Genomic DNA, 72,089 nt, shown 5'->3' with positions numbered 1-72,089 from the left:
TCTCAGAAATAATCCTGGCATTAACTTTTGAAAACTGTCCACCAGACTCTGGCATGCTATCTATACACAAGAGTGAGTAAGGAATTTACTACATGTGGAAAGTTTTGTCCTTCTGCCTCTCTGGGTAACTAGAACTTGTGATTGATTTCTGGAACTTTGTACTGAGCTGAGGACTCATGCAGATTGATTCTCAGGAGTCAAACGATGGTATCTGCTCATCTCCACGGCTCAGGTCCCAAAGCCCAAGATGGTAATTGCGGTGGCCTGCCCCCTCTCACTCACTCTGGCCTGCTCCTTTGTAAGTAACTGATGGCTTTTCCTTTGTGCTGTCCTCTCTAGCCTGGGCATGAGCTATGATTGAAATTGCAAAACTGAAAGCCTCCATCTCCCAGGAGTATTTATCTAAAGTGGGATGGCTGAAGGACAAAGATAACTGTTGGGATTTATCCAGTCTGGGAGCTGCATTGGACTGTGAGCTTTCTCTTCAGTTTGATTAGCTTCTCCAATATCAATCTGCTCAAGAGCAGCAACTAAATACAACCAGCAAGGTGTTTTAAAAAACGCAAATGTAAGATTAAATTAAATGAACTTTTTTACGGTGCAGGAAGCTGGCAGTCTAAGATCTAGGAGGCAGCAGGGTTGATATCTCCTGAGAACCCTCCCCTTGACCTGCAGATGCCTGAACCACCTTCCTTTGTCTTCCCAACCGGAAGTCTCCGTGTGAGAGTTGAACTTCTGGTATCACCTTCTCTCCTGCCGGACACCAATGAGGGCATTAGCAGCCTTGCCTGCGTCTGACTTTGCTCACCTTGATACAGACACTATCTCAGCCAGGCATGCTTGTGTGTGCACCTGCAGTCCCAGACACTCAAGCTTCTGAGGTCAGATGTCCCTGAAGGTCTAGAGTTCAAGGCCATCCTGAGCAATGTACCATTGACCTTTAAAAAGGAGGGTAGCTGGGCGGTGATACCACACACCTTTAATCCCAGCACTTGAGAGGCAGAGATAGATATAGGCGGATTTCTATGAGGCCAGCCTGGTCTACAGAGAGAGTTCCAGGACTGCCAAGGCTACACAGAGAAACCCTGTCTCTAAATAAATAAATAAATGGGTGAATGGATAAATAAATAAATAAGTAGATGGATGGATGGATAAATAAATGAGTGAGTGAATGAATGGATGGATGAATGAATAGATAGATAAATAGATAGACAGACAAACAAGCAAACAAACAAACAAATAAATAAATAAATAAATAAATAAATAAAGTACCTTTTTCAAGGCTGGAGAGATGGCTCAGTAATTAAGAGCACTCACTGGCTGCTCTTCCAGCTTCCAGAGCACCTGGATTCAACTCCCAGAACCCACATGGCAATTCATACCTGTCTGTAACTCCAATTCCAGGGGACCTGACATCCTCACACATACATACATGCAGGCAAAACACCAATGATCATAAAATTTAAAAAGAAAGGAAGGAAGGAAGGAAGGAAGGAAGGGTAGCTCCATTTCCCATATAATCACATTAGAATTAGAACTCTAATATATCAATTTGGAGAGGACTTGGATCCATAACATTCGATTTAAAAAGCACTGAGGATATGACTTCATAGGAGAGCGCTCACCCAGCATGTGGTAAACCCTGAGCTCAACCTCCAGCACTAAAAAATAAGATCATTCTCCTTTGAGGGCAGCCTCCTCTTTCATGCAGTCCACAGCCTGCCCCCTTTCCACCTCCTGAGCTCTCCCTTCCGCTTCAGATTTCAGCTCCCCAGAAGCCTCTCCTGGGGAGCCTTCACTCATTCCCACGCCTTCCCTCTGTGTCCTCATCTCTCTCTGTGCTGGGCTCTCATAAGAAGTTGGAAGAATGCCAGGTCTGTGTGGCACCGCAAGGTCACAGGTGAGGTGGTAGAAGCTAGAAAAGCCTGTCCTTAGCTGGACAGTGGTGGTGCACACCTTTAATCCCAGTACTGGGGAGGCAGAGCCAGGAGGATCTCTGTGAGTTCTAGGCCAGCCTGGTCTACAGAGCAAGATGCAGGACAGGCGCCAAAACTACACAGAGAAACCCTGTCTTGAAAAAAAGAAAAAGAAAAGTCTGTCCTTCCTTCCCAACAAAACACAGTGACTGCTTGTCATCGTGGGACCCAAACTCATCCCAAACCCAAATCCTCTGATTATTTTTCTAGGAACTTGTCCTGAGTTTTCATGAGGCATGATGAGGAGCTATGTCTGATCAGGACTTAGGGGACCATTGCTATGTGTCCTGCATCTCCATTTTGATGTCCCCCTGTGCACCTACGCTAGAGCCCTTCTGTGCCAAGTGGTAGGTGGCTGTTCCCGCTAGTTTAACAGACCTTTTCGACCTCCTTCTCCCTCACCAACTCTGCCATATGTGTTTAAAAAAAAAAACTGCCCATTCCTTTTCTTGGTTCTCAAAGTTCTAGTCAGTCAGTCAGTCAGTCAGCCGTATTATCCTCAACATTCTTACGGGACCTCTGCTCTTCTGGGACCTTCATATCCACTCATTGTAAACTGCTTTGTGGAAACAAGTCCTAAGTTTCACTTGTTAGTGTGTGTGTGTGTGTGTGTGTGTGTGTGTGTGTGTGTGTGTGTGTGTGTCTGTGTCTGTGTCTGTCTGTCTGTCTGTCTGTCTGCCTGCCTGCCTGCCTGCCTGCCTCAGGTGAATTCCTTTGGAATATAATAATCACTATAAGTCCTTCTCCAAATCTAAGGAATTAACCACAGGAAAAAGTATCCAACCTACTATCTTATGTGTACTCTTCTCGCCTATCATGATAGAAGATATATTTGTGCATTTTTCAAACCCTAAAAACAACTGTAAACACTCATAATAGAATCAGAAAGCATCAGATTTTAAAGACTAAAGTAGCAAGCAGCATAATTATAATGAGTGACATCAGTTATCAACGGGGTCACCCCAATCTTCTCCTGGCAAATCTATTTCTCCCAAGCTCCTTGAAAGGACCTTATCTGAAGATAACTAAAGCTTTGCTACTTACTAATAAAGTGCATTGATTAACAGTTGAGTTGTAACCATCAAAACATCGAGAAAACAAACAAAACACAAAGGATGTATGTAACTTACATTTAAGGAATTGATTCCTTCCTGGAGACTCCTAGGATGAGTAAATAACCAACTATCACAGCTCTGATACTGAACCCCAATAACTCATCCAAAACTATACTCTAACTTTATGGCCCAAGTAAATATTTGATATTAATTTAGCTTTGTGATAGAGACAACCTGCCCCGGAATTCAGATACTGAATGACATCAGTTTTAAAAAATTAGAATTGGGATCTGGGGAGAGAGCTCGGTTTTTAAGAGGCTACTGTTGCTGGGTGTGGTGTCACATGGCTTTAATCCTAGCATCGGGAGGCAGAGGCAGGCAGATCTCTGAATTTGAGGCCAGCCTGATCTATAGAGTTCCAGGACAGCCAGGGCTACACCAAGAAACCTTGTCTCAAAAACAGACAAACAAACAAACAAACAAATAAAAAGCCTCGTTGTTCTTCCAGAGGACCAGAGTTCTGCTCCCAGTGCCCACATCAGGTAGTTCACATCCACCTGCAACTCCAGCTCCAGAGGATCCAACGCCATCTTCTGGCCTCCATGGGTATCTACACACATTTCACAGACACAGACAACTCACATAAACATAAATAGCTTAAAATAGCAGAATGGGAAAACCTAAGTCTTTCTATCCATAAGAGTAATGAACATAGTAGCAAAGTTATTGGAATTGGTGTAATATATTATATATATATATATATATATATATATATATATAAAATGACTTTAATACTCCCCTCTGTGTATGTTCACACACACACATACACACACACACACACACACACACACACACACACACACACACACACACACATACACAGGATAGTATTAATGTCATTGAGATCTCACTCTTGACACCCTAAATTCAGAAATGACAGAGTGCAGTGTAGAAGACTAGTAGAATTTGTTGCAGAGTAGAGGACAGAACACTCTCAGGACTGAAAGTAGATATGACAAAGGGACCATTGTCCCATCTGTGATGATGGTGTGAATGAGAATGGCCCCCATAGACTCATAAGTTTGAATACTTGATCACCAGAGAGTGGCACTACTTGACAGGGATTAGGACCTGTGGCCTTGTTAGAGGAGCTACGGCCTTGTTGGAGGAAGTGTGTCATTGGGGGTGGGCTTTGAGGTTCCCAAAGCTCAAGCCAGGACCAGTGTCTCTCTCTTCCTGTTGCCTGTGGATTCAGATATAGAACTCTCAGCTCCTTCTCCAGCACTATGTCTGCCTGCATGCCACCCTGCTCCTTGCCATGGTGACAATGGACTAAATCTCTGAAACTGTAAGCCAGACTCAATGAAATGCTTTCCTTTGTTCCCAATGAAATGCTTTCCACAGAGTTGCTGTGATCGAAGTGTCTCTTCATAGCAATAGAACACTGACTAAAACACCACCTAAATTTTAGGCAGACTTTACACTATTTCTAAAGTCTCTGGAACAAGCAGCTTGTGCTGCAGGCCTTTGTTCTGCCCAGATGATTGTCAGGCCTGTTTGGTTAGAGTCTAACCAGTGGTTCTCAACCCATGGGTCTCAATCCATTTGGGGGGGGGGTCAAACTACCCTTTCACAGGGGTCATATATCAAATATTTACATTATAATTCATAACAGTACCAAAATTATAGTTACAAAGTAGTAATGAAAATAATGTTATGGTTGAAGTCACCACAACATGAAGAACTGTATTAAAGGGTCACAGCATTAGGAAGACTGAGAACCTCTGGGTTAGACCCTTATAGGAGGGAGCAATGGTATGTCTTTGTTCCTTATCAAGAAACTCCTACTAGGCAATCATCTCACAAGGTTTAGGGGTCCTAGAGCCAAGGACAGATAGTTACCAACCAGTTATTGTTGTGGAATATCAGTTAAAGATGTGTTACATTCTTTTATGCTGTGGGATATCTGTTTAATGATACAAAGATGTGTTGCATTCTTTTGTATTGTGTTTGTTTAACTCTGTGAAGCTGTGTTACTTTGCCTGTCTAAAATACTTTGCCTGATGATATAATAAAAAGCTGAACGGCCAATAGCTAGGCAAGAGAAAGGATAGGCGGGGCTGGCAGGCAGAGAGAATAAATAGAAGGAGAAAAAGAGAAGGAGAAAGGAGGAGAGGAGGTCATCGGGGGCCAGCCACCCAGCAACACAGCGAGCCAGAAACAGAGTAAGAAGTAAAGAAAGAGAAGTAGAGTACAGAAAGGTAATAGCCCAGAAACAAAAGGTAGATGGGATAATTTAAGTTAAGAAAAGCTAGAAACAAGTCAAGCTAAGGCCGGGCATTCATAAGAAAGAAAAAGTCTCCATGTATTTATTTGGGAGCTGGGTGGAGTGCCCTCAAATAGCAAAGAGTAAATAAAAAAAACCAACTACAAATGACTTCCAGGAAGTTTCAGGATGTCACAGTTCTTCCCAGACCCAGCTCCCATTCAGAAATCACAGCCCTGCTGCTCCAGGCCCTATCTTATAAGCTGTTAGTTGTGAATGGTGAGTCTAGCCCCAGGGTCCTCCAATCCTGTTGATATCTAACTAGCTACCTAACACTTACAGTTCAAAGAGCTTGCCTTGACTTCATATAATTCACAACTCTCCCAGGGTTGAGGCAACATGTCACCTGAGATAAATGGAAGGGTGACATTGATTTAAAACATTCAAAGATAAATAGTTTAGCTGCTGCCCCTGGGGGCAGAGAATGGAACTGGAATCAATAATAGATAAACTACTAGACTTAAGAGGGAAAGAAAGACTCTGTGGAATTGAAAGTTTGAAAAATAAGGCCTTTGGAAAACACCCATGTGCTCCTGAGACACTAAACAGCTTCCGGAGTACCCTGACCAAATTAATATTCAAAAAAGATCCCTGACTGATCGCCAGGCTCCCCGCAGGAGTTGACAGAGAGGTAACACTGAGCTGTAAGCTTTCTGACTAGGTGATGAAGAGACAAAAGACACTAATATATGATGACAACAGTGTCAGTCAACTGAAGTGATACAGCAGTTAGAAACAGGCCTTTGTCTGAAAACAGAGACCAGATACTGGAGGCAAAGCTTCCAGAACTTACAGGAGAATGTCAACCGTAATTCTCAGGGTCAGTGTTCCACTTCAGATAGAATACCTAGAAAGGGAATCGGAAGGAGAACACTCTGGATAGAATACCTAGAAAGAGATAGAGAAGGAGAACACTCGACCCTCACTATAAAGCAGCCAGTTCTAACAGACTTGTGCCAGCTAATCTCAGTTGCCAACTTGACTACACCGGCATTCAGCTAAACCCTAGGCAGCTAGGCATACCTGTGAGGAATCTGCTTCATTGGATCATTTGAGGCAGGAAGACCCATCTTAAATCAGGGCCACACCTTTTGGTGGCAGCCCACATAAAAAGACACAGAAGAAGGAAGCTTTTGCTTTTTGCCTGCTTGCCCATGCTCTCACTGGCAAGTTCAACTCTCCTGCTGCTGAGGCATTCTTTTGTTGGGATTAGAACCCACTTCTTCAAGATCCCGGCATAGACTGAAGAACAACAGCTCTTTGGGAATCCTCCGGGACTCCAGCACCTGATTGCTGAGACATGCAGCCTCGTGGACTGAACCACGACTTCTGAACCAGGTTCTTGGTCTGGAAACAGTCACTGTTAGACTAGCCAGACCTCAGCCTGTAAGCCATGCTAACAAATCACATATGTGTGTGTGTAATATGTATATATGTGTATAAATATGTAAATTATATAAATACATGATTTACATAAATTATATATTAACTCTATCAGTTCTGTTCCTTTAGAGAATTCTAATAGAAGACTCCATAAGATTCCCTATAGAACATTCTTCTCATGAAAGGCATTCTTCCCATACCCGGAATCTATAAGCACACATGAAACATCTGCATGGTAGGACATATTTACGCCACAAAACAATTCTCTACACCTTTAATAGATAAAGCACACAAAGTATCTCCTCTGGCCCCATCAATAGAAGAAAATCTAGGAAGCTGATGAATGTGTGAGAATTATATAAAACGCTGCTAAACAACCAACATGTCAAAGAAAAACAAAGGGAATTAGAAAATACTTTGAGATGAATAACAATGAACATACAATATACTAAAATGTGCAGGATGCGTGGAAAGCGTAATTACAGAGAATTTAAAGCCACAGCACTATGCTTTTAAAAAAAAAAATTGCAAACTGATTACCCAGCACAACCATGGAACCAGAAAAGCCCAAAGGTGGTAGGGCAAGGCTTTAATCCCAGCACTCACGAGGCAGAGGCAAGAGGATCTCTGTGAGTTTGAGGCCAGCCTGGTTTATATAGCAAGTCCTAAGCCATCCAGGACTACATAGTGAGACCTTGTCTCAAAAAAAAGGAGAAAAATACTGGAAAAATTAGAGTAGCAATAAGAAATAACAAGGATTTAGAGCAAAGATATATGAAATTCCAAAAAACAACAGAAAGAACTAAATCAAAATTTACATTTTTGAAAAGGTAAATAAATTGAGAAATATTTAACCAGCCTGACAAAGAAAAAAAGAGATAATAGTCAAGTTATTAAAATTAGGTATGAAAGTGGGATATTACTACTGAATTTACAGAAATAAAATCACTATAAAAGAAGGCTGCAAATGATGTCATAAAATTCAATGACCTAAGTGAAATTCTTCACAGTACACAAACTAAGAAAAATGACTCATAGAGAAACAAAAACTAAAAATAAACCTTAAAGAGATTGAATCAGGAATTTTACAACAAAGAAAATCTCAGGACCAGTGACTTCACTGTAGAACATTACCAAAACATTCCAAACTCCCTTAAGAGCAATCCTCAAACTTTCAAATTCAAGGAAAAGGAGGGACATATTAGCTCTTTATATGATTCTACTAATGGCTTTGTGTGAAATCCAACCTATACTGCTTGTGGTGGTTTGAATAAGAATGGCCCATACACTCATGTATTTAAATGATTAGTCATGAGGGAGCAGCAGTGTTTGAGAAAGAATAGGAAGTGTGGCCTTGTTAGAGGAAGTGTGTCACTGGGGGTGGGCTTTGAGGTTTCAGATGCTCAAGCCAGGACCAGTGTCTCTCTCTTCCTGCTGCCTGTGGATCCAGATGTAGAACTCTCAGCTCCTTCTCCAGCACCATGTCTGCCTGCATGCAACTATGCTTCCCACCATGACAATAATGGATTAAACCTCTGAACTATAAGCCAGCCCCAATTAAATGCTTTCTTTTATAAGAGTTGTCTTGTCATGGTGTCTCTTCACAGCAATAGAACACAGACTAAGACAACACTACACTCTAAGAAAGCCAATATATATGTTGAATTTCTACATACCAGTAATGAACACTCTGAAAAGGAATTAAGAAAACAATTCCACTTACAATAGCATCCAAAATGGTAAAGCACCTAAGAATAAATGTATGAAAAAAAGGCCAAAGATGTGTACATCAAAACTGATAAAGCATGCTGAAAATTCTAAAGAAAGCCTAATGAATGAAATCCTATTATAAACTGGTACCCTAATGGTATTCCCCAAATCTATCTAAGGATTCAATGCAAGCCCTATCAAAATCCAAGTGCCTTTTATAACAGATAAACTGAGTGAAAGATTCTCATGTGTTGTGAAGTATCCAGAACAGCCAAAAATAATTTAAAAAGAGTAAAGAAGTAGGATAACCCACACTTCCCAATTTCAACACTTAGTGCAAAGCCGCAGTAATCAAAACAGTGTAATGTTGCATAAAGACAAATGCTGACTGGGCTGGAGAGATGGCTCAGCTTTTTAAAATGCTTGCTGTATAACCACAGGACCTGAGTTCAAATCCCAGCACCACCAAGCCAGGCATATTCTCACTATACCTATAGCTTCACTGCTCAAGGGGTGGGGACAGAGACAGGGGGTCCCTGGGACTTGCTGGTTGCCAGTCTAGTCAAAAAAACACAACCTGAAGGTTCAGAGAGAACCGGTCTCAAAGAAATAAATCATCAAGTGTTAGGTCAGTGGTTCTCAACCTTCCTGATGCTATGACCCTTTAACACAGATCCTCATGTTGTGGTGACCCCCAACCATAAAATTATCTTCATTGCTACTTCATAACTGTAATTTTTCTACTGTTATGAATTGTAATGTAAATATTTGATATGTGGGATATCTGATATGTGACCCCTGAGAAAGAATCGTTAGATTCCAAATGGGTCGTGACCCACAGGTTGAGAGAACCAGAGTGTTAGAGAAAGCCATTCAATACTCTCCTTTGGCCCCTGTGCTCACTCGTACATATTAATATACATATACAATACACACACACACACACACACACACACACACACACACACACACACAAGAAGACAGATCTATAGATCAGTGAAACATAATTGAATGTTCAGAAGTTAAGGCCTTAGACCCATGATCAATTGGCCTTGTCAAGTCCAGAGTGTTACAAGGCTACCCCTAAACGAATGTGTTGCTCTGGATCTTACCATTCTCTTTCCTTTATTTCCAAAGTTACTGGGTTTTGTTTGTTATGCTCCTTGAGGGAGAATTTGGAAGACAGACATACCCGATTGCCATCCAAAAGTTATGACAAGTTTGGAGACATCTCCTTCTCCTTCTCCTTTGAGTCAACGGGTAGGCACTCTGTCAATGACAGAGCATTAACAGGAATGAAATTCTGCCCAGTCAAGAACCTGGAGGAGACAGGGTTCAAAGCTCATATGAAGTGTTGCAGGATATAATTAAGCCTTGACAGGCCCAAGCTCCAGCGTCTCCTACAGCCAGTTTAAGGGCTGCTAATTTTCTGATTCACCTGAATCCTAAACCTAAGTAGGAGAGATGGCCTAATTGACAATCTCCAAAGGAGGGAGAATTCAGAGAGTCCTTTGGGATCTGAGGCTCACTCAAGGGAGGGCTCACCTCCAGAGAACCGCTGTTCTCATCGATGAATCATACCGTCACACGCCGGAGAAAGGGGCAGGGACTGGGCTAAATTCCAACTGCGATGTCACAAGGTTATGCGTCAACCCCCGCGGCAGCAGCTGCGTTTGGCAGGGGAAGCTTCCTCTAATTAGGTATTGCTCCCTGAGGGCCCATCCAGCAGGACCTTTCTTTTCTCCGTAGTTATTAATCAGCTATCCGGTATTAACAGAATCAGATCTGGAAGTATGCAAATCCTCTCCCTGTCCTTCCTCCTAATCACTCAGCAGGCCACCTTACTAGCTGGCTCACTAATGAGGATCTCCGTGACTAACAAGTTCTCCGAGGTCCTGTCCTTAATGATCACTTGCGAAATGGGATACTTCCGTTACAGAGGCACGGGCCATCCGAAATGCTGGAATCATAGTTTTCCACGGATTCCTGGTAAAATCTTATCTGAGTTGGGCAATGTTAAAAATGAGTACTTAAACGTCTATCACACTGAAGAAATGCCCAGCTAGTGTGGACTTCACATGAGGACAAGTTCAACACCTGGAGGTTTTTTCTCCAGAGACTGAGTCCCTACCAGTGTTTCTGTTATGAAAGTTTCATCCTTCTGGAGATGTGGGGAGGGAAGGAATCTAACAGGAAGGAGGAAGGGGCCGGGAGGAGAAAGGTGAAGGCAGGAGAGGAGAATATGATTAAAATACGTGATGTACTTTTTTCCTTTTTTTTAATTGAAAATACATTTTTTTTTTTTTTTTGGTTTTTCGAGACAGGGTTTCTCTGTGTAGCTTTGCGCCTTTCCTGGAACTCACTTGGTAGCCCAGGCTGGCCTCGAACTCACAGAGATCCGCCTGGCTCTGCCTCCCGAGTGCTGGGATTAAAGGCGTGCGCTACCACCGCCCGGCCTGAAAATACATTTTTTATACAATATATTCTCATCAGTTTCCTCTCCTTCATCTCCTCCCATAGCCTCTCCACCCATCCAACTCTGTGTCTCCTTTCTCTCGTTTTAGAAAACAAACAGGCAAATTTAAAAAAAAAAAAAGAAAAAAATCAGAATAAAACAAACAGGAAAAAGAAAAGAAAAAGCACAAAAACCACATACACACAGAGAAACACACGCAAATCCACACACACAAAACTCATAAAAACACAAAATCAGACACCATGATACATAAGCATAAGACCGGCAAGGTAAACTACACCCACACAAAGCATTATGAGGTATCTCCAGAACATCTCCAAGGACGCCATTGAGTTCCTTGGTGTTGGCCATCTACTGCTGGGCAAGGGTCTGCCTCTAAGTGTGGTTTGTGTACTCGGTGAGAATCCACTGGACAAAACAAACTTTTCCTTTGCAAGAGGTTGTCAATTGGATGTAGCTTCTGGGTTAGGATGGGGGCTACTCTCCGGTCCTCTTCTATTTGCTGGGACCCCATCTGGCTTAGACCTGTGTGGGCCTTGTGCACGCTGCCGCACTCCCAGGGAATTCATATGTGCATTGTCCTGTTGTATCTGGAAGACACTGTTTCTTAGTGTCCTCCACCCCCACTGGCTCTTACAGTCTTCCCATCTTCTCTTCCACAGAGCTCCCTGAGCCCTGAGGGGAGGGGTTTGATGGAGACATCCCACTCAGTACTGAGTGTTCCAAGGTCTCTCACTCTCTACACATTGTCTAGTTGTGGGTCTCTCTCTATTAGCTCCTGTCTCCTGCAGAAGGAAGCTTTTCTGGTGATGGCTGAGTGAGACCTTATCTATGGGGACAGCAGAATGTCATCAGGAGTCATTGTATTGCTACATTCCTTAGCACAACAATAGTATTTGGTTTCCCCTAGGTCCATGGCTTATCTGGTCTCAGGTTCTGGACCTGCTAAAGAGACTTACCCTTTTCTCCCCAGAGACTTCAATATGTTCATAAAAACATATTTCATATCTATTGTGTATGTATGACATCAGTCTCAGCATCCAAAACCAATTCTGGTGGCCCAAAATTTAGGGTCTGCTGCCTCCTCAGGGGACGTAACATCACACATTTAAAACAAGTAATTTACTGTTGTGTTTATAACTCTAAAGACGACACAATAAGCAATATTATCCATCTGTTTATTGTGATGCTTTGGTAGTGCCTGGGTTTGAAAGAAGCGTCCCTCATCTCAGGGAAGATAACCTACTTACAGAGACTTTACTAAATAAATAATACTAAATACCAAATATTACTAAATAAATAAAAAAATGAATGGTTTTGAAGGACCATAGAAGTAATGTCTCCCATTCATGTCATCCCTCTTGTCTGCCTAAACAGAGCATGTAGTCAACTACTGTATAAAAGGAAAAAGATATGTGATCAGCTGGCCATTCACTCACTCAGGATATATGTGCCAACTGCCTTCCATGAGACAAGAATCCTCTGAGTGATGTGGCTATAGAACAGTCCAGACGAAAACAAACAATGAAACGCTCCGCCCTTAGGCACCATATACACCAGTGCAGTGAAGAGGGAATATCAATAACAGAGTGAATTGTGTAATGTTCATCGGTGGTGTTATGAGAAAAAGTGCAATAGGGTGAGAAATGGAATTTTTAATAGAATATGTTTATTCATTCCTTGACAATTTTATACATGTAAACAATGCATCTCTATCATATGCCCCCCCAAGTCTCCCACCCACTCCTCTCGGGAATCTATACCTCCTCCCTTTTACTCCCTCAGATACTCCCATATCACCCCCGACTTCCTCTAGGAACCCCCAAACGCTCTCTCCCACACACCCCAGGCACTCCCAACATGTCCTCTGCCCCCCTTTACAGACACTGAGTCCTAGAGTGCTGCCTGCTGGAACGCTGATGGATCATGTTGACTTGATCATGTGCTGGTAGCCACAGCTCCAGTGAGTTCACGAGTACAATAGTCATACCATGTCCCGAAAGCAGCGTTTCACACCACTCCTCCCCATCCTCCTGCTCACACACCCTTTCTGCCCCTCTTCCCTGATGTTCCATGAGCTCCAGAGGACTGATTGACAGCGATGTCCCATTTAGCACGGAGCACTTAGTGAGCAGGTAGTTGACCAAGCTGGGGAAATGTGGGGAAGCCTTGTGCTGCGGCACAGTATGGCCTACCCTAATTCATGCAGCTCATCAGAGGACACCTCACTGAAGTGACCGATGATGGCAATAGCAGGAGAGTCGAGAAGGCCTCCAAATCCAGATATATGTTGACACTTGGGAAATAATCAGGTCCCATATGGCTGAAAGTGTGAAACCAGGGAGCAGGGAGATGGCTCAGTCAATAAAATGCTTATTCACCGCACGAAGATCTGAGTCCAGATCCCCTACGCCCCCCTTTAATCCCAGCGAAGGGATTAAACACACACACACACACACACACACACACACACACACACACACACACACACTGTTGAACCTATTAACATATCAAAGTACTTTTGTACAAAAAGTAACTCGAGAAGAAATAACTCACTTCTCATAACAGTCTGGGAGAAAAAAATCCACCTAGTAGGTCTACAACAGCATAACCTGATCTATATTAAAAGTTTAAGAGATAAATAAATAAATGCGGTTAAAGCGATTGCATTGTCCTGCAGCGGGGCTCCTACTTTGCGTAATGGATCACTGCTGCCCTCTAGTGCCACAGGCAAACATGAGCTTAGGAGCCAGAATGACAGCCAACGCCTCAAAGAAATACACAGTTTCCAAATGTGGGTTCTCTTTCTGCCACAAGTCGCCTTATCACAACTATTTTTTAAGATTTATTATTTTCCTTTTATGTGTATGAGTGTTTCACCTGCATGCATGTCTGTGTACCAGATGCATGTCTGGTGCCCATGGAGGTCAGAAGATGGCACTGGATCCCCTGGAACTGGAGTTGCAGATGGTTGTGAGCCACCATGTAGGTGCTGGGAACTGAACCCTGGTCTTCTGCCAAAACAGGAAGTGCTCTTAACAGCTGATCCATCGCCCCAGCACTCCAGCACAACTTTGAATGGGAATATCATAAACAACTCTATGTCACGGGAGATAAAATTAGGCATTGTCGTACAGTTATCCATGAAGCCCCACTGATCAATGTATAACAGTTACTATAGCTATAAAAACTACTAGTAAAGTGTACCAGCCTTTTTCTTTTGGGCCACCAATCAGCTCCCAAATCATGACATGGAGACTTCGTATCAGTCATAAATGCTCGGCCTTATTTTAGCTCTTATTTCAATCTGTTTCTTTTCATCTATGTTTTGCCTCAGGGCTTTTTAATCTTTCTTTCTGTATATCTTACTCTCCTGCTGTCTCCATGTCTGGCTGGCTGGCAGCTGCCTGGCATTTGGCCCTGGGCATGTCCCTATCTTTCTCCCAGTTCTCTTCTTTCTCATTCTTCTCATTCTTCTGGAGCCTAGATTTCTCCTCCTACTTATTCTCTCTGCCCACAAGCCTTGCCCATCCCTCTCCTGCCTAGCTATTGACTGTTCAGCTTTTTAATTAGACCAATCGGGTGCCTTTAGGCAGGCAAGGTGAAACAAATGCAACACATCTTTACATGATTAAACAAATGCAGCCTAAATAAATGTAACACACCTTTACACAGTTAAAATAAGATTCTGCAGCATAAGCAAATGTAACACATTTTCACCTAATTAAATATACAACCTTACATCATTAAACAAATGCAGCACAAACAAATGTAACACCTTTACACAGTTAAAGTAATTTCCACAGCAGTAAAGTCTGGAGGTATGGCTCAGTACCGAAGCAAATGTTCTGCATGTGCACAGCTCTGGGTTCAGTCCCCAGCGATATTAAAACAAAAGAAAGAAAAAGAAAGAAAGAAAGAAAGAAAGAAAGAAAGAAAGAAAGAAAGAAAGAAAGAGAGAGAAATTAGTTTAGCAGTGATATCAATAACATAAATCTTTCCTAAGTTTATGCACACAGACTCACCTGCACACACACTCACACATATTCACAAGTACATGCATGCACACTCACATACACATGCACACTCACAATCACACACCCCTGCAGGCACATGCACACACATGCACATGCATACACACACACACAGACTCACACACATAGACTCACATAAACACACACAAACTCACATGCACACACACATTCACATGTACTTGCATACACACTCACACACACAAGCACACTCACACACACAAGCATGCACACACAGACTACAAGTCAGGCAATGAGGTTTAGCAGATACAGCCGTGAATCCCTGAACTTAACCCTTTGTTTTGTTTTGTTTTGTTGTGGGATTTTGTCAACTGCAAATGGAGGAGGATGAGAAACTTCCTGCCGGTAGATCATATGAAACAGTCTTGTCAAGCCTGTTGGCACAGTCCTGTAATCCCAATTACTCTGGAGGCCTAAAGCAGGGGGGATTGCAAGTTCAAGGCCAGCCAGGGTAACTTACTGAGATCCTTTCTCAACAACAACTAAGTAAAAATTGGGCTGGGGACACAGCTCCCTGGTAGAGTTACCTCACAAGAGAACTCGCTTGCCTGAGGACCTGGGTTTGATCCCTAATTCCTGAAAAAAATTTTATCCCCTTCATAAAATCACTATGAGATAACAGAGATTGCATCTGCCCAAATGACAACAATAATAAAGTGTTTGCTTGGACTGAGAAAGACTGGGGTGGTTTGAATAAGTATGGCCCCCATAGGCTCATGTATTTGAATTCTTAGTCACCAGTCACACCAGCACTGTGTGAAAGAATTATAAGGATTAGGAGGTGTAGCTTTATTGAAGAAAATGTGTCACTGTGGAAGGCTTTAAAGTTTCAAAAGTCCCCGATAGGGCCAGTCTCTCTCAGTCTACAGATCAGGTTGTAGCTCTCAGCTACTGCTCTAGTACCATGCCTGCCTGCTACAATGTTCCCTGGCGTGATGAAAATGAACTAATTGGGGCGGGCGGTGGTGGTGCACGCCTTTAATCCCAGCACTTGGGAGGCAGAAGCAGGTGGATCTCTATGAGTTTGAAGCCAGCCTGGTCTTCAAAGCAAGTTCCAGGAAAGGCACAAAGCTACACAGAGAAACCCTGTCTCGAAAAACCAAAAAAAGAAAAAAAAAAAAAAAAAAAAAGAACTAATCTCCGAAACTGTAAGCAATCCCTCAATTAAATATTCTCTTTAATAAGAGTTCCCTTGGTCACAGTATCTCTTCACAACAATGGAACAGTGACTTAGGCAAAAGCAGGGTGGATCTGTGTGAAGGCCTCTCTGGTTCTCAACTTGACTACATATGCAATTAACTAAAACACAAATGACTGGTCACGCCTGTGAGGAAATTTTTCTTAACTAAATCCCTTGAAGTGGGAAGACCCACTTCTAATCTTTGGGGTAGGAACACCCACCTTTAACCCAGATCTTTTGAGGTGGGAACACCCACCTTTAATCCAGATCTTTTGAGGTGGGAAGATCCACCTTTAATTCGAGCCACACCTTCTACTGACAGCCTATGTAAAGGACATGGAAGAAGGAAGCTCTCTCTCTTTGCCTGCTTACTCTCGCTCTTACTAGAAGTCTTTTTCTTCACCAGCATTAGAGACTACTTCTTCAGGATTCCAGTGTATACCTAAGACCAGCTGAAACACCCAGCCTCGTGGACTGAACAACTACTGGGTTTTTGGACCTTCCATTCAGACAGTTGTTGTTGGATTAGCTGGACCACAGCCTGTAAGTTAGTCTAATAAATCCCCTTTATAGACATAGACATAGACATAGACATAGACATAGACATAGACATAGACATAGACATAGACATAGACATAGACATAGGCAGATTTGTTCTATAAGTTGTGCTACTCTAGAGAACTCTGACTAATACAGAGACTCACTAAATTTTGTACACAAGCAGTATAACTTATTTAACTAACTCAAAGTATAAATATGGTTATTTCTCATTGCCCAATCTAAGCCTGAATATCAGTATTTGAGATAAGCCGATGGTCTACTCCTTCAGTGTATTTCTTAACTGCCTCCTGGAGAGCCAGAGGACCTGACACATTGGACAGCAGACTATGGTGATATTTTATTTGTACTGAAATGTGATTTTATTTGTATGTTAATAAATAAAGTTGCCTGGGGATCAGAGCTAATAGCAAGCCATAGCAGAAGTCTGGCAGTGGTAGCACACGCCCTTAATCCCGATCACATGACAGGCAGATCTCTGTGTGTTCAAGGATACCACCAGCATGGAGATGCACGCTTTAATCTCCATACCAACCATAGAAGATCTGGAGGTCTATATTGATGGGCAGTGACGAGGAGGTCATGTGGTTGGGTTTACAACCAATGAGAAGGCAGAACAGAAAGTCTATAAGAAGACAGACACAGGAAGTAGTTCTCTGGCTGAGGAGGACAGCAGCGGCAGTGAAGGGTAAGGTTTTTAGCTCTTAGCTATTGCTCTGACCTCTTGGGCTTTTTAACTCTGCAATCGGCTCTGTGTTTCTTATTTTAAAAGATGGTTACATCTATAGCAGACCACTTTGATCATTCCAGTCACATTGGGAATCATGGTCTTTCCCACTTTTCCTGGTACATTATTCCCATCATAATTTTCAGTCTAAGCTCCTGTGCAGAGCCACACAGCAGTACATCCTCTTAGGCTTCCCTGGGATCTGGCTTTCTGGTTTGGGCCCATATGTGTGACTATGTCTTAGAACATGCCCAGTTCCAGACATAGCTACCAACCAACACCAGACCAGCTTTTCCTCACTACCTAGAATCTGGCAACAGGCCAGGATCCCCATTCCAAACCCATCTGTGTGGGCTAGTTTTATGTCAGCTTGTCAAGCTAGAGTGATCTGAAAGGAGGGAACTTCCATTGAGAAAATACCTCCAGAAGATCTGACCGTAGGGCATTTTCTTAATTAGTGATTGATATGGAATGGCCCAGCCCATTGTGGGTGGGGCTATTCTTTGGCTCTTGTGGTCCTGGGTTCTATAAGAAAGCAGGCTGTGCAAGCCCTGGGGAGCAAGCCAGTAAGCAACACCCCTTCATGGCCTCTGCATCAGCTTCTGTCTCCAGGTTTCTGCCCTGCATGAGTTCCTGTCCTGACTTCTTTCAATGATAAGTAGTGCTGTGGCAGTGTAAGCCAAATAAAATCCTTTTTTCCTCAAGTTGCTTTTGATCATGGTGTTTCATCACAGGGATAGTAAGACACAATCCTTCCCTTCCTCTTGTCAGAGTTATCTCTAACATCCTAGAGGCAATATTCATGAACCCAAGAGATTCATGAGAGATACGGACACATTCTCTTCTGATAGCCATTTAAGCATCCAAGAGAATTCTTTCCTTCCTCTTAGGCAACCGTTGATCTTTCTGTACTATAAGCAGTAGCATTTCTGAAGCCACTTATTAAAAACCCTGTTATATGCTTCCCCAAGAGCAATGGCTACCTACTTGCCCTATATTTATTCCTTAAAGAGCCATGAAGGCAATCTTCCCAAGACAAAGAAGCTGTACTTCACAGTGACTCAGTTTATCCACACATGCAGAAAGATGGAAGACCATGTCCAGATGGCAGTTCCTCTGACAGCCACATTCTGAGTCACATTTAGGCATGAATCTCACCCTAGGAAAATATTCTACAAACCCAAACACACACATATATCAAAGATATAAATTACACTAGTCTGACCCCGTCGTTTGTAGTGGCCATGACATAAACACGTGTACAAAATCAGTCTTTCCATGTTTGTTAATACATTGCTGAAAATGATGGGTGCTGTTAGAAATATGGGCAATATCTCTCAATAAATGTATAAACAGATTAAATTGTGCTGTGTTTATATGATATGTAACTGTATAAGAGATACATTTGTTATGAGAAATGTTTGGATATTATGTGTTATAACCAAAGAAACCTCTTGCTAAGCATTTCAGCTCAGATGGAAAGGGATTCTGGTAATCAGGAGCCAAGGAATACCACAAGTCACTGTAAGCATAGCAGCTTAAAGCCCTGGTCCAGGGAAAGATTTCCCCAATGTAACAACTCTGCTCAGGCAGGGGAGGGTTTCCCTAGAGAAGTTGTTACAGTTTTACTCAGATCCCCCAGAGTGTAACAACTCAGCCGGGTTAGGAAAAGGTTTCCCCAGCCTAAGTGTTACAGTTCTGCTCCGATCTGCTCAGGCTCCTGGTGAAAGGTCTTACCCAAACCTCATTCAGGGATTTATTGTGAGGGAAGAATCCAAGAGGGTGGCTGCCTCTGCCAGGAAAAAAGCAGCAGCAAACTGAACAGGTACAGGGTTTATATGGGGCTCCTTAGGGGCTGCGGTTTTCCAGGGTGAAGATTTTCAGGGTGGGAATTGGTCGTATTTCAATCCCTGAGCTTACACAAGCTCAGAGATTGGCTGGTTTTTGTGTTCAGGGATTGGTTGGTTTTCCTGCTCAGGGATTGGTTGGTTTTTGTGCTTGCTTAGTTGGTCAGAGGCAGAGTGTGTTTCTTTGGCTCGGGTTCCAGGGCCAAAGTGTGTTTCTTTCACTGGCTCTGGTTAGTGTGTTTCTTTGGCTGGCCTTTTTACCCTACAACTTCTAAATAGAGAGGCCTAACAGGAACTAGAGGAGAGAATGCACTGGAGGGATTTGGGAGACATCAAGTTTTTCTTTCTTTTTAAATCCTTCTAAATTATTTTATTGTTCTACAAAAAAAAATTATTGCTTTTACCTCTTACAGAATATGTATATTATACTTAAAATCATTAAACTATATAAGGTCACAAATAATTTGGTTATTTAATGTAGCTCCACAGAGTATAAACTAATGACATGACAACTCTATGGTATGATTAAGGGGAGGGTTTTTATTGTAGATATGAGGGAGAGTGCAGCCAGAGGCATCTGGAAGAGTCCAAAGCAGAGAGAGAATGTAATAGACTAGACCTGGCCATGAGAGATACAGGAGCAGAGCAGAAAGGGAAGTGGGGAGGGGGTAGAGCAAGAGATGAAGACAAAGAGAATGTGGGCCAAAGAAGCAGCAGAGCCAAAACAGCAGGGTTGTGTGGGGAATGAACCACTGGGAGAAGGGAAGCCCACAAACTAGAGAAATTTAAAGTAGGGAGGAGGTCAGAAGAGCCCAGAAGAGCCAGGATGGCAGCATGGATTCTGAAATGTGTAGCAGATAATTGTGATACTGAGGGAGCCTGGAGGCCAGCGTCCCCTTTAGTATGCTAATAGGCACCACAGATAGAAATGTGTCCCTTCTGCCAGTGATAAGGGAAATGGTTCCTTCTGGTAGAGGGGAATCAGCTTCACAAGTTCCTGAGGAATGCTGGCGTTTACCTAACCACCAGAATTTGGGGAAATGGAATTTCCTTTGGACAGTCCTGATAAACAGAATATAATGTAATGTATAAATAAAATTCAAGTTGTTAAGTATAAGTAATTTTCAATATTATAATGCAAGGATAAAAGCTAAACATAGAGAGAGCTAATGACCTAAAATGATGACCAGATGTGAGAGAGCTAAAAAGTAGATAAGTAAAGTGATCAAGCCAGGTGTGACAGCATATCCCTACCATCCAGGTCAGCCTGGGTTATTTAAAGAGAGATGTTGTCTCGAAATTTTAAAAACAATTTTAGATTTTAAACTTTGGTAAAAGATGGATTTATTCTCAAATGCCTAGACACAGTAAATTCTACTTTCTAGTAAATGAACAAGAGGAAGATTTGTGTTAGATTTGGGAATGTTCACAGCAAAAGGATGCAGTAGGCTCTCTGATGCCCAAACAGGAGGCAGGAGGGGGTAGGAAGCAGGATATGTGTTGGCTAATAGAGACAATACTTCAACATTAATATCCTCTGCCTTAGTTAGGGTTTCTTTTGCTGTGAAGACACACCATGACCACAGCAACTCTTATAAAGAAAGACATTTAATTGGGGTGGCTTACAGTTCAAAGGTCCGTTGTCATCATGGCAGGAAGCAAGGCAGCGTGCAGGCAGACATGGTGCCTGAGAAGGAACTAAGAGTCCTTACCTCTTAACCCACAGGCAACAGGAAATGGACTGAGTGTCACACTGAGCAAAGTTTGAGCAAAGGAGACCTCAAAGCCCACCCCCACAGTGACACACCTTCTCCAACAAGGCCATACTAGTACCACTCCCTTTGGGGGCCATTTTCTTTCAGACAATCATCAAGAGATGTTAACTCACTTCCTGTGGTCATCTGTTACCAAGGAACCCACTGACAATGCCCTGGTAGGTCCCTGTCAGTATCTGAGAAGGGGGAGAGGGATGCATGAGCAGCAGCTGGACTTTAACCTTATATTCTTACAAGCTGGACCAGTCTATCATACAAGGAAACTCAAAAATCTGAAAATAAATCAATAACAAGCAAACAAATAAGAAAAGGCAGCTTCCCGAAGATATCCTAGAACAGGCAGAGTCACAAAGATTCAGTGCTCCTGGATCCAAGGGAGAACAGGGGCTGCTAGAAACACTGTGCCATGATTATGAACTACGCGTTTTATGAACTATGAGTATAAATACCGAGAAACAGCACTGTGAGGCTCAACAAGGCATTCCGTAAGTCCACATTATACAAACTGATGACGTGACCACCCCATGGTATGGTTAAGGGGAAGGTTTTTATTGTAGATATGAGAGGGAACAGTCAGAGGCATCTGGAAGAGTCCAGAGGAGAAAGGGAAAGAAGCAGACTGAATAGGACCAGGAGAGTGGACCTGGCTATCTGTGAGAGAGGGGGAACAGCAGGGGAGAGAGAACTGGTTCTCAACCTGTGGGTCACAACCCATTTGGGAGTTGAATGATCCTTTCACAGGGGTCATAGATCAGATATCCTGCATATCAGATATCCATATTAAAATTCATGACAGTAGCAAGATTACAGTTATGAAGCAGCAACAAAAGTAATTTTATGGTTGGGGGTCACTACTGAGTAGCTCCAGGGGAGGAGCCTCCACTTGGCATGCTTTCTGAGGGCAGGGTCTGGAGAGAGAAAAGTGGAGCCAAAGCAAAGTTCCCAGGGCCCGTGTTAATAATCTTTTTTTTTTTCCTAGCAACTTGCCTTCTCCGATTCCTCAAGGAACAGATGCTTGAGGTCTCCAGGATGGCAGTCAACTGAATGCTTCTCCACCCACACCTCCCACTGAGCGTGAGACCACTGACTCCCCAATTCCCCTCCCCGTGTGTCCCATGCCAACAAGAAGTAGACAGACTTAAACCAGTGCCCATATATACAAGAAGGTGGGGATGTCAGCCCCACGTCTCTCTCTCCAGACCCTACCCTCAGAAAGTGTGCCAAGTGGTGGCTCCTCCCCTGGAGCTACTCAAGACCTCGCCTACAAGGTATTTAAGGTCCGGTCCATAGACCTGCCACATGATTTCTCCTTTCCCCCGAGATCACCCAGGGATGCTTTACTCATTAAACCTGGACTTTTAATTCAGCTTAATTTGGTTTATTGCATCAGCAGAGAAACCCACAACCAGGGATTTCAAATTACTTCTCAACTACAACATGAGGAACTCTACTAAAGGTGTTAGAAGCCGACTGCTCCATTTCTGCCTCCACTCTTGATTTTAAGATGGGTTAAATAATTTACTTCATCTGCTAAAAAAATAACAGGGCCTCCATTCTTCTTATTGTTCAGCTTCCAGACCTGTTTTCAGAATCTTGATATTTGTACTTGTATTTCTTAGGTAAAATGAGATTTATGTCCCTATTATGCAGACTGTTTTTCAAATCGACAGAGCACAAAGACCTTCTAAAACCTAGATCAACTTCACTTGAGAAACAGGGCTTTCCAAAACTGACTAACCATAAGGACATTAAAACTTGTAACAATACGTTTGTGCTAAAGGCTAACTGAAAAAAAAAAAAATTGTATTTAGCTTTACCAGCTTGCAAAAGTCATGAAGGACCTATATGAGAATTCCCCTGCTGTAGCTCAGGGACACTTTATTCCTACTCCTATGGAGAACAAGTTGGCACCATCATCATAAAGCTTTTGTCTTGCAACATTGCTGTCTCCTAGAATGTTTCACTCTCAACTCCAACCCTATAGCAAAGGGCCACAGCAAAAGGAAGGTTGAGAACCACCAGGATAGAGAATGGAGAAAAGACAGTAAGAGAAGCAGAAACAGAGGGACGGGTGGAGACGTATTGAGAATAGCAGGGTTATAAAGAGAATTAGTAGCTCTTGAGCTTCTGCAGGGAATTCAGAGTAGGGGAGGAGGGGGTTAGATGGACATTGGACTGTGTAACAGGAACCTGGAGGCCAGCATGTGCTTTGATATGCTAATAGGCACCACAGGGGGCCATATGTCCCTGTTACCAGAGGTAAGGGAGATGACTCCACTCCTTTTGGTAGCTGGGAACCATTTTTACAAGTTCCTGAGGAATGCTGGCTTTTATCTAACCATGAGAAATCCTCCTATTGAAGGGTCCAGGAACATAGAAATATAAAATTACAAGCTTAAGAAATAAAAACTGACAATCATCAGCTCTAAAGGTTAACTGCTAACAATGGCTGTCTGCTTTACAGCCAGCTCCTCTGTCAACAGCCAGAAGTTAACTTCTAACCCCCTTGCCCCTTATAGCCAACAACTGCCTGGACCAAAGTTAACTTTTAATAGTTGTTTCTATGTGCCTCCTAGCATGCATCCCATGCCTGGTACTATAAAAGGGGTCAGTATCTGCCTCCATTGCCACAGCCTCAGAATTCCAACATTGGCTGTGGTCTCAGCTAACTGATAAGCTTTTGTGCTCCACAGCGTTTTGTTGTTGTTGTTGTTGTTTTTCTGAAATAAAGTTTGCTTCTGGTTTAATAGACTTTAGTGGTCTGTCCCCCATTATTTCCAGACCCCAGACCCAATATTATCATCCAGGTTGAGCTCATTTCTAAATCTTTGGACTGCCTTTTGGAGTTTGAGGAATTGAAGTTTCCTTTGGACCTGACACACATGGTTTTTGAGCAAGGAGCCTCTTGGTGGAAAAGACAAATCCAAACCCAGAGTAAATGTCTACCCCAATGATAACAAAACTTTACCCTTTCCATGACAAAAAGGACCCAAACATAATGAGCATGCCACTGGATGACTGCCCGATTCCTCCACAGAAGAGAACCATGACCACACCAGTGTTCATGTCTACTGTTGGGAGCTGGGCCTCCAGCAGGCAGTGTGGCCTGACCAGCTTTGATACATTGAATGTCTCTGCTGCAGTATCTATGTAGAACATTCATTTCTACTGCTCTGCTCACTTTGTTCAAGAGTAAACTGAGCAAGAATGGGACCTGCTGAAAAAAAGATGCCACCTTGCAAAAGCCCCTGCTTGATGTCACCCTTTTGTGAGCATTGATAGAATATAGAAAGAAAACAAAAACAACAACACAAAAAAACACAGCTTTGATGTGCTCAAAGAGGTTCATCCACCTTCCTTTCCTGTGAGAGCCAAAGTTATGTTTTAAGTTTTAATTACTGTGCCTAGGAGATCCTAAAACAAAAATGCCTCTCATCTATAAACCCCTTGCCAACAGATACTTCTTGAGGTGCTGGGGCTGTTGTTGATAGACGATAACAAGCCGCCAGGCAATGGTGGTGCATGCCTTTAATCCCAGCACTCGGGAGACAGAGCCAGGTGGATCTCTGTGAGTCTGAGGCCAGCCTGGGCTACAGAGTGAGTTCCAGGAAATGTGCAAAGCTACACAGAGAAACCCTGCCTCAAAAAACAAACAAACAAACAAACAACAACAAAAAGCCACATGTTTCCACTTTCCTAAACAAGTTTGGTTGACCCAACTGCACCAGATGTACTTGATCACATGTAGACAGGAAATATGTAGGCAGGAAGTACGTCAGGATGTATGCTTGCCCCTGATTGGACAAAGGGGAGAAGTACATAGCCTTGTGGGTTTGCTTTTATAAACACCTGACCACGATCGTAGCTTGTAGCCATTTTCTGGGAACCCCAGGATGGACCTGGCTCGAGTTCGTCATCCTGGCCAGTAGTTAATTAAAGCTTGCTTCAAATTTGACTCAAAATTGTGGTAGTGGTTTTATTCTCGCCAGGTAGGATTAACACACATCCTACCACTAACCTTGGCCTCCACAGGGCAACCACTGCTGGCTTTTAAAAATGCCAACTACCTTCTTGTAAGCATATCCCTTGGGGAAGACAGGTCTTGGGTTATTCAGTCTCATAAATCAGTCCTATCATTCTTACTGTTAGATCCAAAAAGGAACCTCCAACACCCTCCCCGTCAAAAGGCAGTGATGTTGATGTCTCAAGATGACAATCTCCTAGCTCAGTTCAGGCTGGACTCTAGAAGGATTGCTAGCAGTTAGATAAAAGCTCATACACAGCATTCCTCAGGAACCTATGGAACGGGTTTCTGTCTGTCAAGAAGAGGCATTTTCTTTATCTCTTCCTGCTTCAGTCAGGCAAATGGGGCACCCAGTTACATATCAAAGCCCCATCCTAACCTCCAGGCTCCTCCAGTCCATAATAATTTATTATGCATACCAAAGCTCCCACCTAGCCTCCTCTCCACCTGCCCTCACCAGGCTGGCTCCCAGGCTGTTCCAGTTTACAGCTGACTGCCCTCCACTCCACTCCCCCCACCACGCACACACACACACTCTTCGCTCTTCTTTCTGCTCCCAAGTGAAAGCCCTGGCAGTCTCCAGTCTGCTCCTCTCTCTGTCCCTGAGGGGTAACCATGGCAGCTTTGGACTCCCCCAGAAGCCTCTGGCTATACTGTCTTCCATATTCACAATAAACATTTTCTTTCACACACCCATGGAGTGGTTTCAGTGTGCCCTCGCTTACACCTACCACCCTGGGCTTTGAATCAATTAGTCCATACTCTACCACAGAAATTCTGGCATCTGCATCTCACTTACTATAGAAGCCATCACATGCAACTTTAAGAAACTATTCTAATATTATGTACCTCACATTCTGAACAGAACACTGAATCACAAATCACGGGTAAACGTATGAAAACCTCCTCTCTCCACCATATCTCACCCAGCAACTTCCAAATAAACAAGCTGCTCACACATACTTAATAGGTGCCATGATTCCTTTGTTGTGTGATTTATTTCCTCCTAGGACAAGGGCTGTTTCCTTGTTAAAGGCTGGGATCGTGAATCTCCTTGGCTGAAGGCAAAGAGATATGGCAGGATGCAGTCTTGAAAAAGAATGCTACCTTACAAGGCATCAACTTCCAGTGAGATTATCACATGGTCTTTAGGCAAAGGCAAGCTGATCCCCTTCAGCCAAGAGGTGGGGCAGTGGGGAGCCTGCTGTGGCAGCAAGAAAGATAAGAGAAAATGTTGCTATTCCAAGTCCCCTAATTGGGGTGAACATTCTCGTGCTCTAATGCCATCCTAACTTCCTTTCACCTCTAGAAATTAAAGTTGGGACACCGGGACAGGAAAAAGTCTGCAGACAGGAGGAGTTAAAACAGCTGGGGAGGGAGAGGTGTGATGCAACGCCTCATGTGATGTGTTACGGCACTGACTGTTGCTTCCCGAGGAGACAGGGACACAGAAGGTTGCCAGTGTAGAGTCACAGGCACATGTGTGTACACATGTCAACTCTGCACCTTGGATCTCTCCAAAGAGTTGCCAGGAAATGGACTATGTAGTCATTCCTGAGAGGAGGAACATTTGGTTCTTGTTGGCCACTGATCATGCATTGAAGTAATTCCCTGTGATCTCCCACGGAAACAGCCACAGCACTTCCTGAACTTTTGAGTTGCACCATCTGGGCTCCCAGCAGCTACTCAGCAAGACAAATCCCATCCATGACATGAAGGGTCATGTGGTGTTTTATTTATGTTCTCACATTGGAGAAGTGACCTAGTGTTCAAGAGGAAGAAGGGACTGGTGGAAACTGACAGGGCATGACAGTGCAGAGGTTCCTCCATCTTGTATTCTTTTTTTTTTTTAAATATTTACTTATTTATTATGTATACAGTGTTCTGCCTGCATGTATTCCTATAGGCCAGAAGAGGGCACCAGAGCTCATTACAGATAGTTGTAGGCCACCATGTGGTTGCTGGGAATTGAACTCAGGACCTCTGGAAGAACAGCCAGTGCTCTTAACCACTGAGCCATCTCTCCAGCCCCCATCTTGTATTCTTTTTGAGGTCATTTCAGGTTTAACTAGAATTTGATCTCCTTGATGGAGAATCCCCATGGAAAATTGCCCAACTCTATTCTAGAAATCCAAGGTAAGGATACCCCAACTAACTTATGTTAACTTCTGTTAAACTGCGTGCTTGTTCAAACCTATCCCTGCACCTAACTGCTTATCTTAGCTTCTGTTAGACTGCTTGCTTGCACAAAACCTCCCCCTGCAGTTGCAGAGTGAAATACGAGGATGTAGTTTTGTTTTGTTTTGGTTTTGCTTTTAAAAGCCCCTTGGTCTAAATGCTCAAAGGCTACACTTGGGTCCCCAAATACCTGAGTGTAGTTCCAGCCAGCTGGAATAAAGACTTTCAATTGGCTCTAAACTGTGTCTGAGTGATCATCTCTGGTGGTCTCCCTATAACAAGTCAATCTGAGAAGATGCAAGAGATGAGACTTACATAGTGGTTTGGAAGATCTAGCAAAGTTTCTACTAAGGAACACTGTCACTGTGAACTGGACACCAGCTGCTGTCCTCTAGCCAGTTTGAGTTTTTCATGCTACTAAACAGGTAAAGAAAGTTTGTGGCATTGGCCAGGGTAATTCATCCTAATTATCCTGAGGAGATATAGCTGCTTCTACCTAGTCATAACAAAGATGACTACATCTCTTTGAATAGTCCTTCAGGTCTATGTTTAACCAACCTATTATTTGTTCTCTTCTAGTACAGGGTCCTGGTGGTTTCTTTGCACCTGTCTATACCTTTTTAGTAAATAGTTTCTTAATTAAATCCTCAAAACTATTCTGCTGGGTATGGAGGTACATGCCTTTAATCCCAGGATTTGGAGGCAGAGAAAAGCAGATCTCTCAGTTCAAGGACAGCCTGGTCTACAGAGAAAATTCCACAATAGCCAAGGCTACACAGAGAAGCACTGTCTTGAAAAAAAATTACTCTGCTTTGACTGTGCCATCTATTTCTTGCTGCAACCCTATTTGATATTTCAGGAAGCAGAGACACAGCCTTGCACAAAACAGAAAAAGAAATCTCTTCTCATAAAAAAAAATTGAATGAGAAGCACCAAAATGAAATGAGGAAAAGTAGGAAGGAGACAGGAACAGGAAAGGTGACAGATGACAATTACTAAAGATGACCTTCTAACTGTGTCACCCTGGTTGATACTATAGCCTGCAATTGTTACAGAGCCTTCTCTAACTGTGGGCCCATGAAAACCAGCAGCTTTGGGGTCCATACGCACACCAGGGTAGTGCTCTGGACAGGGTAAGTTGCCTTCAAAATCCTACCAAGCATGGTGCCTTTTCTTCTAAGAGTGGGTGGCCTGCAAGAGTTGTGTCCCTGTCTCCCCAGGAAGTAGTCAGCGCTGTAACACATCGCATAGCCTTGCACCACACCTCTCCCCTCCCAGCTGTTTTAACTCATACTGTCCGCAGACTTGCTCCTGACCTAGTGTTACAACTTAATCTCTGGAAGTGAAGGGAGGTTGGGATGGCATTAAGAGAACAGGATTGCTCACCATGTATCCTCCGGTACAGGGATAGTTCCACATACTCCTTACCACTGGATCCCTAGGAATTCCACTAGGTAGAAGGCCCCCAAATTTTTGTCAGATTTATTTCTCACCCTCGAGCATACAAAGGGCCTACCAATACACCTGGAGTATATGCTAAGTATTGTTCGCCTGGTGCAATCAGCTTGATAGCATCAGTATCGTGAACTGGTTTGAAGTCTAGAGAGAAAAGGTGTGGACAGTGTGACTGACCGATTGCATCATGTCACAGGGCTGGAGAACGAATACCCTCCAGAGGTAAGAAAGTGAAGGTGTACTGCTGACCTTGCCAACTGCAAGCTGCCTCTGGGAGTCTGTACTGAGAGGTATAGAGGGAAAGCCTTTGCCAGTGACAGCTGCATGTCAGGTACTTGATGTGTTCATGGACTGATGTAATGAAACCCACGTCTGCAACTGGAGTCACCACCTGAATAAACATGACTAATACTCTCACAGATCTGCTTTCTGCACAGGCCAAATGGTGAACTGAGTGAGGATGTGGGCTGAATCTCAACCCTGCATCCTGCAAGCTTTTCATAATGTCACTCATCTCTGCAATCCCTGCAGAAATGGGGTGTTGCTGTCAACTTAAGAATCCATGGTCTTACATTTGGGGAGGCTGTAGGTCTGAGATAAAGACATAAGCAGGGCCATGATCCTTTTGATGGTGCTGGGGAAGGATCTGCTCCAGGCCTTTCTCTAAGCTCCTGGTAGCTTGCTGATCTGTGTCATACCTTGGTTTGTGACATTAATTCTAATCTTTGCATGTTTCCTCTGCATGTGAATTTGTGTCTATTTCCCCCATTTTATGACATGAGTTATAATTAATGGTTAATTGCTGTGGGAGCCCACAAAGGCTATCTAGTGAGAAATTACTCAGGGTCAGAGAATCTGAGCTTGCTTTACCCAGCAGGGCTGCAAAATGGGATGATTTGACCACGAGTGTGGTTACCAAGTATTTGGAAGGGTCTACACTTGGCTGTACGGTGTGCTTTGATCTTGCAAGGGGGAGATCTTTTGCCTCTCCCCTTGGCATATTGTAAAAAGCCATTTTCAATAAAGGACAAGGCTGTTGGGTATTGATCCAGGCCCTCCCAAAGCTATCCTGTGTCTCTTTCTTTCTTCTCATTGTCTGGGTCTCTTTCTGATATTTTCTTATCCCTCTCTCCTCCTCCTAAGAACCCTTCAAAAGGTGGGAGCGTACTCCCACACATTGCCAACTTGAATGGAGTGCAAACCATCTGGATTAGTAAAACATACCTTGGTGGTGTCGGGGGTAAGCCCTTGATGGATTCAAAATATGATGGCATTATTGGGAGATGGTTAAAGATAAAGGGTGGGTACCTAGTTAGAGAAAGGTCACTGAAGATGTATCCTTGAGGGCTTTCTCTTGCCCTGGCTTTCCTCTTTTTTTCTGCCTCCTAGCCACCATGATGTGAATTTCTCTGCTCTGCCATGCCCCTCCCTGCCCTCTGATACCATGAGGAGAAACTCCTTCTTCAAGTTTGTCAGGTACGGTCACAGAAATAGGAAAGCTAGCAAAGTAGTCACTCGTAGCTCTTCTACACCAGTATAACTTCATGTTGACTTAACGAGTTTCATTTACTATGACTCTAAAGACCATGCTTTGAGTTACGCATTTTCTGTGTTCATCGCCTTCATCACTCCCCCCTATCGCCAGCACCCATCATTTCTAACGTGCACATTGCCATCTTCCTTATAATTGCAATCCCTACACGCTCTCTGCCCCCAGACTGCAGGGTCCATCATAACAGGCCTGTTGAGATACTGAAGGCAGTCCTTGCAGAGACCGCTCTAGTGACTTCTACTTGGCTTCTCCCATGTTGAGCCCCGATTCCACAGGTCAGGGAGCCTATGTGGTGATCCCTCCAGTTTCTCCATATGTCTAACCAGGAATTACAGACAAGGAAAACACAGGAGAGATGTCCTGTGATGGATAATCACTGAGAAGGCTCTGAGTTGAAACTGCATTGGTTATCTAACTTCAACAGGCCCTGCTCTGTGGTGATATTTTAATTGTGCTGAAATGTGATTTTATTTGTATGTTAATAAATAAAGTTTGCCTGGAGATCAGAGGTCACATAGTGAGGTCACGTAGCCATAAACGGAAGTCAGGCAGTGGTGGCACACAATCTTAATCCGATCACATGGCAGGCAGTCTCTGTGTGGTCAAGGACACAGCCAAGCATGGTGACATGAGCCTTTAATCGTAGTACCAACCATAGAGACCTGGAGGTCTGTATAGACAGGCAGTCATGTGGATGGGCTTAGAGCCAATGAGTAGGCAGAACTGGAAGGCAATGAAAACACAAGTCAGATAGGAAGAAGCTCTCTGGGGAAGCGACGGCGGTGGTAAGATAAGGTAGTCATGGCTCTTCGCTAGTTCTCGGATCTCTTTGGCTATTACCTCTGTATTTGGCTCTGTGCTTCTTATTTAATAAGACAGTTTAGAAATTCGTCTACACTGCTCTTGGCAAGCACATCACAATGATGGTCAGGGATTCCTGTCAGGTCAGAGGGGGCGTCCAGCAATCCTCTCAACATCCGGCTGCTTCTTTCCTCCGTGCACACTCCCTAGTCAACAGCCACCGGTCCTTCTGGAAGACTGGGAGAAAGTTCAATAGGGTAAACGCTTGGCAGGACAGCAAGCCCCTGACTCAAGCAACTGCTCCCACACGGTGGTGCACCAAACATGAGATTAAACGAAACACAAGAGAAAGTAATCAAGAGGTAAGCACAAGATGGATGAGGCTGCTACTTGAGTATTTTTACAGCAGACTTTTTACATGGCTATAGTCTAAAATACTGATCAAAAAAAGCACAGGAAACACATTTCAGTACCACACTATTTATAAGGCACAGGTGGTATTCTTATACCACTGGCAACATACACCTACTAACAGCATCAACACCCAAAGAAAAGTAGTAAAAATGCTAGGACAGTGTAGCCGCTATAGCCAGCACAAGGCCACAGGAAGCTTCTACCTCCACTGGAACCTTATAGGAGCAGTCATATACACTGGGAAATGTGTTCTCTGGCCTCTCCCGAGGCAGGTGGTCTTATATGATAAATCTATCCTAAAATTCCGCTCTCCTGAGTACGGTGGCTCCTGTGTGTAGTACACCCTCCCATGTATCACACCTCACCCTTTGGTGCCTCCTGGAATGTGGGTCTAGGCACAGGTCTAGATGTAAAGCAGAGTGGGAAGGAACTGCTTCTGAGGAGACTCAGCAGTGTCTTGCAGGGAACATCTCTGGAGACTAGTGCATGCCCTTCAGGCAGAGGAGGGGTTTCTTCTCAGAGGTGGGGCTGTTTCCATGGGCAAGGAAGATGCACCAGAACTCAGGGTTTCAATTTCCCCAGCTTTACAAGATCTGTGTCAATCTTTCTACTTATCGGAACTGCATCCAGTCCAATCTGTGGTCTTCAACAGTAAATAAAATGTAATCTTTGGTGGGTTGGGAGACTTGGAGATTTAATTAAAAGAAACAATTTGTTCTTATTTTTAAAGCAGAGACCCTCATACCACTCTGAATTTTTTTTTAGATCTATTTTTGTGTGTATGTGTGTGAGAGAGAGACACACAGATAGACAGACAGCACCACCTTCAGAGGTCAGATCTCCAGGAGTTGGAAGGAGCAGCTGAGTTGCCCAACACAGGTACTGGGAACCAATCTTGGGTCCTTCGGAAGAACAAGTACTCTTAGCCACTGAACTCTCTCCAGCTCCCTATGTTTTTGTTTTACTTTGTTAGAGACAGGGTTTCTCACGGTGTAACCTTGGCTGGCTTCAAACTCTGCCTGCCTCTGCTTCCCGAGTACTGAGTTCAAGGTGTGCACCACAACTCTCAGCCTATGTTCTGTCTTGTTTTGATGATTTGAGATTTTTTAAATCATGTGCATTGGTGTGTCTGTGTATGAGTCTGTGCACCATGTAAGTGCAGGTGCCCCTGGAGACCAGAGACAACCACTCTCCCTGGAACTAGAGTACAGGCAGTAGTGAGCTGCCTGACCTGGGTGCTAGGAACCAAACTCAGGTCATCCAGAAGAGCAGTACAAGCTGTTAGCCACTGTGCCTTCATTCCACTTCATTCGGAAGTGATTCGGAAAACGTTTCCAGGCATCTGGTGCCTGGTGTGAGATAAGGAAACCACACAAGAAACAGCAGGGCTGCTATAGCAGAGAGAGACTGAAATGTTCTCTTTAGTCCCTAGTTCTGGACAAACTGTAAATACCATTTGCTTCGCCAGTTCCTGTCTCCATTTTCTGGCAAAGCAGCCATGGACCAGAGATTCCATGGCAGGAATCAGATTCCTATTCAAGGAAACACAGCTTCTGCACAAAGTCCGTCCCTCTGGGTGAAGGGAGAAAAAAAAGGGGGGGGGGGAGCACACCTACTTGTGTACAAAGAATGAGTATACATCCTGGTTTTTAATTTATTGTCATTTAATGTAAAGCTGAAACAGACTGTTACAACAACACCCGACAGCTTAAGACCATACAGAGAACGACATGCTCTTCCTACTGAAAAACTGTTTTTGAAGCATCTGAATGTTACCACCTGAAAACTGAAAATCTAGTGATTTCAAGCCCTCTGTGAGCACAGTTGAAAGGTCAAGAGCATTTAACAGACACTCACCACCACAGGAGGGGTCCGGGCTCTGCCAGTCAAGTGACTGGAACCCACAAATCAGTGTGATTAGTGGTCCAGTGCTGGGCTTAAGTGTCTGAAGAACAGCAAACACCAAATGTTTTAATACCAAATAGAGGATTGCTGTTTCTCTGAGGGGTGGACTCATCAACTGAAGGCGCCTTGGCTCAGGCTGGCTGTGCTCAGTTTCTGGGAGGGGATCCTACATTCTTAATGCCCCCTCTGGTATCACAGGCTTTAGAAACAAGCAGGACAATTTCAGGATCCCACAGTAGCCGTGACTTTGAACGGCACATTACACTAACACACACAACGTAAGCATTCTGTCACATATCAACTCTTGGCCACAAACAACAGGACAGGAAAAGCTATACAAGGACAAAACACCACACATCTGTTGGATATTCCCATTATCCAGGTGTTAAAGAGATGGTAACGACAATCAGAAACGCTGCATCCGATGTTTGCCTCCAACTTCAACTTTACCGTCTTCTGGTGCCGCCATATCCTGGATGAGAAAAATAAAGTCGACATTAGCTTTTCACAAGGTAGGAAAACTGCTTATAAAACTGCTTATAAAACTGTACATGTTTCTTGTTAGGAAACAAGAAAGCGAGCTATGAGGGAAGGCTACAATGCACCATGAGGTGGAACAGGATGCTGTGGGACGAGGCAGCTCTTCCCAGTCATCAAGTCTCAGAACCTCACACATACTTGCTATCGGGAAACCAAATAAAACCTCCATTGTAAGCGAACATGCAGGCAATATGCCAACGTGCAAATAATAACTACGAATATGCAACGTCTAAGCTAAAAATGCGGAGGGCAATGAACCATAAGCCATGTCCTGCTCACCTCTCCCAACTCAAACTCGGGTAAACGGAAGAAATGGAGGAGGCATGAATTTTTAATGTTTTTAATGTGTTGCTTGGATACCATCCATCACCCCACATAGACCATAACAAACAGGCTCTCAATAATCTGGAACATAGCTGAGCTTATCCGTCAGTTCAAGGAGTGTCTGTACCTCTGTTGCTGAAATACAGCTGCCCCTCCATGTCTGTGGTTTCCACATCCATGGACTCAACCAACTACAGTTTGAATATTTGTAAAAAGATGCACCTGTAGTCCACACCTACCATTTTCCTTGTTGTCCCCTAAACATCACAGTGTAACAATCACATACATAATGTGTGCACTGTCTGAGGACCACAGGTGTTCAGAGGCATGTTGTACTACTGATATGCAAATACTATGCCATCTTTATAGGGAACTCGAGCATCCATGGGGTTCAATTTGCCTGGGGTTCTGGAAGCAATACCACCACCATCTCCACATAGAGGGATGGTTGCATCTGAAAATAGAATTGCTGGGTCCTAGGGATGTCTAGGTTCAAGTTTAGTAGGTAAAGTGATTATGTCATTTATATCCAAACCAGCACTAAGAATTCTATTCTTACATTTCTACACGATTTATATGTTTCTATCAACTTCATGAATTATTCATTGTTCTGTGTCTTCCTTCTGGAGAAAGTCAACCAGTCCAGGGAAATCTGCAAATGCCTCATTTCCCACCACCTCCAACAGTGGGTGTTTGGTTGTTTTTCACATTGTATCTTTGCTTTCTATAAAATGTCCTCTTCACTCTTTAAAGTAAATATTATAATCATACTGCTGACATTCTTTTAAAAAGGAAGGGAAGCGTCCAAACTTTTCTTTTATTTATTTGTATTTTACGTACATTGGTGTTTTGCCTGCAGGGATGTCTGTATGAGAGCATCGGATCCCCTGGAGCTGGAGTTACAGTTGTGAGCTGCCATATGGGTGCTGGGAATTGAACATGGGTCCTCTGGAAGGGCAGTCAGTGCTCTTAACCACTGAGCCATCTCTCCAGCCCACTACTGCCATTTTTTTATGTCTAACTCAGTATATTTTGTAATTCTCTTGAATTTGAAAGGCCAGAACTCTACAAACTTTGAAGGATCTGGCTGAGAGCTTCGAGGATTCTGGAGTTAAGCATTTATAATAGACACTAACATCCAGAAAGGCTTAATCTTCAAGCCACTTTTAGGAAATATTTAAAGTGGGAAGAATGAATTTGAATTTGGTTTCAGTCTCAGTTAACTGTGTTGTTAACATGTTTGATGGACACACCGGATAAAGTCATGACTGCTCACACACAGGGGTCTTAGGTGGGTACACTGGATAAAGTCCTGACTGCTCACACTCAGAGGTCTTAGGTGGATACACAGGATAAAGTCCTGACTGCTCACACACAGGGGTCTCAGGTGGACACACCAGATACAGTCCTGACTGCTCACACTCAGGGGTCTTAGGTGGGTACACTGGATAAAGTCCTGACTGCTCACACACAGGGGTCTCAGGTGGACACACCAGATACAGTCCTGACTGCTCACACTCAGGGGTCTCAGGTGGATACACCCAATGGAGTCACGACTGCTCACACATTTTCACACTTCCCTGCACACACCGCAGCTTCTGCACTTACCCGATGCTGTTCTGGTTCTGCAGTCTGCATTTGAGCTTGAGGGTGCAGAGTAACTCCCTGCGCCCCCACCCAGCGGTGAGTAGGTGTGACTATTCCAGGCGCCAGAGTATGACGGAGGGTGAGATGGGTAGGACCACGAGTTTGAGAAGGGGGTCGCCGCCCTTAAAGACATGAAAATGAGTTAAGCATCTTTTTTTCTGGCCACCATTATTTCCCTGTTCCTAAGTCATCAGAAAACTGCTATCTTTATCAAGTATTTTTTTTTTTTTTTACCATGACACAAATTTGGTGTCTACGTCTGCCAGTTACAGACACTGCTGTGGGAATAGAAAGTGAGAGGAAGTAAGCAGTCCTTCTTTCTGAATTCCCAGCCAAAGTCTGAGCTCAGAGTACCATAAAACTCAAGCCATTCCAAGACTGGCCCCAAGCTCTTTTCCAAGCCTCCCTCTATCATTCCCCAGCCAGACTGCCACCTGTCCGTTCCCCAACTGCGGTGGCCTCCACCTTCTCCGCATGTGCTCAATGTCAGGCACACAGCCCTCCTCCTGTCTCTTAGGATAGCACAGGAAGGAAGACAGGGAAGGAAAATAACAGGCATAAGGCACAACACTGACCAAAGCAAACCAAAGTCCTGTGCCTTCCCCTCTATGCAAAAATCACATTTAAGAGGGCAAGATCGCCATCATTGGTTTCCCTTACAAAACCGAATTCAAAGCATGCAACGCTTCGTAAGCAAAGCAAAGGCACCTGGCGGAGCTAAGGGCAAACCTGATGAGCGCAAAGCTTACCTGTTGCTCCCGAACAAATATCCTAACAGTCCTCCAGCACCCAGGCCAGTCCAGAACCCCGGCCCTGAACTGTCACAGCCTTGTCCTGTGAAAGCACTCCCAAAGCCAGTATTCTGCGGTCCTTAAAATAAAACACACTCTATTAGATTAAATGCCTTCATTTACACATGGCACTTCATTATTTCATCTGTACAGTACTACTAATAATGTTCAGCCCTCAACTCATGAATAAGCTGAATTCAAAAGGGATATTTAGAAAACATTGGCTTATAACTGAGGCACACATTTCCCACAGGAAGAGAAATTGAGAAGCTGTAAGAACTCCAGGTAAGAACTTTACCTAAGTCTCTGATGGAAAAAAGGCAGCCTGACATTTATCAATTATGGTGCCAAACCACAAACATCATCTTCCCCTTGGGGAAAGTGTAAACATGGTATGCACCTAGGAAAGCATGCTAATCTTATATATGAGGTCTATGGAACAATAAGCTTAATCTCTGCCCCCTCCATGTAAGCACCACCTACAGCAATAAACCATTTTAGCACCTCAGGCAGCCTTTCACAACATCCAATAGATACCCACTGTATGTTAGCTGAGATAAACAGTACTCAGACTTCTTATACTTTAATTCTGTCCATTCCATGACCACGCATCCCTAGTGTCCAAGGAAGACAGAAGAGGGCATGGGATACTCTTGAGACTAGATTTTTTTTTTTTTTTTTTTTAAAGTTGTGAGCTGCTATGTGAGTACTGGGAATTGAACCCAGGTCTTCTGAAAGAGCAGTAAGTGCTCTTAACCACTGAGCCATCTCTCCAGCTGTGGATATCCTTATAGAATGGCTCTTTGAATCCTCTGCTCAATTTTCGATTACTACACATTTATTTGGGGGTGTACACAGCACCACAGCATGCATGCACAGAGGTCAGATGACCACTTACAAGCACCGATTCTCTCCTTCCACCACCTGGTCCTGAAGATCAAACTCAGGTCACCAAGCTCAGAGGCAAGCATTTTACCCACTGACATCTAACCAAATGCCTCTGCCCAGTTTGAATGATGTGCCTTTTCTCAGATTTATGGATGTCTTTAGAGTCAAGACACAAGTCTTTAGTATGTTTTACAATTCTTGTCTTTTTGGTTGTGAGTCTTGCTGTTAACAGGCCATCTCTCCTGCCCATGCGTTACAAATTCCTTATCCCAATCTGTGACCTGCCCCTTTCATTTCTTAGAAGTGTTTTCTGATAATCAGACATTCTCAACTTAAGTAAAGTCTAGTTTACCATCTTTCGTTTTACAGTTAGTACTTTTTGTGTTATTAATCTTTATCTGCGCAGATGTAGTGGTGCACGCCTCTAATCCCAGCACTTGGGAGGCAGAGGTGGGAGGATCTCTGTGAGTTTGAGGCCAGCCTGGTGTACAGAGCTGGTTCAGGACAGCCAGAGCTACACAGTGAGACTCTGACTCAAACACACACACACACACACACACACACACACACACACACACAGGAAAACTTATCTATATTCTATTTTATTCTAGTAAGTTGTTTTACTTTTTATGTTAAGTTCTATGATACTTAATGAGTTAATTTTTGTGTATAGTGTGATGTAGAAGTCAAAATAATGTTTATTAACAAATCTGACTGTGTTCTCCAGCTAAAATGATGATCTACAATTTACCAGGCATCTTTAACAGTGAGCACAATACACTGTTAGAAGCAGAGCAGCAGCCAGTGATCACTGGCTCAGCTGGGAAAGGTGCTGTGCAATGGTGACCATTTTGAGTTCAACCCCCACATAAAACCAGGTCAGAGTGGAAAGGGAGGATCATCTTTGGTTATCCTCTGACCTCCACATCCACACCATGGCACATTCACCCCACACACAAATAAAATGCACATACACAATAATACATATTTCTTCATTTTTCTTTAGAAAAGATAAGGGCTGGAAAGGTAGCTTGATGACTAAGAGCACTTGCTGCTCTTCCAGAGGCCCCAAGTTTGGTTCTAGCACATATATCAGACAGCTAAATGGAATCACCTGTACCTCCAGCCCCAGGGAATCTGACACCCACTTCTGGCCTCCACAAGCACCCACACATGTACAAAGACACATACTTTTTTTAACCTTTTTTGGAAAAAAGAGGAGATTTCTTTTTTAATCCAGTAAATAGACAAATGTTTAGTTTCCAGATGCAATTAGTCTCTTCCTTAGAGACAGACACAAGACTCACCAGCTTACATGCAACCCACTCACTGCCCTTGAGCAGGGCAACATACCTGTGAACTCAGACTTAAAACCTGGCGGAGGTGCTCCGGCAGCATTGGTAAACCTCGGATAGCGCTGGGAATATGAAGGGTACTCGGAGTAGGGCGGAGGAGAAGCCTGGCCATCACTGAGGAACAGTTTATAAACCACAAAGGCCAGAGCAAGGAGCACCCCAATGGTAACCAGCCCGCCAACGCCACAGGAATCGGAGGAGTACAGCTTGTGGTAATAATCAGAGAAGCCCTGGTGCTTTGCAGACTCCTTCAGCCTCTTCAGGCCCAGCTCTGTGTAATCCAAGTGGTACTCCAAGCCGCAGGAACCCCGGAGGACATACTGGTCTTCGGAGGACTCGTAGCCTTCACAGCTCACCACAGTTTTTCCAAACTTGTATGCAATATCCAAGTCGGTCTTACATTCCCACTGTGAAAGACAGAGAAACAGGCTCTAAGAACCAAGATTCTTGTCCTTCAATATGTATCATAGCTCTCACAAAACTGCAAAATGACGCCAAAGAATGATCCACAAAATTCAAAAGAGTAAGCACGCATGGAGGAGACGGTGGTTCTGCTCGCAGCCTCCTTAAGCTGGATGGTGGCTACTGTAGCTAGAGTTTTCCTGCCTGGCCCACAGTCAGGACAAATCTCTCTCACCTGCCAGTCCCACAGTCGCTCAGACCTGACCAAGTAAACACAGAGACTTATATTGGTTACAAACTGTATGGCCGTGGCAGGCTTCTTACTAACTGTTCTTACAGCTTAAATTAATCCATTTCTATTAATCTATACCTTGCCATGTGGCTCGTGGCTTACCGGCATCTTCACATGCTATTTGTCATCGTGTCGGCTGGCAGTGTCTCTCTCAGCCTTCCACTTCCCAGCTTTATTCTCCTCCTTGTCCTGCCTATACTTCTTGCCTAGCCACTGGCCAATCAGTGATTTATTTACTGACCAATCAGCAACACACTTGACAAACAGACCATCCCACAGCAGGCTACAGGAGCATTGGCTTTGTTGCCTTTCCTTATCCCCAGATATACATTACATATTCTTCCGTACAGGTTAGGTATTCGTAGTTTATAAACCTGAGACAAACTGTCAAACTATGACCTGCTCGCCACCGTTGATAAAGGTACTCCCTCTACAGCTAGATCCTCTAGACGGTAAAATCAAAGAATCAACACCAGGGAAGAGCCCCCTAATTGGTTATCCTATACCTAGTGGTCAGCTCTAAAAATATACATGCTTGCAAAATTGAGTACTTGGCACATTGTATTTACCCTATTAGTTACATGTTACCATATACATGATAATAATTAAAAAGAGGCCATGAATTTAAGGGAGTATGAGAGGAAAGAGGGGGAAATGATTGATGTAAATCCAGTAAAATACATTTTTAAATCAGCATCCCATATATAAGAAGATCGAACAGCTGCATACAGCAGATCATCTTTTGCAAAACAAAACTTCCCATACACATTTTTCAAAAGCTATGGACTGACTTTACAAGGTCTAATCCTACATAACCTTCTTTGGCTTTTTTAAGATGTACTTAGAAAACACAGAAAGAATCCATATTAGCTTAAATTTTACCAGAGCGAGACAGAGATGAGAGACAGAGAAAGCAGGTGTTCTCAGTCAGACATGATGGCCTACATTTATAATGCTAGCGATGTGGAGTACTGAGATAGGAGTCTGAAGTCCAAGGCTAGCTCAGGAGGCAGACCAAGTTCCAGAGCAGCCAGGGAACACAGGAAGATCTCCCCTCAAAATAAACAGACTGGAGCAGGACACCATCCGGGGTCTGAGCTCCAGCTCCACCAAAACTAAGTAAACAAGCAAGGTAAGTTTCAATTCTTTCAGTTTTGCAGAATAGATAAGATGCTTCCCTCACAATGTTTAGAGGAGGTAAGTTTCAATTCTTTCAGTTTTGCAGAATAGATAAGATGCTTCCCTCACAATGTTTAGAGTAAGGTTAGGTTTCAATTCTTTCATTTTTGCAGAAGAGATAAGATGCTTCCCTCACAATGTTTAGAGACGCGGGCTAGGACAGGGTCTACTGCCTTTCTGCTAGGTTTTGTTCTAATATTTCTCTTTCGAGTTCAGCTACACTGTTTTACTGTTTATAAAACAGCCTTGCTGGGGTATAAGTCACAGAAAATTCTCACACTTCAATATTTTTAGAAGTTCATGTAGTCATACAATCATTACTATTACCAGCTTTAAAATCTAATGGTCACTCCCAAGGAAACCTCAACCCAAGAGAGCCGCCCACATCCCTTTCCCAGCATGCCACCCTAACTGAACTGCTTTGCCTGCCCTACTGAGACATTTCCTGTGAGGAGAATCACAGGCATGTAGGTCTCTGTGACTGTATCATTTTCAAGGTTCATCCATGTTACAACATCAATCGGCACTTTGTTACTTTTAATGGCTGAAAAACACTGCACCTTATGAATAGACTACATTGCACTATTCATTAGTAAAAACATTTGGGCTTTTTTGTTTTAGCTATTTGAATATTCCTGCAAATATCTGTATAGTTTTGGGGAAGAAATATGTCTTCAGTTCTCTTGGATATATTTCTAGAAGTGGAATGATTGGGGCATCTTTCTTTTCTCTCTCTCTCTCTCTCTTTTTTTTTTTTAATTTTTATTATTTTGTTTTGTTTTGGGGGAGTTGAGGCAGGGTACTCTGGCTGTCCTGGAACTCACTATGTAGACCAGGCTGGCCTTGAACTCAAAGATTCACCTGCCTTTGCCTCCTGAATGCTGGGATTAAAGGCGTGCGCCACCACACACAGCTTTGGGGCATCTTTCCTGATGAGTTCTTTGAAGCCCAAATTTTTTTTATTTACATAAAATGTAATTTTTCTTTTTGTTGTTATTATTACTATATTATGTATTAATTTTATTGGAAAAATATGTCTGAATTTGCTGGTTTAAGTAAACAGAACAAGCTGAACCTATAACAGTACATACTAGAGCAGATTCTGAGTACTGCATTTCAATTTAAATCACTGCCAATAAACATGAGCCAACACGTGAGAGGCTCCACTTCATAATGCCTTCCTAATCCAGCACTTGTACCTCCTCTGAGTCTTCATCAGTGCCCCGACCAGACACAGCTTTACACCACTTTGTTGGCATGCACACAATTCAAGTATTTATTTTCTCTCTCCTACTTGATGACTTCTTGCTATCCTAGTCATACGGTATATGACACACTTAATACATGCTTAAATGGCTCTCTACACGTTAGCACCCACATGTAAAAGGACTATAGATGTGTGACGTCTGCATTAGCCAGGAGACTCTAATTAAGTAATAATGGGAGAGGGGCTGTGAAACCAATACCACCAGCAAACATGAGCTCAGGTCAGGCATGGTGGCACACGCCTTTAACCCCAGCACTTGGGAGGGAGAAACAGGGAGATCACTGTGAGTTTGAGGCCAGCATGGTCTACAGAGCCAGATCCAGGCCAGCAGGCCTACAGTGAGAACCTTTCTCAAAAACAAAACAACAAAACTCTGAACTACACAGGCCATGCATCAAAGTTTTATCAGGAGAGAATATTAGTTTTTCCAAAACACTGATGTCTCAATAAACAGTTTATTAGATTAAAATTTGCTGTGTGTCAATTTCCACTGAGATAAAACCTCCAGCTTGGAGGGATGCTCATTAAGACATAGGCTGTCGCCGGGCGGTGGTGGCGCACGCCTTTAATCCCAGCACTCGGGAGGCAGAGCCAGGCGGATCTCTGTGAGTTCGAGGCCAGCCTGGGCTACCAAGTGAGTTCCAGGAGAGGCGCAAAGCTACACAGAGAAACCCTGTCTCGAAAAACCAAAAAAAAAAAAAAAAAGACATAGGCTGTCGTTCTAACCAGAGGTGACACACTCCATCCTGCAGGGACGCTCATTAAGCTCTGAAAGTAAACAGGTAGGCCTCTCTTGTGCAGTGTACACAAGCAGTGAAGACGCCCAAGAGACACTCTCCCAGCTGCCCAGCTGCCTGTAGGTTGTGTGGTGAGCTCCACCCATGCTGAGGTGGCTTCTGTCATGATGCAGCTGTCCTTGAGTCATTTCTGCTCCTGTAAGCGACCTGTCACCCACCTTGTAGGTAGCCCCAATAAATGTTAGTGGTACCCTTCCTTTGGTCTGTCATTAAGTTCTCGGTCTGTCCACGTCTCCCCAGGAACAGTATCACCCACCTCCCCTGAAACGTTGCTGCGGTAGGAGCCGTTACCTGCACGTCATAGCCGTCCCAGCCTTTGTTCTGGCACTGGATCACTTTGGGGGTATAGGCATCGCAGCCGGCTGTGCCTCCAACACACTTGAGCTGGGGAATAGGGTCCAGCCTCCGGGAGGTGGTGTAGCGGTCATAGTGGAGGGTGAGAGCTTTCACGTCCCGCAACAGTATTCTGTCTGAAATAAGACACATCAAGTGAGGGCCTCACACTAAAGCAGGAAGGGCAGTTCAAAGTCAAGTGTCTTTCTTGGCTTCTGAGGGGACTGAGAAAGGACACAAGGCCATCCTAACAGCATCCAGGCCTTTCATACAAAACTCAGACGACCATATAAACCTCTCGTCACTTAAAGCTAGGGTGCTTCATCATGAGTCCTACATAATTTTTGCTAACTCAGAAAAGTTTAATATCAAACTACTATATAATAATATTCAGTTAAGGGGCTGGAGAGATGGCTCAGAGGTTAAGAGCACTGACTGTTCTTCCAAAGGTCCTTAGTTCAATTCCCAGCAACCACATGGTGGCTCACAACCATCTGTAATGAGATCTGGTGCCCTCTTCTGGCCTGCAGTCATACATGCAGGCAGAACACTGTATACATAATAAATAAATCTTTAAAAAAAAATCAGTTAATTAAAAATGGCAAAAATACATAGAAATGTCCCTAAAGAACATTCAGTGATTTAAATGTCTACCCATTGAAAAAAAGGATAGATTCTAACCTAGTTTTTTCCATTATATAATTAGAATGCAACCTCTTTATTCTTTAGTTTTACTTTTTACATTCATTTACTGTGTGGGCAGTTGTGCATGTCACAGGGCAACAAATGTGCACATGCTTTGGCATGTGTGTGGAGGTCAGAACACAACTCTAGGGAGTCCACGCTCTCCTTCCACTACATGGGTTCTGGGTACGTAACTCAAATCATCATGGCTGTCTTTATGCATTCAGCCAACTTGACAGCCATTATTATTATTATTATTATTATTATTATTATTATTATTATTATTATTAGAAAGATCCTAACCCTTCAGGCTTACACCCCCCAAGCCCCAGGAGAATAAGGAACTAAAAAGAAAACTAGTTCCAACCTGACTCAGCCATTACTCAACCACCCCTGTAACAATGTAACAATGTAAAAAGATTTCTGTTAAGAGATGTGCTCAACTGTGACTGGGATAGTTGCAAGTGTTCCAGGAAGGACCACTGTGACCTTTGTGTAAACTCCACTCTCGCCCTGATACCCCCCTTGAAGTTTCAGGAAGAATGTACATGTGGACGTGACTGTACCCACTCTGTGATCAGACCATGATCTTGTGAAATGAAATTGTATGGGAATTGTAATCTTTTGTGGGTTTTTCCTTTAAAAGCCCCCATGGGGCTGCAGTAAGAGGCGACTCTTGCTCTTAGGAGCAGAGTTTGCCCATCTGTACAGTCGCTTTAATAAAAACCTCGTGCTGTTGCATCAACTGGACTGGAGTCTGGGTTTCAGCATATTCCCCCACCCCCAAGCCCCCTTCCGTCCTCTCCCCCATCCCATTATTGCCTGCAGGGACCTCACCTGACCTGACACACAGTTCTCTAACTGCACATTTCCCTCATCTTTTTTATCCAGTTTATTAAAGTATTAACAAAGTTTTATCCCAACATTTAGGAGGCAGAAACAGGAGAATCAGGAGTTCAAGACCAAGGTCTGCTACACAATGAGTTCAAGGGCCAGCCTAAGCAACATGAGACCTTTTTCAAAAAAAAAAAAACCCAACAGGGACTTTTAAATTTTTATTGGTTATTGGTGTATATACATCTGAGTGCGCACCAGTAACACAGGGAGGTCAGAGGACAGCTTGTGGACACTGTTCTCTCCTTCCACCATGTGGGTCTCAGGGATCAGAACTCAGGTCATCAAGGCTTGGCAGCAAGCCCCTTCACCCACTCAGCCATCTCGCTGGTTTACAAACTGGTTTGTTTTTCCCCCCTACCAGGGCAGGGTTTCTCTGTGTAACAGACCTGGTTGTCCTGGAACTCACTTTGTAGACCTCACAGAAATCTACTGCCTCTGCCTCCCAGTGCTAGGAGTAAAGGCATGCACCAACACACCCTGCCTACAAAGTTTTAATAAATATTTCAGTTGCAAAACTTGGCTCATACTCTTTATCTATATCCCAAAACTCTAAAAACATAGAGAAAAGAAAAGCAATGCATTCAGTATCAATTGTTACCTTTTTTCAACTTCTTAAATACTATTATTTGTTCTCATTTATAATATAAATTATACTATATTTTAAAAACAAATACTGGATCAAATCATGAAAATTACAGAAATGAGAAATCATGATACTCAGTGAATATCAAAAATGTGCTCATTGCTAAAGTGGCAACCAATTACTTCCTACTTTAAAAATAGTTATTAAAGATTAAAATTTAACATCCAGCCTGATTTCCCAGCAGGAATTAAATCATAAACAGCCTCAGCTGTTAAGGGAAAGCTCCACTTCATTCTTTATACTACTAGCTAATAATTAAAACGGACAGAATTGGAAAAAGTTTTCACTTTCATTTTCTAACCCTTAGGAGACAGATTCAGACAAGGAGTGATTAATGGTAAAACTCTGGAACAGTGCCAAGATCGTTACACAAATTGTTCTCAGATCCAATGAGGAGAAAGTAACTTCTTAAGAAAGATAAGGCCGCTTCAATGTAGCGATTAACCAGCAAGGCAAAAAGCAGAATGAACAGATGCTCTCTCTCTTCTGAACCCCCAAAAGGATTTAGTACCACTCTAATGGTTATCCTTGGCTAAGAGGGGTTTGAGGCCAGCCTGGACTACATACATACAAAATAGTGTCTCAAAAAAAAAAAAAAAAAAAAAAAAAAACTAAAACTTCCAAGATCTATATTAAAGTTTGCTATAAGAAATACAAATTACGGGCTGGAGAGATGGCTCAGAGGTTAAGAGCACTGGCTCTTCTTCCAAAGGGCCTGAGTTCAATTCCCAGCAACCACATGGTGGCTAAAAACCATCTGTAACGAGATCTGGTGCCCTCTTTGGGCCTGCAGGGATACTTGCAGGCAGAACACTGTATACATAATAAATAAATTAAAAAAAAAAAAAGAAATACAAATTACTACCTCATACATAAAAAAACTAAACTAATGAAAATGTTCCATGATTTTAAAGGTTATACTATGAATAAGCTAACTAAGGAATAACTTGAATTTACCATAGGAGGCTTAAACAATGCAAAGAACACTGAATTGACATTACCAACTTAATATGACTTTGGCTGCGACAATAAATTTGTCTGTCCATAAGTTTCATCACCTGTAAAACTGAGACAGTAATCTTTAAATTTATCATAAACCTTAGATATAATTTATTAAAATTGCCAGAATATTAAGTGCATAGTAGGTGAATGAGTATGAGAAACAGTACCAAGAATATTTTAAGAACTACACACACAAGAGTATAATTACCATAACCCCCAGAGCACCATCCTCTAGAGAGCCTTCAGGTCTAAGAACAAAATGCTAACTTACACCCACCCCCACTTGTTACATCAGGCAAAACACACACAGAATCCCCTGAACTCCAGGCTCATCATTCAAAAGCTTTTCTCAGGTATCAGACTTATGATTAATGAAACCAGGCCCCTGAACTCAATTCTCCCTACACTTCCAGCATCTCAGGAAACTGATTAACACTTCAGTCACTCAAGCCAGAACTCTTGCCCATCCTTATCTTCTTTTTTTTTTTTTAAAGAAGGTTTCTCTGTGTTAACAGCCCTGGCTATCCTAGAACTTGCTCTGGAGACCAGGTTGGCCTCAAACTCAGAGATCTGCCTGCCTCTGCCTCCTGGTGCTGGAATTAAAGGTGTGTGCCACCACCACCATCACCACCACCACCACCTCCATCCTTATCTCCCCCACTGACACCCCATCAGAATACCCAACTTCAAAACAGTTGGGATAATCCAACTCCACTGGCTCTCCCTTGACCTAAAGGGGTCCCTGCTCTTGGCACCCACTATAGACACCTTTTTACTAGGCTCCTGCTTATTTCCCACCCATTTTTTTTTCAGCCTGTTTTCCAAGGATAGCCAACGTGAACTTTCGAAAATTTGAATCCTATCATTTAGGCCTCCCTGTCTTCAGGTTTCTAAAGATGTCACTTTAATGATGGCGTCTTCTGCTGAGACTGATGTATACTTCAGTCCCCACCTCTGCCTGCAGAGCCCACCCTCCTTGGTTTACCATTGTCCATAGCTCACTTCACATGACAAGCTATTGCATGTTTACTGTCTACTCCACCTCAACAGATGTGAGTTCCTTGGGGACAAGACACTTCTTCAGAGCTATACTCTCAACATTCAAGGTACTTACTAGCTAGAAAAAAAAAAAACTGAAAAAAAAATTTTAAAGTAATCTTAGAATGGTGTTCCCCGGCCCCCAGACATATTACTGAGTGTTCTATATTACCTAAAGACAAAGTAAACAAAGGATAAATTAGGAAGTTGCTTAGCCGAGTCTTAATAGTTGATATTCCAATCAGCTATCTTCATAAGACAGTTCCTAAAAGTCTTAAAATGAGGTTGACACCAATCGAGTTAATACTGCAAAATATTGTGGTGCTTTCTGTTCCAGAACAATAATTTTTACAGCAAAAGTAGACAAAGAACCACCAGGAAGTGGTTCACCATGAATTTAAATGTGGTTTTTTGTTTTTTGGGTTTTTTTCTTCTAATTCCCCTGAGTCTACATCTCTCAACTTCCCCATGTTTTAAATGAATTCTAATAAGGTCTCTCATTTTTTACACAACCTTCAAGGATTACTTATACAAAGTGTACAGGGGTTTTGTTTGGTTTGGTTTTTTGAGACAGGGTTTCTCTGTGTAGCTTTGCGCCTTTCCTGAAACTCACTCTGTAGCCCAGGCTGGCCTCGAACTCACAGGGATCTGCCTGGCTCTGCCTCCCAATGCTGGGATTAAAGGCGTTCGCCACCACCGCCCGGCTGCGTACAGGTATTTTATAACCACCGTGGCTTCTTAACTCTTGACAACAAAGCACCCTTCTCAAATCAAAGGTTACTCAGTGTGAAGTGGGGGCCAACTGCACTGCCTCACTCCAGTACACTCAACAGAGCAGCTTACAAAAATAACCCTGTTGCTTAAATTCAAAACTCAAGCATGCTCGGTCACTGCTGTTTTTCATGCCTGACAGCTTTCCTTTCCAAACCAAAAATGTCATTTTAATTGACGCATAGTTTATTTCTGCATTTTAACAACATATATAGCGCCGCCTCCCTGGTAATCAATTCTCATATATCGTCACCTAAAAGTTAAGAAATTGTATTTTAAATTCCCACGTACGGTGAAAAGTAATGAAGATAAAGATAAATAAGAAGGTAAACAAGGCAGTTCGCGGCACTAACTAGAATAAACAGCGGGATTTCTGTTTTCAAAAACCAATCAATACAATCCAGAATTCCCAAGTTTGTGGTCCTGGCTCCTAAGCATGACTCAGAGACTGCTGGTGGCATGGTAACTACGAGCCATAGCAACAGGCAGCCATGACAACGGTGGGAGACGATGACATCAAACAGTCATGATAACAAGACAAGATGCGCAGGTGAGGGTCTAACTTGTCATCAGGACTCGGGGATGCGGCCTAGAGTCCAGGACCTGGAGAAAGGAACTTTCAAAAACAGATTCGTGCACCTCGCCCACTCCGGGGGGGAAAAAAATCAAAGAAGCCAGGAAGGGTACAGAAAAGCCAAGGAGCCAGGAGAGGACAGACCGGAGGGAAACCGGTCAGAAGGGCAGCGATGAAGGGGGTGGGCACCCCTCCGCTGGGCGAGCACTCACCAGGGTCGTTCCAGCACAGCGCAGGGCCGGCCACTAGCAGGAAGGACAGCAGGCGCAACAGCGGGCGGCGCGCGGCTCCCGGGCGGCCGACAGCGACCACGGCCATGGCGCTGGGTGAAGACGGCGCTCGGCGGCCCGAGATCCGCTGCGGAAGTGCTCCCGCCGCTGCGAGGCGACCCCGGGAACCCGCGACCGAGAGAGAAACCGACGGACGGCGGCGCGGCGCGACCGTTCTGCGACCTGCGCCACTCTGACGTCACTGCCGCTGCGGCACGTTGGCGTCCGTGATTGGCCGCGTCCTGCCCCACCCCCAGGGCCCCGCCTCCTTGAGGGCGGGGCCAGACGGGGTGCTGTCGCGTAGGCGGAGTCTAGGCTCAGACCCCGTCAGGCGCGTTGTGTCTGGTTGGCCGAGTGCCGGAAAGTTCCGGAAGGTTCGGTTAGTGCGAAGCTACCCCAGTTTAAGAGGCTATAAACTGCCGGGCGGTGGTGCACACCTTTAATCCCAGCACTCGGGAGGCAGAGCCAGGCGGATCTCTGTGAGTTCGAGGCCAGCCTGGGCTACAGAGCAAGATCCAGGACAGGCACCAAAACTACACAGAGAAACCCTGTCTCGAAAACCAACAACAACAACAAAAAAGAGGCTATAAACTTTCTGGAAGGGAAATCAAGGAAGCAGTAAGACGTATACACAAAGGACGTCCTGCTTAGGACTAGTGTTCTAGTACCCTGTCCTATAGGAATCTGGTGAAAGGTACCAACGGAATGACATTGTGGTTTCTGAGCTTGGAACCTTTGCACACCACCCGAGTGAAACGTTTCTCTGCACTTGAAATCCTGCGAGTCTGAGGATTCTTGGATGCGTTCATTCAACAAATACATGTTGAATGCCTACTATAATAAAATAAAAAGTAACATAAAACAGCCACTGTTTTAGCCATGGGAAATAACAAGGTCCTTGTATTCGGGAAACTTAGGATGATGTAGCACAAAGACAAACTAAAAATAATAAGTAGTAGTTAATTTGTTATCAAAAATATAACAAGATAATAAGCACCAGAGACAAATTCTAGAAATGGCTTGGAAGCTTGAGGCGTGAATGGTAAGAAAAGAACTCACCTTTTTTTTAAAAAAAAAAAAAAAAAGCAGGGGTCTAACAGCCTGGGGCGCGGTGGATTGGCCCCCCCTCCCTCCCCGCTATGTTTTGAGGAACTGTCAATCATCCACTCAGCCTTTTTAGGTTGAGCATTTTACACATTTATCAGTACGGACCATGTGGGTGCTGTAGTGTAGATGCCGTGAAAAATTTGTAAATTGTAAATAGGAGGCATGAGAGAGGCAGGCAAGGGCAGCAAGGCAAAGTAAGTTTCTGGGGATTAGAACAAAATGAGAAGGTTTGAGTGGAACCCAGCAACCTTAAAACACCCCAAAGATAATAGAGCCGCGCGCCGCCCGCTGTTGCGCCTGCTGTCATTCCTGCTAGTGGCCAGCCCTGCGCTGTGCTGGAACGACCCTGGTGAGTGCTCACCCTGCGGAGGGGTGCCCACCCTCTGCGGTTGGGTGCCCAGCCCCTGCAGATAGGTGCCCAGCTCCTTCATCGCTGCCTTAATTGGTTGAATCTGAGCTGAGTGTTAAGCATCCAAGCAGGAAGACCAAGTAGACAAAAGATAGCCACACCCAGAGTTCAAAGCGAATGTAAGTCTGGTTATGTTACTAATATAGAAAGAGACAGGTAGTCGTAAAATTTAGACAAGGCAAAGAAGGCGGGAAGGCCCAAGCTCTGAGAGAATTGCTGTTTCTATCTTGAGTAGACGATCCTAGAAATAACCTCAAAAATAATCTCTGGTAAAGAAAGGAAGCAAGCAGAACAGGGAAGTGGTTCAACGGATAGAGGCCCTCGCCAACAAGTCTGGAGTTGGATCCCTGACACCTATATGGTGGGTTTTGTTTGTTTGTTTTTGTTTTTGTTTTTGTTTTGTGGTTTGTTTGGTTTTTTGTTTGTTTGTTTGTTTTGGGTTTTTTGGGGGTGTTTTTTTCTTTTTGTCAACACAAGCTAGAGTCATCTGGGAAGAGGGAACCCCATCAGATTGGCCTGGAGGCAAATCTGTAGGAACATTTTCTTGATGTGGGAGGGCCTAGTTCCCTGGGGGAGGTCCTGGGTTGTCTAAGAAAGCAGGCTGAACAAGCCATTGGAGATCCAGCCAGTCAGCAGTGTTCCTCCACGGCCTCTGCTTCAGTTCTTGCCTTCAGGTTCCTGCCCTGACTTCCCTCAGTGGGGAACTGTGAGCTATGAGATAAAATAAACTTTGTCCTGCTCAAGTTGCTTTGGGTCAGAATATTATAATCACAGCCATAAAAAAGAAAGCCAGGACACCATATCAAAGTGAAAGGAGAAACGCACGTAAAGCTGTCCTCTGACCTCTGCACGGTATGCCTCTCCATACCCACTACACACACACACACACACACACACACACACACACACACACACACACAGTGTGAAGGAAGAAAACAAAAAGGGGAAGTAGCAATATGGTAGCTGGAAGAGAAAATGGTCAATAATGGCCACTATTGCTGGAAAATTGAAGTAAGAGGAAAAGTGCCTTTGGGGTTTTGCAGTGTAGACTCACCTAATTGCCTTTACGGGAAAACTTCTGCTATTTGAGCCCCCATTATGTACCCTCTCTAGTTCTAGACTGCGATTTTAAAACATGAAAGGGTGTCCTAATTTATATTCTAATGGGAAAGCAGCCAAATAAATAATGGGTGCCCTGAGGAAGAAAGCAGCTGATGTGCTGGGTATTGCCATAATAAAGAGAATTGTTAGATAAGATCCTCTTAGAAGCCAGGTGGAGCTGGGGAGGGAGGGGTACTTTTCCTCCTCTCCACTGGCACAGGGTAGAACATTTCTGTGACCTAGTGTGTTATGGAAGAATCTGTCTACGCAGCCAACAGTTCTCAACTGGACACCACTCTGCTGTCCTAAACGTCATTTCAGTTCTGATAGGTCTGCTGGGAGGTGGAGTCAGAACTCATCAGTTCAGGACTAAGGATATACAGCTACCCTGTACTTCAGGTGCCAGAAATCCCACATAGTGTTAGAAAATTCTCACTCACCAGTTGTAAATCAACCATTCTTCTCTCTCTCTCTCTCTGTCTCTCTCTGTCTCTCTGTCTCTCTCTCTCTCTGTCTCTGTCTCTCTCTCTCTCTCTCTCTCTCACACACACACACACACACACACACACACGATGAAGTATATCTGGAATGTACTTCATAATAAAATGAAGAAAAACTATATGGAAGAGGGGACGTGGTTAGGGAGAATATTAATTCTGTGACTGTGGGAGCAAAAGCAGATAGAACCCTCTGACCGCATAAGCAGTCTGACTCTCCCTGTGATGTCGTTAAAGACATCTAATACTCCGTCCTTTTGTATTCGAAATAAATTAGGGAATACAATTTAAGCGCAGGAGCTTCCGGAAGCTACCCCACAAAGTACTTTGTAAATGCATTTCCTCGGAGCCAAGCTACAAGCCTTCCACGTGAACCTCTCTCACTTTCCAACCACAGTCATCACCACTGACCAGCAACGTGCACACAACCATGCCTGCTTTCGAAGACACAACGCCACGGAAGAAAAGGAGAGCAGGTGTAGTAGTGACATTGGAAATGGGATCAGGGACTTCACAAGTTTAGGTCCGGAGTGCACAATGCCAGAAACATAGATGAGCACTTTCGGGTCTTTCAAAAATGTGGAAAAGTCAGAATTTATTGAATTATTAATACATTCACAAAGTTTAGTGTTCTCTTTTTTTTTTAATGATTCATTTGTTGTTTCGTGTGCACTGATGTTTTGCCTGCATGTATGTCGGATTCCCTGGAACTGGAGTCACAGACAGTTGTGAGCCACCCATGTGGGTTCTGGGAATTGAACCTGGGTCCTCAGGAAGAGCAGTCAGTGCTCTTAACCACTCAGCTATCTCTCCAACCTAAGTTTAGTGATTTCAATGGCAGTAGTTTGCCATAAAATCTGCCTACTTTGATACCTTGGACTAGGTGAAATCAAGTTCTTTATTCCAATCTTAATGACTAACATTAACTCATACAGCATACGGTCATACACTGATGTGTCTCTCTACATATGCATGGGTTACAGAATGAAGACATGTTAAAGAGACTGAAGTAGAGCTCAAGAGGTTCAGGAGCAAACCGCGTTTGTATTGCTAAGAAACGGGACAGACCAGTGCTGGTGGAAGTCGGGGTCGAGAAAGAAGCCGCAGAAATCATCTGCAATGTGAACAAGCCCAGCTGGGACGAGAACAGGGAATGGAGGATCAGGCCCAACAGATGAATAGGCAGACAGGCAGACAGTGGAGTAGGCTGGGTCAACAGTGGGGAACAGAGTCAGGAAGTCCTTGGACCTTGACATATACACCAAGTATGCTATGATAGGCTTCGATAGAGCCAGGTCATTGCAGTGATAATTATCCAACACTTTATGGGGGTCAGGCCAGAGTTATTCTCTTTCCACAATCACAGTGTTAAGTAGCCAACACTTTATGGGTTCAGGCCAGAGTTATACTCTTTCCACAATCTTTTCTGTCCCATAAATTCCTGGACCTGGTTTCCCTGATATGATTTTAATATGCCCAGGTGCTCCTGCCTCCCAGTTTCAGTTCTCCCCAATGAAATTTATAGGGTGACTGCCTTTCAGTCTGTGCAGGTACAAATTCCAGGAGTTCCTAGACAGGCACTACCACAACCCTGATCAACCCAATGGCTCCTCCTCTCCCCAACTTTCCAAGCTCCCTGTACCATTTGTTGGCAAAGTGCACGCCCCACCTATTCCACACACCCAAGACACACACCAACCAACCTTGTGTTTCCATTAAGAGAAATGTCAGATCAAACCAAGGGACTATCCTTGCCTACTTCCTGGATATTCCTAGGATAAAGGTTTCCTCTGCCTTCTTAATTAGCTTTGACAGCTGAGACCTGCATAGTAAGCAGCCGTAAGGCAGATTTAAAGGGAAAAGTGTACTTCACCGGCCTAGCAAGGTTCCAAAGAAGGGAAAACCCAATTGGCTGGGTCTGGGAGCCTAGACCGCATTTTAACAAAGGAGAAATGACTAAATGAGAGAAGTGTGGGCTTGCAGGGGGAAACCAACTAATAAAGGCTATTTTTGTAACATTTCTGCAGACTCCAATTGGTGCTGCTTATAGAGACAGCTGTCTCTTCCTCAGAAATGAAAATATTTACAAATGGGAAAATTTGTGTTGCAAATATCTTTTTTATGTAACACGGGGAAGTTCCTGTTACCTTTACAGGGAGAAACTTATGCTCTGCTTTCGTACAGAAAAGTGAGCAGCCAGTTCCTCCATGTGTCGTCGTCTTCTTTTTTTTATTTCAGCTAAAGTGACCTTTTATGCCACAGTGGTATATTTTGGAGTGGAGATTCTTCTTACTAGCGATTATCTTCGTTGCACTTTTATTTATTTTGAGTATTCTCCCTTCTTAGTCTGCAAACAACCCGAGAGCAGAAACCACACCTGGCTTTGCTCATCCCAATGCCTACCCGGCTCCCCCAGCATATATATATATATGTGGGGAGCATACGAAGATACACTGGATCTCTGCGGGGCGCCCCCGCTCCCCACCCCTTTTGTCACCAAGAAGAGAGCGATCTTCACAGACTTCCAAGAGGATGCATCTGTCAACGATCGCCCCCCATTCCATGACTCGGCCCGCGGCGCCCAAATCGGGGGGAGGGAGGGATGGTTCTCATCAGAGCCCCCACCTATGTAGGAACCCAAGGAGAGAGGCAGAGACCACCCATTTCCCGAGTCAGAGACGGGCTGGTGGTGGGGAGAAACGGGCTCGCCGTGCAGAACCGTGCAGAACGTGATCCCCTGCAAAGACATCGCCCGGCGTCTTCATGGCACCGCGGGCGCTGTCTCCCAGGCCTGATGGGACCCACCGACCGGCCCTCCCGGCACGCCGCAGCCGGTCCCGCGGCGCCCAAGGAAGGCGGGCCCCCGAACCGGCCCCGCGCGCCCCCCACGCCCCCGCGCGAGCGCGAGCCGCCGGCGGAAGTGCTGCGTCGTGCACTTCCGGGTGTTGTCTGGCCGCCGTCGCGCGTCTCGGGTCTCCCGGCCACCGCCCGGGTCGTGGAGCCAGGAGCGACGTCACCGCCATGGCGGGCATCAAAGGTGGGCCTGGGGCGCGGGCCGCGGGGGCCCCCGGGGAGGCGGGCGCGGGGGTTAGGGCGAGGGCGGCGTGGGGACGACCCAGCCTCGGCTCCTCCAGCCGGCGCGCTCCGCTCCTGGACCAGAGCAGAGCCGGGCAGCCCGGCCGGCCACCCGAGCGCTGTGCGCGAGTTTGCACCCGGAGCCATGGAGGGCTGCGATCCGGAGGGATGCCCGGCCCGGCAAATCGGTGTAGTTTCCCCACCCGAGGCACGAGCGCGGTCCCCTCCGAAGCCTGGGTTCTTGTCTGCATCCACTCCCGGGATCCCGGTGCACCATCTTTCCCTTCCTTGCCTCTACATCGGATGCATCTTGATAATTCGGTGTTTGTACCGTGCAGCAGAGCCCGGATGCTAGCCCAAAGTGCGTGCTCCTGGCTTCCTTTCCCCACAGTTAATTTGCACGTTGACACTTCTGTAGTTTTGTGTGTGTTTAAAGATAAGGTAACTTAACACCTTGATGAAAGTTCACTTGTTCATTGCATTCTTTGGAGAGAGGGAATGTTGCTCGGTAGTCTTGCCCCAGGGGTTAGAAGGAAAGTTTTCTGTTTACTTATCAGCAGATCGCTTTGATTTCTTGACCTGCATTGTGGAAGAGTGTCGCCGAGCAGGAAGTAAACATTTGGCTAGGGATGCCTCCCACCTCGCTGGAAGGGGCGACTTTGGTTGAGCTTTTTCCCAGGGTCACACTTTTTCTCGTATCTTGTTTATTCTGAAAAACGTTTTGTTTCCCATACAGAGCCTCGTCATCTGAGCAGCTAGGATACTTTCAGATCTCTTTTTGAACTGTAATAGACCCTTTCGAATCCTAATGTGAACGGAAGTTATTGTAAAATGCTGCTGTTTTTAGGATGTTGCCCCTGTCCCTCTTCCCAATTCTTCAGTGTCGTTAATGAGGGACTCTTTTAGCAAGAAAATAGCTTTGTGATTCTCCAAATGTGGGTAATGTTAATCTGGTGACAGTGAGTCCGACGGAATTTTACTTACTTTTTAAAGATTTCCATGGGTTTTAAAGTTATGATTGTCATGCTGGGCGGTGGTGGCGCACGCCTTTAATCCCAGCACTTGGGAGGCAGAGCCAGGCGGATCTCTGTGAGTTCGAGGCCAGCCTGGGCTACCAAGTGAGTTCCAGGAAAAGGCGCAAAGCTACACAGAGAAACCCTGTCTCGAAAAACCAAAAAAAAAAAAAAAAAAAAAAAAAAAAAAGTTATGATTGTCCATCAAGATTTTTCTTTCTGTTGGCCTTTGTATTGCCCTTATATCAAGGAGTGTAGCTGTAGAGACCATCGCATATTTCTTAAGCGGGTTGCCTGTTATAATGTGATAAATTGTATTTTCTGCTAACTCCCAACCTGGGGAACTTGACCCTTTCACCTATGTCTTTGGAATCATAGAACCATATCATCTTGTCTCTGGAGAATTTTTGCTAGGTAATTGGGCTGTTCCATCCCTGGCCTCGAGGCTTTGGGAGTAGAAACCACACTCCTGTTTCATCTTTCAGATGTTGCATCACTCAGTTACTGTATGAGTTCTTACCTTACTGGTGTGTCACCGGAGGACAGCATTTATATAAAATAAGCCACCTGGTTGCCAGTGTCATAAGACTGAAGAAACATTACTGGTTTGGGGAGCACTTTGGAGCAGTTTGTTTAATCAGCCTTTATCTGTAATGACTTAAGAGATGAGATGTCACATGCAGTTGTATGTTGGAGCTCACTTAGGTTTCCTAGTGGCTGTACCCAGCAGGACTGCATAAGAGGTTGATTGGACCACGGGCCTGGGTACCAGGTGTTTGTAAGGGTCTACACTTGACTGTAACTAGCAAGGGGGAGGTTGCTCCACCCCTTGTCATTGTTATAAATAGACCTTTGGAATCAAGCTCTGGGCCGGTGGATAAGGATCCAGCGTTTCTCTCTGTTTCTCTCCCCTCTTTATTTCTAACTAAGTCTCTTATCCTTCATTCCTCAAGCGTCCCTGGGGTAGATAAATGTGGGGGCTGGTCTCCTACAGTTGCATTTGAACATCTTTTAAATATTGAATATTGAATGCATAGAAATATGACCCTAGAGTATCTTGATTCCCCAAACAGTTCCACGGGACTTGCTTTTTCATATGTGAGTGTTGAAAAGGAGTTGGATCCTGTATAAGTAAATGCATCAGTAATTTTATGGGCTGGAGAGATGGCTCAGCAGTTAAGAGTGCTTACTGCTCTAACAGAAGAGCTGAGTTCAGAACGGAGCACCCCCACCCAGTAGTTCACAAAAGCCTGGTAACTCCAGCCCAGTAGGCACCTCACTGGCACAAACACAAACACACCCATACTAAAGTAAGTATTTTGAATTATTTACTTTAATTCAAAAATTTTGAAATAATTTTCTTACAGTATTCATATAGTATCAGTAGTAGGAGCTTGTGTTTTAAATGTGTTTCAGTGCTGGAAACTTATCTTTTGGTTTTTTTTTTTTTAAATAAAGTCTTTAAAGTTTTGTGTATTTGCTTTCTTGAGAAATTATGTAGTCCAGACTGACCTGGAACCCACAGCCTCAGCCTTTTTCCTAGGGTCATGGGCACCTGCTACAACACGAATAAGCTGCTCGTTGGCTCTTTCCTTTTCTCTTCATTAAACTCAGCTTTATTTTATTTTAGTTTTTTTTTCTGGGGCGGGGGGGGTGGTGTTCTGTTTTTTCCAAGACAGGGTTTCTCTGTGTAGCTCTGGCTGTCCTGGAACACTCTGTAGACCATTCTGGCCTCAACTCACAGGTCCACCTGCCTCTGCCTCTGCCTCCAGAGTGCTGGGATTAAAGATATGTGCCACCATGTCCAGCCCTGTTTTTATTTTTTTTTGGGGGGGGGGGTTAATTTTTTTTATTTGTTTGTTTGTTTATTGGGTTTTCGAGACAGGGTTTCCCTGTGTGGCTGGTCTTCCAGAGGGCCCGTGTTCAATTCCCAGCACCCACATGGCAGTTCACACCTGTCTGTAACTCCAGTTCCAGGGCCTCTGACATCCTCACACAGACATACACGCAGGTAAAACACCAATGAACAAAAAAAAAACTGTAACTCCAGCTCCGGGGATCCAGCACTCTCTTCCAGTGTCTTCCCACACAGGCATACACATGGTGTATATATATATATATATGTGTGTGTGTGTGTGTGTACATGCATACATATAGGCAAAACACTTGTACACTTAAACTTCTGTTTGTTTGGTTTGGTTTTTTTGTGGAGACCCACAGAGGTTTCCTAGTGAGATCTGAGCTTTCTTTACCCAGCAGAGCTGCATAGGAGAATGATTGGCCCACCAGCATGGTTACCAGGTGTTTGGAAGGGTCTGCATTTGGTTTGCTATGCTTTGGTCTAGCAAGGGGGAGGTCTTTTGCCCCGCCCCTTGGCATTGTTATAAAAAAGCCCTTTTGAAGAGACAGAAGGGTCCGGTGCATTTTGATCCAGGTCCTCCCGAAGCTATCCTGTGTTTATATCTGTCTCCTCTCTGCTGTCTTTCTCTCTACAAACTTCTTATTTCTCTCTCCTCCTCTTAGGAACCCTTTAAAAGGTAGGAGCTGGCCTCCCACAGTTTTTCTCTGTGTAGCCCTGGCTGCCCTGGAACTAGCTGTATAAACCAGGCTGGCCTTGAACTTCCAGAGATCCACCTGCCTCTGCTTCCAAGTGCTGGAATTAAAGGCCTATGTCACTACCACCCAGCTAAAAAATATTTTTTTTAAAAAAGAATCTAAATGTGTATTCTTTGTGACAGAGTAGAGCTAACCTCAGACACATTAAGGCCCTGGGGCTTCCTCTTGCTCAGATGACTGTAAACACACTTTCTAAAGACAGACTGTCTGACTTACAATGTTTCCCCTGTCTCCTGTAGGGGGGCAGTTGTTGAAGGCATGCAAGTCTTTCATCTACTTCTAACTTGTTTCAATGTGGGAAACAGAACATCAGACTTAGAAAGTTTCACATCCTAAGACACAAGTAACAGTAATTTCTGTGGGAAAGGAAACATTTCTAGGCTCTAACTTTGGTTCTGAGCACACCAACTCTTAAGAAATGGCAGAGCCAGGCGGATCTCTGTGAGTTCGAGGCCAGCCTGGGCTACCAAGTGAGTTCCAGGAAAGGCGCAAAGCTACACAGAGAAACCCTGTCTCGAAAAACCAAAAAAAAAAAAAAAAAAGAAAAGAAATGGAACTAGCCAGGCGGTGGTCGTTCACGCCTTTAGTCCCAGCACTCCGGAGGCAGACCCAGGCGGATCTTTGTGAGTTCGAGGCCAGCCTGGTCTACAGAGCGAGATCCAGGACAGGCACCAAAACTACACAGAGAAACCCTGTCTCGAAAAACAAACAAACAAAAAAAAACCAGAACTAAGCATGGGTGACCCTTTTTCTTTTCCTTTCCTTAGAGCACTTTGATGTGTAGGCCGCCGTGGCCTGGGACTAATTATGTAGCACAGGCTGTCCTCAACCTCAGTCCTCCTGCCGCACCCTGCCGAGTGCCTAGTGTGGATCACCATACCTAGCTTTAGATTTTGTTTGGTGTTTTAAACGGTGGGGTTTTTGGTGATGGTCATGGTGGTGGTTTGTTTGTCGACTAGTTGGTTAGTTGGTGTCTCATGTAGCCCAGGCTAGCCTGAAGCTTGCTGTGTGGTCTATCGATCAACTTGAACTCTGATGTTTGCTTCCTCCAGTAGAACAGGTTATCCCAAATGACTTCTGGATACATTCTCTGTCTTCCATACAGTATTTACAGTGGTGTGCTTAGCTATTTGGTAGCTGCCATTTCAGAGAGTAGAGGTGGTTTTTCTTCAGAATGTCTTTCTTCAGAATAGTCTCTTTAGTGTTTAGGGACTCACTTGCTTTTTCTATACAGTCCTTCTCATTTCTAGAAAGAAGAACCGAGTTAGATAAGTTATTGAGGTACCCAGCTAGTGGCCAGCAGAGGCCAGGACACCGTGGTGTTGACCTTCTCCCTCCCCTGTTCTGTGCTCCACTGGCTACGTTCATTCCGCAGTTGTTACTGAGTGTTAAAGCTGGGCCGTGGTGTCAGAAACAGAAGAGGAACACTTGGGAAGGAAAGATGACAGGACTCGGTTTGGAATCGCAGCTGTGGTGACCGAGCAGGGGCCCACATGCAGTTGAAGGCCCCGGCACACACCTGCACCTCTGACGTCTTCCCTTGACTCTGCCCAGTTGCTGGCTCGTCAGACATGCCTTCTCAGGCCACCTGCGTGCCCACCCGTCCCCTGCCTGCTTCTACTCATCTCTGGCCATTTGTTTTCTAAATCTTTCGCTGCTTCCAGAATTCATGTTTGCTCAGCAAACAGAACGGTTGTTTCTCACTTTCTCCTTAATCCCTTGTTAGGTGTTCACCGAGTGCCCACTGTATGCCAGCCACTACACAAAACCCTGAGGATACAAAGATCAATAGAACAGAAATTCATCTTCAGAGGGCTCCCGTTTTGCAATAAATATGCCCGTGGACGCATAATCCTGTTCAGAGGACAAAACAGTTAAGGAAGTGAAAATGCGGAGGTGAGAAGGCAGACTCGGCAGCCATAAAATCGATGCAGACTCATTGTTTGCTTGTTTATTGATTTAGTCATTTTTGAGGTAGGGTTTCAAGTAGCCCAGGCTGGCCCTAAACTCCAACTCGGTATATAATCAAAGCTGGCCTTAAACTCCCGCTCCCTCCTGCTTCCACCTCCCAAGGCAGGGATTACCAGAGTGCACCACTGCACTCGGTCATTTATTATTTTATGGGCTGGCCAGGTGGCTCATCAGCATGTGCACACGATAGCACCCAGTCAGTAAATCGGGATGATTTAAAAGCCTGCTTAATTCTCCCACTAGAATGTATGCATCATGAAAGTGAAAGCATTTTTCCTCCTGCCTCGTTGCTATGTCTTCAGTAGCAGGGACATGTGGCACAATTGAGTGCTACGTGTGTTTGTTGTATGAGTAAATGAGTGTTGTTTATTCACGCAGCAGTCCTTGGAGGTTGAATCCAGAGCCTTGTGTACACCAGGCAAGCACTGTACCATGGAGCTGGTCCCTAGCCCCTCCGTAAACCAATAAGTCATAAATACAGTAGCAGAGTTGGTGCAGCTTTGAGATGCTTGAGATGAGATGTGAAGGAAAAGCAGTAATGAGCTAGAAGAGAGACAGAGTGGGTCAGGAACACGGGCTCCGGGGGCTTACGGGAGCCAGGGAGATCCCGATGTATGCTTGATTGACATCAGTCACGATTTCCTGAATGAAAGAAAACTCTGAGGTAGGACGCTAAACATGCACAGAGGTCTTGTAGGTGAAGTAGCCACCGGTTTCCAGAATAGGAAAGAGTGGTCTAAGAAGCCAAGAGGACATGACCGCCTGTGTGATCCAGGCAGGGACTGTAGACAGGTCCATGAGGGGCAAAAGGGGAACTCGGGGTTCTCCTGTAGTTACTGCATTCCCTGTAAACCTGAAAGGCTGTTTCTGTTTAAAACAACGCAAACATTTCTTTGCCTTTCCCCCACAGTCACTGGAAATATAAAATATAATGACGTTAATAACTGAGTACACTGTGTCATGGCAACCTGACTCATGTTGTATTCAGCATCCCAGCCAACTCCCAGTTGGCCAAGACAATGTCAACGGCCATCTTGTCCATAGTATTAAGTGGTGTCTGACCCCTTGCCACTAGTTTTCATTTGTATGCTGTAGTTTTTTTACTTGGGAAATTTTAGATTTTCACTTAGCTTTTGGATTTTAACTTTTGTGTTAAGGTTAGACCATACCAGTTTTTGTGGGCTTTTTGGGGGACCAGATCTTATTATAGATGGTTGTGAGTTGCTGGGAATTGAACTCAGGGCTTCTGGAAGAGCAGTCAGTGCTCTTAATCTCTGAGCCATCTCTCTAGCCCCGACCATACCGGTTTTTAAAAAGTTACTCTCTGGGCCTGTGAGATGGTTTCACATGTAAGAAAGAGTGCTTGCCTCTAAACCTGATGACCGAGTTCAGTCCCCAGAACCCATGTGGTGGGAAAAAAGAACAGCCCTGCAAGTCGCCCTCTGCCCTGCACAAGGACACACAGGAAATAAATAAATCCAAATAAGAAATGTAATCTTACCAAGTCGTTTTCTTAGCATTGGGGATGCAGAAATGCAGGCAATATACAAGTTAAATAGATTGTTTTTCTCTTGGTTGAAATCTAGGTCGTTGATTATATATAATAAAGTCGTTGCTCACTTTAAAATACACCAGCCATGTGTGGGGAGCTTCAGAAGTGTATCTGACTATGGGACGCATCCACCTCCTTCTGTGCTAAGACGGTGGTACCACGTCCACGTCAGGCTGGACTGTTACCTACAGATTTCCTAGGATTTGGGAAATTGGGAACAAAACAACTGTGCTTCTGTAACATGTTTAAAGACTAACAAAATTGGGGCTGGAGAGATGGCTCAGCGGTTGGGAGCACTGATTACTCTTCCAGAGGACCTGGTTTCAATTTCCAGCATCTACATGGCAGCTCACAACTGTCTGTAACTCCAGTTCCAGGGGATCCAATGCCCTTACAGATGCACATGCAGGCAAAACACATAAAATAAAAATAAATACATTGTTTAGAAAAAAAAAAAAATACATTGTTTAGAAAAACTTAAAGTCAGGTATTTTAAAAAGACTAACAAAATTGATTACAATAATTAACTGTAGACAAGTTGTTACTGTGAAGTCTATACAGTAACTCTTTCACTTCCTTAAAAAAAAATAACAATAACAACACTTAAGAGGCAGAGGCAGGTGGATACCTGTGAGTTTGAGGACAGCCTGGTCTACATAGCAAAGTCCAGGCCAGTCAGGGCTGTACAGTGAGCCCCTGTCTAAAAATAATGAAAAAGGAAAACCACATCATCATAAATTAACCACACATACCCTTGGACAATTTATCTTTCAGTTCTGTGCTTTTTTTATTTCTGTTCAGGTGAGGCTCTTCCCTCCGTCCCTCCTTCCCCGCCCCCCCCCCTTCCCTTTGTGTGGACTTTCGTGTTTCTGTTTTGCTGAGGCTTTCTCCTCCCTCCCTCCCTCCCCCCCTTCGTGCCCCCCCCCTTCCCTTTGTGTTTCTGTTTTGCTGAGGCTTTCTCCGCCCTCCCTCCCTCCCCCTCTTCGTGCCCCCCCCCTTCCCTTTGTGTTTCTGTTTTGGTGAGGCTTTTATGCCTGGCTCCCTCCCTCCCTCCCCCCCTTTGTGCCCCCCCCTCCCTTTGTGTTTCTGTTTTGCTGAGGCTTTTATGCCTGGCTCCCCTCCCTCCCTCCTTCCTTAGTGTGTGCAGTGCCTGTGGAGGTCAGAGGGCAACTTTATCGAGTTGATTTTTCTCCTTCCACTTCTCGGTGGATTCCAGGAATTGACCTTGGGTCATCGGTCTTGTGTGGCATCGGTCTTGTGTGGCAAGTGCTTCGCTCATGTGTGGATTGAATAAAATGTTGGGGGGGGGGGGCGCGCATTAACTCTTTGTGCCTTAATGGTCCTGAGAAATGGAACTGGTAATTGGGGTGTATGGTATGTGTTAGCAGTAGGTCTAAACTGATATACGGGTTAAGTATTCCTTATTGGGCGTTTTTGGAACCAAATGTGTTTCAGCTCTTGGATTTCCCCTGATTTGGTAATATTTGAATGTACACAATGGGGGGGGGGGGCTTGTTTGAGACAGGGTTTCACTTTGTATCCCTGTATGTAGACCAGAGTTCCACCTCCCTCTACCTCCCTAGAGATGGGATGAAAGTCCCTTGTCGCCGGGCCTGACTGACGTTCCAGATTTCAGAGCCTTTCAAAGGGTTAAGGAGGGTGCTCAACGTCTAACACTTTTGTTTTGTTTTGAGGATGCCAGAGAAGCTTGTTCTGAAACTATGTAATTGGCAGTTTCGAAGACAGTTCACATTTTGTTTCGGTTTTTTTGAGATCGAGATGTAGCTCAAGCTGACCTTTATAATCCTCCTGCCTCCGAGATTACCAGGCATGAGCCACTCCTCCCAGTGTGTCATGGTTCACTTTTAGCAGCCCGAATTTAGAGGGGAGGCAGAGTGTGTTTCGCTTCTGGGGTCCATGTGGTACTCGGACTGACGGGGTGAACCATACTCTAACTGATCACGCTCTCTGGGTTTTTGTCTCTTTACAGCTCTAATTAGCTTGTCGTTTGGAGGAGCAATCGGGCTGATGTTTTTGATGCTTGGATGTGCCCTTCCAATATACAAGTACGTAATGGTTTTGTTTTTCCTCTTTCAGTGTGTAAGAGTAAAATTCTCCTGCTTTTAAAGTTTTTAGCATGCTTTGTTTTCTACTATACAAGTAATGCCGGGAAATGTTCATTTACCAAACCCAATCCTCTTCTGAAAAGCATCACTGTAAAGATACTAGAATGCCAGGGCAGAGAGATTTTTGGCCATGACCTGCTTCTGTAATGGCCTGGTGACAGCAGGTCAGCCCTACTGCCCATCAATAATACTCCAACAAAATCTAAAACATCTTATTACAGAAAATAACATAGGCGGCTTCTGAACACAGCCGACTGAAGACACGTGTAGGTAATTCCTTTCCCTAGGATAGAAAGAACTTCTTTCTGTTGAGACATTGTCTCACTGCATAGCCCGGGCTGGCCTCACTCACAGTCAGCCTGCCCCAGTCTCCCAAGTTCCAGGATTCCAGGTATTCGTCACCATGTCCAGTTGAGAAAACTTTTAAAATTAATATTTAATTAACTTAGTTTTAAAAATACAAATAAGTAGAAGTGGACCACAGACACGGAGAGGGGATTGTGTCGCTGACAAGCACATGAAAACATCCTAAATCCCACTCAACACTACAGGAGCTCTATTGGTGGAGATAAAGGGTGCGGGCGGACAGGCGCTGCTAGGTACCCGCAGGGACTAAGTCGGGCAGGGGTTTAGGAAGTGAGTAGTTGCTATTTCTTGGAACTAGTTTGCCTGTATCTTGTAGTTCATGGAACTGGCCCCCCCTTCTTAGAAATCTTCATACAAATCCACTTGCAAACATTTGCAAAGGTAGTTGGCTAAGAATATTGCTGTTCACAGCAGCCATGCCTATAATAGCAGAAATGGAAAACTGGTGACATCACAAATGCCCATCCAAAGCTAAATTATGGGGTGAGAGAAGTGGTATAGTGGATGGAGCCCTTGCAGCAGAAATGTGAGGACCCGAGTTCAAATCCCCAGAACCCATGTAACAGCTGAGTGTAGTAGCACGTGTCTGTAACCCCAGTGTTCCTCGATGAGACGGACTCTGTAAGCTTTGCAGGTCAAGATAGCCTGGTATACACACAGCAAACAGAGACCCTGTCTCAGACCATGTGGTAGGTAAGAATTCACACCCAAGATTGTTCTCTGACATCCACACACTGTGGCACATGAGCACACACTGTGGCACATGAGCACCCACATTCACACACACACACACACACACACACACACACTTAAAATGCAGAGGCTGGAGAGAGTAAAATGTAAAAAAGTAAAGTGCTTGTTGTATAAGTGTGAGGACTGATTTCCAAACCCATGTGCCAAAGCAGAGCATGGTGTTCTGTGTTTGTATTCCCAGTGCCAGGGAGGTGGGGACAGCCTGGCCTGATTGGCAGGCCCCAGGCCAGGGAGAGACCCTGTCTCAAATAGAAGTGGACAGTGCCTGGGGAGGAACAGTGCCCAAGGTCATTCCCTGACCTTCATGCCAGCACCCATGCACACCCATGCACACACACTAACACGTCCATACAAGCATACACATGCCAAGGTCGTTCCCTGACCGTCATGCCAGCACCCATGCACACCCATGCACACACACTAACGCGCCCATACAAACATACACATACCCAAAAACAAATTATCATGGATCCTTGAATGACAATATTAATTTACCTTAAGGAATGAGGAAGGGCTGTAAATCTGTAAATGCTATTATATAGTTTTACCTTGGTTAAATTTGTATGGATTGTAGAGAGTTCACAAGCTCCTTAGAAAGATTTTAAAAGAAAAAAAAAAGGGGGTTGGAAAAGCTTCTGGTCTTAATTTTTTTGTATTTCTGTATTGTTTGAGTTTTTTTTTCTTAAGCATATATTCCCCTTAAAAAATTTTGCCCTCTAAAAATGCTTAGGGAAAGATTAAGAAAAAGACAACAGGCTGGAGAGACGGCTCAGGGCTTAAGAGAACTGGCTGCTCTTCCAGAGGACCCGGGTTCGGTTCCCAACACCCACATGATGCCTCCCAACCCTCTGTAACTCCAGTTCCAGGGGATATGACACCCTCTCCTGGCCTCTTGGGTATTGAATGCCCATATTCATGCAAAATACATAAAAATAAATCTTTTTCAAAAGAAGAAACTCTAACAGATAGTTCCAGCAGATCTCCACTGTGTGTGTGGTTAAGCTTGTCAAGTTTAAAGACCATTTGTTTCTTGTAATTTTTTTTAATATGCTGTTAGAACATGACAAAGAGGTGGAAGGAGTTGTCTGTCCCCTTCACACAGCTTCCCCCCACTGCAGTTCCCAAAGTCAGAGAATGAAATCAGCACAGCCTGGTTAACAGCGAACTAAAAACCATGTTTTACAGTATTGTTTTCAGCCCTGTAATTTGGTTTCAATTAAAGGAAGCATGGGTGTTTTAACATTATGATGAGGTACGATGTCAAAGGCATGGACCTTTAATTTTAAAAGTTTCTGTGTAAATATTCTTATTTTCAATATGCCTCCTTATTAAGCTAAAGTGGAGTGGGGTTTTTTTGTTGTTTTTTTTTGGGTTTTTTTTTGTTTTTGTTTTTGTTTTTGTTTTTGTTTTTTTTGTTTTACATTTCGGCCATTCTTTCATAAAGCATTTTGTCAGCAGACCTTTTCAATAGTGCGCCATAATGGAATACAGGGGTAAATTGACTCTGAAATTCCCACATGAGCTGGTGGCTTTGTTCTCAGCTGCAGCCCGGTTGACACCCTGTCGCTGTCCTTTGGTCTTTAAACAAGAGCGTAGTTCGTGTGTTGGGAAGGGTCGTGGCCGACGAGACCTGCATTGACCCCTCTTTCTTTTCCAGCGAATACTGGCCCCTCTTCGTCCTCTTCTTTTACGTCCTTTCCCCCATCCCGTACTGCGTAGCCAGGAGACTGGTGGACGACACGGACGCCATGAGCAGCGCCTGCAAGGAGCTCGCCATATTCCTCACGACGGGCGTCGTCGTCTCGGCCTTTGGGCTCCCCGTCGTATTTGCCAGAGCGAATCTGGTGAGCTGCCCTATTCTGCGAACGTTTCTCTATCCGACTGTTCATTGCTTTTCTTCCAAGTTCCGTCACGTAAAAAAAGAGGCGTGAGGCATTAGGATGGAGAAGACAGGTTTTAAACCTCAGCTCTCAGGGTGAAACTGTTGGAGGGCAAGGCTTGGGTCTGCAGTAGAAAGGGCACCTTAACCAACTCACCAGTGCTGGGCACCGTGGGCCTGCCCTGTGAGACCTTGAGCAGTGTTTCTCAACCTTCTGATGCTGCTACCCTTTAATACAGTTCCTCATGCTGTGGTGATCCCCAACCACAACATTATTTCGTTGCTACTTCCTAACTGTAATTTTTTACTGCTGTTATGAATCGCAATATAAATGTCTGATATGCTGGCTAGCTGATAGGCGACCCATTTGAAAGGGCTGTTGGACAACTTCCAAGGTGTCCTGTCCCCCAGGTTGAGAACCACTGACCTAAAGCATGGAAGTATGAGTCAGTTGTTGTCTGCAGCTGGGAAAGTGTGAAGGAGGAGGAAGAGCAGAGCCACACCTCCTCCCCTGAGAGAAGGGCAGAACCACACTTCAGGTGTGATGGAGGCAGTTCCGCACTCTGCCCCTTTCAGAGAAAGCACAGTATGTTTTCATTGCCGGCGCTTACGGTTCCGTCTCTGCTCTAGCAAGATTCTTAGACTCACTAAGAAAAATCAGCTTCCTTTGTAAGCCATAGCTGTAGAATACTGTGTGGGCCTAGGGACCCACCTCAGGGCCAGGGTGTCCTAAATGCACAGGGCCCTGGGGTGGACCCTCAGCACTGCAGACAGAGCCAGACGAAGCTCTGACGGTCATGATCAAAGCTAAGCTTGTTCCGCAATAATGATCACCCCCCCCTTACTCTCTACTTTTCAATCAATCAATGCAAATAAAAACATTGTAGGAGATTGTTGAGTGTTGTACCTCGATGGCCATTACAAGCCAGATGGTGATTGGCCAGTGCACAGAGCGATGCGTGGCCCCCCGTGGCCCCCGTGGCCCCCGTGGCCCTTGTCTTGCACACCGGCTGACGGTTGCTCCCTTCCTTCCGCAGATCAAGTGGGGAGCCTGCGCACTCGTCCTCACAGGAAACACAGTCATCTTCGCCACCATACTGGGCTTCTTCCTGGTCTTCGGGAGCAACGACGACTTCAGCTGGCAGCAGTGGTGAGAAGAGCTGCGAACTGTTGTCACATGGACTTCTGTCGCCTGCTGGCCGTCCGCGCCCGGGAGATGGGGACCGGGACGCTGAGTTGTGTAGCGAGTCCCCGGGGGTGTCCCACGTGCTCCCTTCTCACTCTTGTACGCCTCCTGTTTCCACGGGGACTTGCTAAGGATTAAAAGGATTTTTCTCTTTTGGAAAAGCTTCACTGGTTTCCCACTTCTCTAGACTGCTTTCCATGGTGTCCTGCTGATTCTAAAATACCCACACGTTTTCCCCATTCCGTTGTTTTTAAATCAGTATGCAATGTTAAACCTTTTTAAGATGTAATAACCGTTTGCATTGGTTTAGGAATTCAGAACTTCTGGCTGTATTATGGGCTAAAGTACATATTTTCTCTAAAAATCAGTTAATCTCCATTATAAAAATATATATATATATATGTTAGTTTCCATTCAGTCAGGATGCCATCACTCCCAGGTGAATGCAACCATCCAGAGCATTGACATACCTTATCCACTATTTACTCAGTGCACAGACAGCTGCATTTATACCTCAGGGGGGCCGAGTAATACTGCCCATGCCCTCCATAAGGGTTGCTGGTTTTATGAGTAGACAGGTGTTTTGTGACTTGAAAATTATTTTATGGAATTGCTACAAAAGAGTGCTTGTCTCCTCAATCGTTAGAATTTATGTTAAACTTTGAGGTACAAGTGTAAAACAAGTCTGGGGATACAGTTTATATCTGTGTGTATTACAGTTAAAGCAAGTGAGTTGCTGTGTGGGAAGCAGCAAAGCTGAAATTCGGCCATTTGAATGCCGCTTCTGTTTATAAGTGACAAGTCTGAGCTTCTGTCAGCCTCTTGTGGTTCGGAGGGTGACATGGACATGCATGGGACAGTCGTGTGTTTGCATTGTAGATACTCAAAAACTCCCCCGCTTCCTCCTCTTAACTTATTTTGTACATTGTATATATTGTCAGAGATCTTTTCAAATATAGTTTAATAGCATCTAGAAATGTTTGACTACTAGGAAAACGATTGCTACGCCATACATTCAGAGTGCCCCCTCCCCCTCAAGGCCTTGACTCGATTCACAAGTGACTTGTTAGTCTTGCAGGTAATCCAGGGACAGACAGTTATAGGACTCGGACCGTGAGAGGAGCAGTCCCCAGAGGTTAGAGCGTGTGTATTTCAAAAACACTTAAGACAGGCTTCCTGATACCTCTTAGTTGAGGTCTGGTTTCATCACGATAGATCTGCTGTTGTAAAGGTATTTATTGTATGAATTAATACAGAGTAGCCAAATCCAGCTGTGTCACAGCTTCAAACTCAAACCCGACCAAAAACTTCCCAAAGTGGCCAGGCATGACCAAACGGTAGCGGTCCTTCGCATCTTCGATTCTCAGTACGTAACTCAAGAGCTGGTTATGAAAATGTTCGCGTTGATCCGACAGTATTTTGTGAGGACATTTGTATGTTTCTTCAGCCTGCTTATATAAAGAGAAGTGTTCTGCCTTTAGCTGAAAATGAGTAACCATGACAACTGTCTTTTGTTGTTTTCTAGGGTTTTCTCAAAAAGGAAAATGGGACCACATACGTAATTTGTTCAGCTTTTTTACTTAAAGATGCCCAAAGCTGCAGTTTTGATTTTGTTTTGTTTGACCTAACCCATGTTGGATTACCACTGGCTGTGAGATGGGAAGCAGTGTGGCTGTGCCATTTGTGGGTTAGACCAAATGTGGCTCACTGGGTAATGCTGATGGAGGTGTGTGTGTACACACGGTCAGAGCTGTGCCGGTGATCAGGATGGAGTGGGAGGCTCCTTCTCAGGTCCTTCCCCATTTTCTGTTCCTTCACAAACGCAATGCTGTGCGCGCGCGTGCACGCGCGGCCACAGACTCCTTTTCTAACAGCTGCGTTCTTTCTGGGTACTAATTTTATCAGCAGCATTGTGTGTCTGACCAGGACACTGGCTTCATAGTCCCATCTCTGGTTTCTAGACTAGTTACTTACGAGTTTTTCATGAATATGCACCAACACGACATTGCCATTCTGCTGTGGAGAGAAAGAAAACTTTTGATGATGAGACAATAAAGATTTTAAATATCCATTTTAGCTTGTGGATGTTTTCATAATAAAAGTTCAGTCTCTGAAGTGCACTAACCATTTAATAACGTGACACAAAGCTAGACATGGGAACACATGCCCGTAGCCTCGGCAGGTGAGAAACTGAGGCAAGAGAATCAAGAGGCCGAGGCTACACGGGTCTGCATGGGACCCTGTCTTTTGAAAAAAATCAAGAGATAGTCATGTGCTAGGAAGCAAGCAGGCTAGCAGATCAAACCTGTAGCAGAAAGTGAAACCATAGTAACGGTGGTGCCATGAGGCTCTGTGATCTTGAGTGGTGATGAATGGGCTGAAACTGTGCCTGATTTCCAGTGAGTACAGCGAGACTCAGAAATTTCAGCTAAGAGCAGAGCCTCGGCTAAGAGAGTGTGGGTTACTATTGACTGGTCTGTGCTTTAGACCCCAGAGCTCTTTGTGATGGCTACAAACGGTGGGACGTTCGTTCGAATCGATGTTTCTTCCACACATGCCCTCGTGTTGTAGGAACTCCTGTTAGAACTATGTGGGCTGGGGATGTGGCTCCCCACGTACCCAACCAAGGTAAATGAAGTAAATCCTATTGAAAAGGTAGCTAGCTCTGGCTTTATTTTAACCATTCGACAGAAGTATTAAGGAGATCATATACTTGTGTTTTGTTTGTAATATTTTGCTTTTTCATTGGTAACGAAGAGCTACAGGGGAGGTTCAGTGAGTCAAGCCACTAATGACCTGAGTTTAATCCCAGGGACCAACGTGGGGCAAGGAGGGAACCAGCTCCTGCCCTATTGTCCTCCGACCTCCACACAACCACCATGACACACATGTTCACACACACACACACACACAAATTAATTGTTTTGAAATTACAAACCAGCAAGATAGCGCAGTGAGTAAAGGCTGACAACCTGAGTCCAGTCCCCAGAACCAACGCGGCAGGAATGAGCTGGGCTCCTGAGTCCAGTCCCCAGAACCAACACGGCAGGAATGAGCTGGGCTCCTGAGTCCAGTCCCCAGAACCAACGCGGCAGGAATGAGCTGGGGTCTGGGAGACGGCTCAGAGTTAAGAGGGCTTGTTGCTCTTGCAGAGGACTGGGTTCAGTTCCCAGCACCCACTTGACGGCTCATAACCATTCATACCATCCATCATAACAGTTCCAGGGGGCTCTGACACCCTCTTCTTACCTCTGTGGGAACCAGTGTGCAAAGCATTATACATACATAAGTGCAGGCAAAATACTCATACACATAAATCTTTAAAAAACAATTTTTTTAAGGGAGAGAACC

The 72,089-nt window shown here is 44.4% G+C and overlaps 2 protein-coding genes across 2 annotated transcripts; one reads left to right on the top strand and one right to left on the bottom strand.

The window, feature by feature from the left end:
• Positions 1-33,129: 33,129 nt before the first annotated feature.
• Positions 33,130-49,277, bottom strand: Saraf (store-operated calcium entry associated regulatory factor). The gene is made up of 6 exons (XM_052752010.1): positions 49,031-49,277; positions 43,168-43,346; positions 38,938-39,346; positions 36,655-36,775; positions 35,867-36,027; positions 33,130-33,866 (listed from the first exon to the last, which is right to left on the bottom strand). Exons 1-6 carry the CDS (start codon positions 49,134-49,136, stop codon positions 33,841-33,843), a joined length of 1,002 nt encoding a protein of 333 aa, XP_052607970.1. The 5' UTR covers positions 49,137-49,277; the 3' UTR covers positions 33,130-33,840.
• A 5,827-nt stretch (positions 49,278-55,104) lies between these two features.
• Positions 55,105-70,809, top strand: Leprotl1 (leptin receptor overlapping transcript like 1). The gene is made up of 4 exons (XM_052752009.1): positions 55,105-55,238; positions 64,419-64,494; positions 67,331-67,517; positions 68,590-70,809. The coding sequence occupies exons 1-4, from the start codon at positions 55,223-55,225 to the stop codon at positions 68,704-68,706; spliced, it is 396 nt and encodes a 131-aa protein (XP_052607969.1). The 5' UTR covers positions 55,105-55,222; the 3' UTR covers positions 68,707-70,809.
• Positions 70,810-72,089: the final 1,280 nt, after the last annotated feature.

Source organism: Peromyscus californicus, unplaced genomic scaffold (genome assembly GCF_007827085.1).
Source record: "Peromyscus californicus insignis strain IS unplaced genomic scaffold, ASM782708v3 Scaffold_23__1_contigs__length_62951481, whole genome shotgun sequence".
NCBI classification, from domain to species: Eukaryota; Metazoa; Chordata; class Mammalia; order Rodentia; family Cricetidae; genus Peromyscus; species Peromyscus californicus.
This window is presented reverse-complemented; position numbering and strand designations above follow the sequence as displayed.

Bases quoted from the DNA above. Each gene is read 5' to 3' on its own strand.
- Leprotl1 (XM_052752009.1), top strand. The intron at 64,495-67,330 runs GTACGTAATGGT...TTTCTTTTCCAG, and splicing joins TGTGCCCTTCCAATATACAA to CGAATACTGGCCCCTCTTCG. The intron at 67,518-68,589 runs GTGAGCTGCCCT...TTCCTTCCGCAG, and splicing joins TATTTGCCAGAGCGAATCTG to ATCAAGTGGGGAGCCTGCGC.
- Saraf (XM_052752010.1), bottom strand. From the start codon at position 49,136: ATGGCCGTGGTCGCTGTCGGCCGCCCGGGAGCCGCGCGCCGCCCGCTG. The intron at 43,347-49,030 runs GTGAGTGCTCGC...GTCTTATTTCAG, and splicing joins GCTGTGCTGGAACGACCCTG to ACAGAATACTGTTGCGGGAC. The intron at 33,867-35,866 runs GTAAGTGCAGAA...TTTCTCATCCAG, and splicing joins CAGAACCAGAACAGCATCGG to GATATGGCGGCACCAGAAGA.